This window comes from Pleurodeles waltl, chromosome 10 (genome assembly GCF_031143425.1).
Source record: "Pleurodeles waltl isolate 20211129_DDA chromosome 10, aPleWal1.hap1.20221129, whole genome shotgun sequence".
In the NCBI taxonomy this organism is placed as follows: Eukaryota; Metazoa; Chordata; class Amphibia; order Caudata; family Salamandridae; genus Pleurodeles; species Pleurodeles waltl.
Window position 1 is genome coordinate 87,048,054 of NC_090449.1, and position 72,089 is coordinate 87,120,142.

Here is a 72,089-nt window from a genome sequence, read left to right on the forward strand (position 1 = left end):
AAATGTATTTTAACAATGCATGGGATGATTGGTGTAAATCGGGAATGCCCCTGGCATCTTCCACTCTGCCCAGAGGAAATCAGAGTGGGTGGGAGACAATTGACCCATACGCACATGAGATTTATTAGGATTTGCCCTGGATACACTATACATATTGCTTTCTAGACAAGACAGTTTTATATCTCAGTGGCAATCAATATAAACATAAAATAACATGCTTAAAAGAAAAAAAAGTAGGGCCATGTTGCCATATAACAATATTTCAGCTAATAAAAAATTTGATTTAATAACTTAAATTATACAATACATATATGGTATGTGGTAGCTGTATACTGCACTGTAATAGTAATGTAATAATGATATTATTTAAAATAAAATACTTAAAAATAAAAGTGCGTTTGTTTTTCATTGGCGCTGTATCTTGCAGTGAATAACCCTGTTGATGCAATTTACGCTTAGGAACAGCTTACTTTTCTTGTCTGAGCGAACAGCCTTGCTCTTAACACAGCTTGAAAAAAAAAATACATGAAAGGGCAGGAATGACATTATTTACAATTGTTTGCCTGTGTATTATTTCCTTAGTGGAGCTCATTTGTTGACATCAATGTACATCTGACTAACTACTCCTCAAGATGTGGCTACAAAGCTGAAACTATCAAGAAACTTTTCTGCTGATGTTCACAGTATTGAATTAAAAGAATGAAGAATTACTATTTACGCATTTGGCTCATTTTGTAGCATCATTTAATTTAGAATTGAATGCGTGAAACTGACAAGTGGGGACAGGGTATGTGGCCTGAAACTACGCATGCAAATCAAATGAGATGTTTGATTATTTGATTATGCATTTAATATGCATTAATTTATATCATAACTATTACACTTGCGGTCGGCTAAGGTGCTTTCACTTTCCCCTGGGCTCAGCTGATGGGGTGGAGGTGGGGGGCATTACTGAATACATTTGTTGGTATTTCTTTTTGCTTTTGCTGTCCTCGTATCACCACCCGGCCTATATAGTCAGAGGCTGTGCAACCTCCACTCCCATGCCTGGTTCAACCACTTGCTGAATGTCTCTCTGCCCTCCACCATGACTTAAAAGAGACAGAAAACAGCTTCGCCCTCAGCAAGGGGGTGTGGTGCAATCATCGGACACTCCACATTTAGCTCGCAAGGCTAGATAGAGGCTCCACCTTTTATCAACTGTAGTCAGTTTACGGCATATCTCTATTCTGCAACATAATTAACATATCTGAGCCATTACTTTACATTTGGGGGGTTTAAAGCAACCCACTTTCTTCAAATTTCTCTTCTTGCTAGTAAGATCAGGAAAAATGTCAGTAAGGCTTGTTCCTTTTGGAGCTGGGGATAGGGGCAGCTATCCAATCCAAATAATATTAAGACATAGTTTACCTTAATTTCCTGCTTAGATCTCTCTTACTTCCTCCTAGAAGGAACTTAGGGCCATATGTACGAACATATTTTCCCATAGACATTGAATGGGTAAAACTCTTTGATACATCTGGCCCTTAGGTCCACATGTACGAAACACAGGTTTTGCAACTCACAAATTGCGAGTCAGAGCGAGTCGCAAAACCTTATGTACAACAGTGTCAATGACACTGTTTGCGATTCGCAAGGGGGTCACAAATGACCTACCTCATGAATATTCATGAGGTAGGTCGCATTTTGCGACCCCATTGAGAACGGCCACCCTCACAGGGATGGTGGCCTGCTGAAGACAGCAGACCATCATGTCTGTGACTGCTTTTAAATAAAGCAGTTTTGTTTTTGTTTTTTAAATGTAGCCTGTTTTTCTTAAAGGAAAACTAGATGTATTTCAAAAACAAAAAATTAAAAATTGTTTACGCTGCCATTCACAAAGGGGGAGTGGTCCCATGGGGACCTCTTCCCATTTGCGAATGGGTTAGCACCAGTTTGAAACTGGTGCTAACTGCGTTTGTTTTGCGACCGCATTCGCGGTCACAAAACAATCATGCATGGGACTGCGACTCGCAATTAGGAAGGGAACACCCCTTCCTAATTGCGACTCGCAAACCCTTTTTGTGATTCCGTAGATAGATTACCGAATCGCAAAAATGTGTCTGTACATCACAAATTGCATTTTGCAAGTCGCAAACGGCCCGATTCGCCATTTGCGATGTGCAAAATGCTTCTTACATTTGGCCCTTAATGCTGGGCATACAGTGAACATGTGCTTATGATCTGCATTTACCTTTGCACACTTCTTCCATCCCTGCTGCCCGTGCATAAATCTAGTGAGCCTGGCTGGCAACCAATAAGCCCAGTGGGTGGTAAACAGATGATTTCTTTTAAGTAGTGCAGCCTAAACTGTTGAGTAAAGTAAACTCAAAGATACTCATCATAATTGGTCAATTACTATGCCTGTCAAGTCCTTTTCCCAGTGCTGGTGCAGAAGTCTCATCTTTACTTATAGTTCAGTGATGATTTCCAATACCACTGGAATATTTCCTTCTTAGATTGTTGCTTAGCACTCGTCTGAGTAAAGAAAGCCTCTAGGTATGGATCAATTGCTTCTGGTAGGTTTTGTTATGTCCACTAGGAAGTCAGCAGAAGATATTTAAAGTTGGAGACACTCCCTTTTGCCAGCTCAGAAAACTCCTGCCATGAGATCAGAGCATCTCCTTTTCTGAAATCTCCTCAGGCAAGACAATTTCCCCTTTAAAGAGGATAGCTCAGTTTATCCTTGAGCCAGTCGGGTGTGCGTGGGGAGTCCCAAATTGGTGCAGGACCAGTGTAGTAATGAATGCCCAGTTCTTTCCTCTTGAACATCCAGACCTTTAAAGTGGCCAAAACCAGACCTGCTTGAAAAACTTTGGACCACCAAATTTAAACACAAAATTGTCTGTGCCTATGTGCTGTGAACATGGCTCTGAATAGGCAACATATGTAAGAGTTATCCAGTTTGCCAGCCAAGGACCTAAAGTTCTTTAATTGGAAGGCGTAATAGTAAACTATAGAGTCTGGGAGAGCCAGTCCTCCTTGCTTCACCTCCTCCTCAGCTTCTTCCAGACAATCTTAGATCTGTTAGAAGCCCATGTAAAGCTGCCACCCTTTCCTTGCAGTTGTTGTTGGTTCTTACTTGGGAAGTTTAACTGTATTGAATTAAACAAGAATGATAATTTGAGGAGAACCAGCTTTTTAACAACGTTGACTCTCCCATATGTTGCAATAGGGAGATTGCCTGATCTTCTAAGGAGTGACTCTATCTCGCTGCTGTTAGTGTGTCTGATCCTAATAAGTCAACTTACAAGGGGACGCGTATAGGTCGATGAACCTTTTGACTCAGAATTAAGATGTTCCTGCCATAGCTCCAGTACATGCAAATCAATAATCAATAACCAATACACAATATCAATAATCAACAACAATCAATAACATCAATAATCAGTGGAGTCAGTAATTATCATGACCTTTCAGACATGAGTAACCACACCTTTTAGTAAAAGTTAGAATATTTATTTCCCTATTTTAACAATGCTCAGGTCATGTAGATTAATCTCAAAATCAAATGAAACACATACAGAAACAATGCAGGCTGTCCAAAGTGGCGGAAGAAACGTCATCTAATCAAAGCTTGAACTGCAACACATTCTAAGGTTACAGTGCAAATTAATAACCAAGTCAACTGCGTCAAAGGGATTACGTACATTCAAATTCAGCAGAGAAATTCATCAAGCATTATTCCCTATTAGCACAATTTCATTAGTGAGGATCCTTAACTAACATCAGATTAGCATCAGCATGTTGGGCTTCATGCAAAACAATTTAGTAACACCAATTTGGAAAAACATCTAACTATGGCTCTATCAAAACAGTGCAGTTGGTACCAGGAAATGAAAAGCAAATAGGCATAATAATCACCAGTCTAATTCATAATACCTATCCTCAGTGTGAATCAGCAAGCAGAGTTAGTCTTCATCCTTAGGACATCAGTCGATCAGCAAGGCATCAGGATCCAGCATCAAAGTTCAGAAAACGCAAAGTCTTTAAGCTTGGAAGTTAAGCATGTCTCTTGTCAGGACACACAAGAAAATAGTGACCTTTCGGTCAGCAAGGAAATGGGCCATGACGTTGTCTTTTCTCAGTGCAGTGTCGTTAAATCAAAACTAGTAAAACTACTTCCCAAATCCCCATTGGTCAGTTAATCGCATGTTCACACTTTGTCCAAAAAAATGAAAACTCCAAATCTATGAATTCTACTATTACTCCGTTCACATGTCGTTGATTGGTTGTCCTGCAATGTCCTCATCATCCAGCCTGTCAAGTAACAAAATTGTTGCAGCTTCCACTCCAGTCAGTATCTTCATTGTTCTTCTCCTGAGAAAGTCAGTCTCACATGCATTACACACAAAATGTTACATTAGCAAGAACAGCATCTTCTAGCAGTCGGTTCTCATGGGAAAGGATTCTCATCTACGAGCACATTTAAGCAATGCAAAAATGGAAAATCACAGTTTAACTCTCTAGGACAGCCATTTATTAAACGTAAAGAAATACAGCTTTGACATGAGGCCTGGCAAGTAGGCCAAGACACTCAATTAGTTAAGGCCTACAATTAATAAAGCTAGAGCATAATGCATAACCCTTAATATGACATATTACTACATTAGTCAAACATATATTCAGCATTTCACCATGTTACTCTACTAATAAGTACACTTTCTGAACATTGGCAACCATTCTTCATAACCACATCTTCAACTGGGTGCATTATTTTTCTACTACATTATAATTTCTACACAAACCCCTGTATTCAGAATACATGAACACTTGTTAATAATTTTTATTTAAACACCTGCGCTAGCACTACCTACCCTAGCTAATTTCTCTACCGGCATGTCCTCTAGAGACTTAGTAATCATAATACCTACGTACATAATTTGAGTTTTGATTTGATTTTGGGCAACTGAATCCCCTTTCCTTCTTCCTTGGTAAATCAGTGAATTCCTTAAGATCATTTCTGGCAAAGCCACCACATATCTTATTTGAGAGGCACTTAAAGAGACACTTAAAAACAGTGGTTTGTCCATGTGGACGTTTGGCAGTGCCTCATCTCTGTGATGCCACCCAGTGCTTCAAAATCTTTATGGTTTTCTTTTTTAAATACTTATATCTGTTTGCCACCCCTTTTAGTTTAAATTGTCCTTCCATCACTGGGAGATTTGACCACAATAATGGCAGTCAGGTTTCCGCTGCCTGCTACCTGCTAAGTTAAGTGCATATACCTAGCCAAGCCACAGTCTCATCCATCTGGACATGTGCAGTACACTTTAACGTCCTCTCCGTGCATGACAACCTATGCCGCATCAGAACATTGGAGGCTGACAGTACATCCCCAGGTTTTTGGTGGAGCACTGGGTTGCCTTTCACTGAGACAGCCGACCTCAATGCTGATCTTCACGGTAAAGAACAGCATCACTATGGAATGGGCTGGCTACAGTGTCAGGATAGCTACTGCAGTCTCCATGCACCCATTGTTTGTTGAAGTCAGTGACAAGGTACTGGTGGTGTGCAGTTGCAACAGCAGGCCAATCACCCTATAGCTTTATTATGAAGCATCATATTTCACAATCCTTCGCCTAGTCTCCTAGCACATCCTCCTACACTTCCTGACAATGTGTGCATACAAGTATGTGTTGGAGGTGCGGTGCTCAATGAGTCCATTCTGTCACCTAATCACCTTCCTAACTCTGCTTGTTTTTCTGTAATTTAGGATATCCATTTCTGTTACCTCCTTGGTATGATTTGCTCTTCAGGAATACATAATGACAAGTATTGCTAAAGTCCCTTTGCTGACAATATCACTGAGTCAAGGCGCCATTAGCAGGTGAAGAATAAGGCAAAGTTAAACCCATGATACATCGAGCCATGCATGCAATAGGAACACCCTTTATCAAGATAAACCCTGCACCTTTTGCCATATAAGTTTGTTACATTTGATGTTTGCCCTCTGTTGACCATCCCTCATATTAAAAGCTACAAACTGGAGAAAGGTCCTTCTTGGCCCACATGGCTACCCTAAATGGACGTGGCAAGAATTCACCTACAAGAAAAGAGATTTGGGCCCATATTTATACTTTTTGACGCAAACCTGCGCTAGCGCAGGTTTGCGTCAAAAAATTTAATGCTGGCTACCGCCATTCCAATGCGCCGGCTGGGCGTCATATTTAATGAATGACGGTAGCCGGCGCTGCGGCCTGGTAGCATCAAAATAATTGACATTACCCGGGCAGTGCAGTCGTAGGGAAGACTGGGGGTTGTGCGTCAAAGAATGGTACAAGTCAGGTTAGAGTCAAAAATATTGACACGAATCTGACTAGTGTCATTTTTTGACACACAACCCCCATGGAAATGACTCCTGTCTTAGCAAAGACAGGAGTCATGCCCCCCTGCCCAATGGCCATGCCCAGGAGACTTCTGTCACCTGGGCATGGCCACTGGGCGGAGTGGCATGTAGGGGGCCTAATTTAGGCCCCCCTATGCCACTTAAAAAAAAAGAAAAAAAATTACTTACCTCTACTTACCTGTACTTACCGTAGATGGGTCCCCCCATCCATGGGTGTCCTCCAGGGGTGGGCGAGGGTGGCAGGGGGTGTCCCTGGGAGCAGGGAAGGGCACCTGTGGACTGCTTCCATGGTCATGAGCCCACAGGTCCTGACCCAGGCGTTAAAAAATTACTCTAAACAGGCTTAGAGTCATTTTTTAAGGCCCCCCCTCCTCCTGTGCGCCATTTTTGCAGCGGAGTATAAATAAGGCACAAATGCCTTTGAGTCATTTTTTGCTCAGGAATGCCTACCTTGCATCTCATTTACGCAAGATAGGTTTCCACAGTAACAAAATTACTCTAACTCCATAAATTTGGCGCTAGACGGGTCTAGCGCCAAAGTATAAATATGAAGTTAGGTTTGCGCCGGATTTGCGTCAAAAGAAATGACGCAAATCCGGTGTAAACAGAGTATAAATATGGACCTTGGTGAGTCAACAACTGTCCTAAGGCTGGTATTTCCTTGGAACAAATATATATCAGATAGGTTCGCCATTTTACAATTGTAGAATGAATATTCACATACTACTGATTTTCACACAAAGCACTGTGGGTGAGTGCTTTGGTGCTGTAACATCTTGATTGTGCCCATAGACATTATGTAGACTTTGCATGTTCCTTTACACAATGGCTGCCAGTTACTGATCCGTCTATGAACGTTGAACCAACTCACTGCGCACCCTCCACATTCCATAGGCCACAAGGCGCAATCTGAAAGACGTTGCAATGTAAATCCTTATATATTGCATTCGCTATTTCATTCTTTCACAGTTTTTTGACTGATAAATTGATGGATTTCTGGGAGAAAACTCTGGAGGGGCTACATATCTCCTTTCACAACTCCAGTTTTCTAGAAATTTCAAGAAGGAGGCAGATCGTTCTCTCGGTGTCCTGTTATGACCTTGAGGCATATGTGGAACCCTAGTCCTGCCTGCATGTAGGACGTTAAGAAGGGTTGGTGTTACTGTTCGAAGTTGGGAGTTTCCTGCCCTACAGTTTACTTATGGCTGGTCAAGGATGGCCATGCGGGGGTTGTTCCTCCCAATAAAGCTCCTGTAAATACAGATGAGGCTCAAGTGGCTTCATAACATGGGCCATTTTTAGAAAATCGTTCTGATTTACATATCATACATAATTACAATGTTCATTCCAGAAAGATGCTAAAATGATGGCACCAGGCAATGATAGGTAGGTCTATGTCTGACCTATAGCAGTGGCGTACACGAGCGCCAAGAAGCCATACCAGCAGTGCTGGGTGGCTTAAAAAGCCTATAAAACAACACAACAAACAAAAAGAGGCGTGTCCTTCCTTCTCATCAAAGGCCTAGAGGCAATGCAGAGGCAGGATGGAGGCCAGACTCGGGGGGAAAAAAACAGATGCCCATGGCCGGACAGCATCTTTCAAAAACAGAGAAAAGATTGTGAAAAGCAAGCGAGCATTCCAAAGGAGGCACATAATTGGGAGGCCGAGCAGCAGTAATATACACCAGATGGCACACACAAGAGCACTTTGAACTGGAACCTTCCCCCACTGGCTCTCCCACCCGGGCGTGGCACACCCTGGCACCCAGGGATCCGTGGATTGAGGACACTTACAGTTCACTGAGTCGGGAGCCGGGGGTCTGCCATCCACACACTGGAGACTGGGGCGCGCAGCAGCAGGTAGGCCATGGGTAGTTTCCCTTACTCCTCCGTGGACGGCTTCAATGTTGCTCTTTGGCCTCTTTCCTCCACTTTCCGCCCTTAACTAGCTCTGCTAGTGGCCTGGCCTCCCCCTTCATGGGAATGACCAGTTCCAGTGGAGTTGCAGAGTAAAGTGATTTTAACAAATTAGGAAAAAGGTGAGTGGCACTTTAATAAGGCCACAAAGGTTTAGTGCCATTTGCAGAATTAACAATATTCAGCGGGCTTGCATTCTGACCCGCTTCCCCTTCTCCCAGGAGCACCGCTGCCCACACACAATGTGCCAGTGACTCACGCAGAGGGTGAACTGTTTCGACTCAGTGTACGGTTCTACTATTGGAAGTAGCGCTTGCTCAACAATGATTTACTTCTATGCACTTCATAGGAATTCGGGAGTGGGCTTATTGTTTTCTTACTGTAAGGGTCGGCTTCAAAGGACAGACCAGATCCTGTACCATAGCGTTTTGGACCCTGTTGCAAATTCAAGTGAACACTTAGAAATGTGTTTTAATGGTTCCGGGTGCTACAGATACATCTCATTTGATTGCAGTTGCATGTTGGAATACATGTTTGATGTGCCAAAGGGCTGTATGTGTCAGTTGCAATCTTTCCTCTTCTTTTTGCTGCTTTTATATCTATTTAGCCTAAACATTAACCCACCTGTAGAAAATGAATCTATCAGTAACGATTTGTACCTAGTCAGCTGGAATTGCCAGTTGAGTGAGTTGCCCACAATGCCAGAGACCAGCATGAATACACACCTCTTTTCATTATTGCTGGGGGGCAGTGACACAACGCATGTCACCATTTTCGTTCATTTACTGTTTGACTTCTTTGCTTTGTATGCATTAAGGCCCGTATTTATACTCCGTTTGCGCCGAATTAGCGTCGTTTTTTTCGACGCAAATTCGGTGCAAAACTAACGCCATATTTATACTTTGGCGTTAGACGCGTCTAGCGCCAAAGTATGGGCAAAGAGCGTCATTTTTTATCGTGAACGCCTTCCTTGCGTTAATGAGATGCAAGGAAGGCGTTCCCGTCTAAAAAAATGACGGCGACGCAAATGCGTCGTATTTATACTCCCGGGCAAAAATCACGCCCGGGAGGTGGCGGGTCAAAAAACCCCGCATTTGCGCCACTTTTTAACGCCTGGGTCAGGGTAGGCGTTAAGGGGCCTGTGGGCTCAAAATGAGCCCACAGGTGCCCTCCTCTGCCCCCAGGGACCCCCCCTGCCACCCCTGCCCACCCCAGGACGACACCCAAGGATGGAGGGACCCACCCCAGGGACATTCAGGTAAGTTCACGTAAGTATAATTTTTTATATTTTTCAATTTTTTTTGGGTGGCATAGGGGGGCCTTATTTGTGCCCCCCTACATGCCACTATGCCCAATGACCATGCCCAGGGGACATAAGTCCCCTGGGCATGGCCATTGGGCAAGGGGGCATGACTCCTGTCTTTACTAAGACAGGAGTCATTTAAATGGCGTCTGGGCGTCGAAAAAATGGCGCAAATCGGGTTAAGACGATTTTTTAGCGTCAACCCGACTTGCGCCATTTTAAGACGCCCTAGCGCCATTTTCCCCCTACGCCGGCGCTGCCTGGTCTACGTGGTTTTTTTCCACGCACACCAGGCAGCGCCGGTCTGCTTGCGCCGGCTAACGCCATTCCATAAATACGGCGCCCGCATGGCGCTTCGGAATGGCGTTAGACGGCGCTAAATTTTTTGACGCTAAACTGCGTTAGCGCAGTTTAGCGTCAAAAAGTATAAATATGGGCCTAAGTGTTTTATGACATGTCTTAATCCTTGTATGCTTGTGTACACAGTTTAAAATGTTGTCAATAGCTTCACATAGTCCTTAATTATCTCTCTTGGCTTTAGCCACATTATCCCTGAAACAAATATTGAACAAGATAATATGTCTACTTTTAACTGAAAATGCAAGACATACCTATTAGCGTTGCCAATGCTTGTTACAATAGTGATTCTTTGCGCTTTAAAAATTATCTCGGTCAAGAGACGTTCATGCAGCTCGAGACTTTGAGGTACATGTAGAGGTAACTAATCTTTGGTAATCATATGCGTCAACTTTGAAATGTTCAGTTAGTTTTGTTCCTGTGCCCCTGTAAAGTATTCTGAGACTTTGGGAACATTTAGTAGGAAGAACATCAGCATCTTGTACTTCAGATAAAGTCGGCATTTAACTAAGGGACGGGAGGCGAGGAGAGTTCTGTGATTTTAAATTCTTAAATTGTGTGAGTTTTGTCTAATGACCTGTACAAGATATTGCCATTATGGAGCTCGGTCATAATCCAATTTCACGTTGAATGCGGTCTCAGTTTGGACCAGGCATCAAAGCTGCAACACTGAATTTTGAGGTTGATCGCTGAATGTAATGTGGCCTCAGCGTCAGCGTCATGATGTGGCAGCCATCTTACGTGAGGAGGTTTCCTTTACAAAATGTAATGATTCAACAGCCAGTAGCGTGGGACCCATAGGTTCAGCAGAAACGGGCTGTTCATCTCTTGATTGTAGAGCCAAGCCTGTTGTCCGTCACTGGCCCGCCGGCAAGGGAGTAGAGATATCAATGCAGCTGGGACAGAGGAAGCCCGCCAGCCAGCAAAGAGGGCCCAGACAGCAAACTGTGTTGCATTTTGAGGGAAATCCCATCATTTAAGTTGACATCAGGGTCAACATTAGACCGGAAGCAATGTATTTCATGTAAATTCAGGAATTTAGTGTTATCCTTGTTACAAGAAATCCCCCAAGTTATGCCGCTGTGCCACTTCTTGTAATTATGCACTGTTCACTGCAAGATTTTTCAGTGAGCTCACCGAAATAATACAAATGGCCAGAATGCGAACACCTTTGGCTGTGACACTTGTTTTTTAGCTCTAATTTTTTATCTCTAAAGTTTATCGCTTAATTATGGATTTGTATTTTGTGAAAATACATGCAGTTTCACATAATTTTCAAGAAATGTTATGATTACGCACTAGCAAATTACCTTAATTTCACACACCCCTATTCAGCCTCATTATGTAGTAGCAATCTTAAAAGCAGGAATTTCTCTCACAAAGTATTGACCAAACTACACTATCATGTTAAACTGATGGGGGTGAGATGCTGAGAATTTCATCCGCTTTATCCGCTTAAAATGGAGCTCCACAAACAAAAGTAGCATGTTGCAGTTATTTCCCACGATTTCCTCCTTTGCATCATCCACCAGGCAGCAGCTTCGATGCTGGAGATGGGCCCTTCTCACTGCCTAATCAGCAGAGAGAATGAAAACTGTTAACGAATACAAAATACCATGAGTCCCCAAAACATGGCACACAGTATGGCGAGTTAAAATTTCAAGGGAGCTACCCAAACAGCAAATGGCTGAAGGGGGCAGGGGCGCCCAAGAACTCTCTCTGAAAAAATATTTATTTGTTTGAGAGGAAATCTGCTAAACAGCTGACTTCAGTCGTGCCTCAAAGGAGTGGAGGAGACGGAGGCCTTCAGAACCTCCAACATCTTGCAGAAATATGCCAGCATTCACATTTTGATTACTATAGTGATATATTAACAAGTATCACTCCAGAGTCAGCAAAGTATTTGCATAAGTAGAGAAAATAATCCGTTCTTTATTACGATCGTAAAAGTCATAGTGTGTGTAGGGTAATTCTGTGTGCAGTTGTTATCAAATGAAACTACTTTGTTTGAAGAAACACACGAATTTTATGTTTTTTAAGGTCTGATGTTACAATTGTAAAGCCATTTTTAGTGAAACACGCGCAAAATTAACATAAACATGCATCACACTGATTAATTAGTTTAAAATGTTATCCTTTTCTGAACTTACCGCCTTCACAATCCTTATTTTCTATTCACTGTGTACATTTATAACTGGGGGTTCAAAAGCAAATATGCCCAGGCCTCTCGTAATGCCCTACTATTGCTCAGATTGATTGGCAATCGCCTCAAAGCATTTCGGCTAATAAGCACTGACTAACAACGCCAAACTGAGGAGAATAATTGTGACTGGTGAGCAGGATGACTGAGGTTGAGCAGGAGTGTAGAAAAACAACTAAGAGGGCAGTTTTTTAAGTAGGAAGGCTGAAAAAGAACTGGACATTTTTGATCTTGCATTAGACAACAAAATCTGTCAGTGTAAAATGAGGGCACAAACATATGACATAATCAGTTTGTGCAGCACATGCACAGCAAGAGATCTGTGTCATACCTGAGTCACCATAACTTTACAGTTACTCTTTTCTGGCTCAGATTCAGTACCTGGAGAGCACAAGGGAGCTGTGTTTTATGTGATGGGCTACTGCATAGCAGGGCAGAGCCAACCTCTTAAAGAAAATTGGGGAAAATGGCACGCCCAATGAAGTAGCCAAAGAGGAGATATTTCTCTTCTATCTTCATAAAAGAGAAATATGCTCAGTCGAATTTAGCCTATTTGTTGTTTCTCATGACTCTCTTTAGTGGAGGTAAACCCTGAATGTTTGTTTTTTCCCAGTATTTGTGGGTTCCCCAAAAAAGGTAAATCAAAGCCTAGGATTGGGTCTTCTTTGTCTTATGTAAACCACAAAGCCCCATTAAAATATAGGAAATTAATATATGAAAATAATTTTGAACATCTGCAAATTTTGAGGAATATATCGATGGAAACAGATTACCTTTTTCTTTTATTCATTTTTCCCTTTCTTCTTATTTCTTTCAGTCTTTCATTCCTTCTATCTGTTTTTCATTCATTCTTTTATTCCGTCTTTATTTTTGTTTTTTGTTAATTCCTCCCCTTCTTTCTTGCTTTACCTTATTGATTTTATTCTTTTTTCCTTTTTTCTTGCTTTTTTCTTTAATTCATTTTTTATATTTTTTTCTTGCTTCCCTTTTTTTCTTCTGTTTTTTCGTTCCTTATTTCTTGGGTTTCATTTTTCTTTATTCTTTCATTAATTCTTCTGTTCTTTCTTGCTTTCTTTTTTATTTCATTCTTCCATTACTTCTTTCCTTCATTCTCGTTTTGCTTCTATCTTGCCATCTTTCTTTTCCCATCCTTCTTTCTTGCTTTCATTCCTTGTCACTTCTTTCTTGCTTTCATTCCTTATTTCTTGTTTTCATTCCTTTTTCTGCTTTCACTACGTCTTTCTTGCTTTCCGTCTTTGATTCCTTCTTCCCTTCATTCTCTCTTGCCTCTTGTCTAGGCAAGAGGGTAGCATCCAATGGCATAACAAGTGGCTTTCTTAGATCTGTGTCGGCCAAGACCATTTGAGTTTACTAAAATGATGTGTATGAAATAGTTACTTATAAGGATTTCAGCCACACTTCATCCATTTGTCTGTGGTTGTGTCATTCACATTATTTCTCTATCCCACTCGAGCATGCATCAAGGGGCACCTTGGCTGACTTCACTATGAGTTAAGGCATGCTGCTTTTTCATAAGAAGAACCTCCATGCACTTGTAGTTCCTTTTAGTGCCAAGGAGTACTATAGTTATGAATGCTTTTTATTGACTAAAAACATTTTTCCCATTGTTCAATGTTGTTTATGTAGATTGACAAAAGCCAGGCAGCTTCACAACCAATAACATTTTGCAAAGACCATGAAAAAAAAAAAACAATAACTGCCAAAGGGAAAGCAGGCAACACCAGACCTATTGGCTTTTCAATGCTTATTTTGGATTAGCAAGGGCCACAGTAGATCCCATAACAATTGTTTTTCCAAACCTATGGCAAAATAAAACATAATCTGCCCTCGTGCCTTCTCTCCTTCCTCACAAAATCCTAGAGTAAGTGAAAGTATGTTGGTGAAGGAAAGAGCACAGAAAGTATACTGGCTTTCTGGCTTATTACACTGCTCCGAAAAGTGTGGATGATCCCTTGTCATCCAACAGCAAAAAGTATTGGCTATGCCAAAAGGTTTTGCTAGCATTATGAGTCCTGACTAATAGTAAAAAAAGTGAAAAAAAACAGAACAAAACACAATTGCTTTCTTTATGCAATGTAGATAGAAGATGATTCAATTTACTTTTTAAATTTAAAAACACCTCTCGTGCATTGAAGTGTAAACACTCCATAATTGGCAGAATTATACACAAACAGCCAAAGGCATGAGGTTAGAGCGAAATTCTCTTTTGAATGGACCTTTGGTTAGGCAAAGAGGAGAGATGGCAGTCCAGCACTCGTCACAGAGTGGTATCGGGTCAGTGAGGATTGCTGACCCCACTCTACTCTATGTCAAGCGTCATTGATGGACTCTTGACCCTGGACACTTCAGGGCTTAAAACTAAAGTATCCAGGTCTGAATCTATCAGTGACTTTCTCTTTTGCCATGAGGGGGGACCTTAAATTGCTTTTGCCAGGATGAGGTGGTCATGCCCAAATCTCTTAGAAATCCTGAGCCCAGCAAATGTCAGCTCAGGCTACCAGGCCCCTGCACATTTAGGAGATGTACAAAGCCTAATTGCCTGACCTGAGCATAAGGAATGTCTGAAAACCTGTAAAGCTGGTCTTTGCTCAGCCTGACAGGCACTCTTCATGTCTGCAAAAAGGTAGGGTTTTGGGGGCAACTTCAACCTTAAGAATGGGCCATGACCGCTTTTTTCTTAAAACTGTAGTGTAGATTAATTCAATTTTACAGAAGAAAACCACAGAGCATAACGGCTTCTAAGCACAATAGTCAGACTGACTCTCAGCTCCTAAGTCCCTCCTTCCCTCATGTTAAGCACCATCAAAGTCATGACAATTTGGAAAAAATGACAGTTTCTCTACATATACTTTGTCACAGCCATCCTGTGACTTTTCATTGTTTGAAAAATAGACTGAAAAGAAAATTAACTTACTGATCTTGGCAAAAATAAACTGAGTGCTAGCTGCAAAACAAAGTATGCCTTCTATTTTTTCACTCATGGGCATAACTAGGTAAACCTTTATGCATCTCAAGGTAAAACAGGAAGTAGAAGCGGTATGTATGCAGTCTGTTCAGTGAGGTCCAGTGCCTTTTCGTCTCTATCATCCCTTTGAATTGCTAGTAAGACTGGAACAAACTTAAAAGCCATAGGGCCTGATTTAGGAAACAATGGGATTCATATTTCGGTGGACCGGATATCAGTTGTGAAGGAGTAATAGCTACGCTAAAATCTAAATTAGGTCTATCGATTTTTCAATAAATGGTTTACAAGAATCACAAAAATGTAACCATGCCAGCTAAATTTGTGAATTTCCAGAATTTTGTGTTATGTTTCATTCTTACTATTCCCAAAATTGAGCATTACACAAATTCATGCAACTTTTTTAAACAGTCACCACTTGGTAAAATAAAATTTCTTATATATACACCCGCGGTAGACTGGTGGATACAGGATAATATCCCTGGCGCTTTAACCAGTCAACTGGTGTTAGTCTTTTTTACTGGAGTGGTGCATAGATTTGAAAAAGTGTAAAAAAACGTGCGAGGTGCTAGCACATCACATTTCGCTCTCAAAGAGTAATTTCACAACATTGTCATAGAATGTCATGAAAATAATTACACAATTTTACACACTCTTAAGTAATATGCCAATACACAGGCGTGCCAAAGCGTGTGAAGACTATTTTGTGATCTATTTCTATGCCTCCAGTGTTTGCGGTCTGTGTTTTATTTCTCACGTTGTCACAGATGGTTTCAGGGTCCATGATGCATGCAAACAAGGGAAATGGGAAATAACATTCTCTACATGCGTTTCTAAAAGTGGGACAGAAGTAACAGAAACGTTTGAGCCCAGCCGAACTGAAAGTAAATAAAATACGTTTTAACAAACTGATCCTCACATATAACAGAAGCCATGTTTTCGATATCTCTCCATTTACGAGTGTGAGTTGTAAATGAGGGTGAAAGGGAGGCCCATTTAACAGAAGCACATGTTAGCTGAGGCAGGAATGGGCTCGAGTCTCTGAAACTGTCAAAATGATGGTGCAGAAAGCAAAATGCTTGGAGGTGTGGGGGTCACAGAAAGGGAGGGGAAATGTTTCCACATCCCACTGGTAGGTACTGAATAATTTAGTGGAAAATAGACACAGGTGACTTTCTTATTTTGATTTTTGGGAACAGGAAGTAATATTTGCCTTTTGTCTATGGAATGTGATTTGCAAACTTTGGAACAAAACATTTTTGGACAGCTTCCGTAGATGCCCTTCAAGATAATTGAAATATGAAAAGAAAGATTGGCTTCTCGGTTTTTCCCTCTTCGTTCATCTATACTATCCATGTCATTGACCCTTATTTTTCTGTTTCTGTTCAATAACCGAGGAAATTAATTTCTGCATTCTTGTGAACACAAATCCTTTTAAATTGCTTGGTGTTATCCACCAGCTGTGGCATTGGGAAAAAGCAATCTAAGCATACATTACGACTCCCAAATAGGAAAGTATAGAACTGCCCTCCAACTCTACTTACAGCCTCTGCTGATACCTCTTGAAGTGCTCTGCCTTTTATCCGAGATCACGCCCCTTAATGCATTAAACATCTGCATTAATCTTTCAAAGCAGCTGGAAAATACGTCAAATAAACTCAACATATCCCTACCGGAAGCTCCAAATTGTTGGCCTGCAGGGAACACTGTGGCCTCTGTTATGGCCAGGGTTTTCCAGGGATGCAGGATGTCCCTGCATTCCATAGGGCTGACTCATCACGACAGAACAGGCTGTCCCCCAGACACCACTGGCTGTCCTCATGGTGCTCCCAGTCACTGGACCCGGGGCTCATGCACTCTGACATTCTCTTCTGTGCTGCTCTCTAAGTGCAAACGGACTTACAAGGTTTCTTTGTGTCAGTCTACTGTTAAATGGTCATTTAGAGATGACAGTCTGAAAATAGTCGTCGCATTGAAGACCAGACGTTGTGAAGCAGTGTGTGCATTTAGAGCTTTGCAGAGCGACGGAGTGCTTTTCCCATGTGGTGATGATGAATGGGCGCCAATGCAACAGCATCCTACTCAGTAGTTACTTTGACAGCTGAAAAGTGCAACAAATTGGTTTCAGCATGGCGCTGAGTTTGAGCTTATTCATTTGTAAAGTGCTACTGATGTCACAAAGGGTTTCTTGGCGCTAACAGAATCATGAGTCAGATGCTGCAGAGTGCATGTTGGAAGGGAGTTCCTGAAAACCCGACCATTTACAGGGTACTGAGTTTAGAAATGTTCACAAACATATGTTTGTGCAGTGCTTAACGTGAACCGGTGGATTCTGGTGTTCGGAACCAGCACTTAATTGTCACTTGCCACTTGACGTCACTGTCTGTCTCATTGAGAGGTCAGCTCAACAACAGTTGCTTAATAACCATGATGACTAATACCTGGCACACAAGACATTCTAATAGCTTTCGGGGCCTTGAAATTCTGAATTGTCTCACTTGCAAAAGTGTGATGGTTAGTAGTTGTGTTGGTACTATCACTGGCAGTGCTGGCATGGGCATTAGGAGGGGCAAGCTGCAGTGGCCTCATGACGAGGGCCATGGCACTTATTGTTTTAGAAATAAAGGGCCAGATGTAGGAAGATTCCAATTTGCGACTTGCAAATTGGAATGTAGGATGGTGTCCCTGACACCATCTGCGACTCGCAAGAGGGTTGCAAAGGCCCACCTCATTAATGTTAATGAGGTGGGTCGCAATTTGCAATCCCCTTGCGAGTGGGGGCTACTCGGAGCAGCAACAGTATTGACTGGGGAATGCCAGGGCACTCCCAGGCAGACTGGGAGCCTTTGCAGGCTCTCTCCAGCCCAGCATCTGCGTTGCTGGGCTGGAGAGAGCCTACTGCGCATGTGTGTTTGGCCATCCCGAAACAGCCGGCCAAACATACATGTGCAGTGAGGGGGAGTCCTGTGCACTCCCCCTCACTGCTAGTCACCCCCATGACCCACCCCTTTAACAACAAAAGGATAATAAACCTAGTTTATTATTCTTTCATTGTTAAATGATTTGCAGGGCTTGCTGCAGGGGGGGCGGTGCGCTGACTCCTAGAGTGGTTTTTCAGGAGCATGGATTTCTCTGCACTTTTAAGGGAAAAATCTACACTTGTAAAACCATTTACCAGTGTTACGAATCCCCCTGAGAATTCTTGGCAAGAGTATTAAAGGTAAATGTGGGCATATCTGTATGTTAACAAACAAATTTACTTGTGTGAATAGAGCCCAGTGTGTTTACATTTAAAGTCCAAGAAGGTGTGGCGGGTCAGCATAAAAATGTATGACTGAGGGCCTGATTTAGAACTCGGTGGATGGGTCACACCATTACAATGGTGACGCATTTCACTTTAAATAACATGGGATTTAGATTTCAGTGGACGGTAGAGCCGTCACCGTTGTGATGAAGTAACCCACCGAGTTCTAAATCAGGCCCTGAATCTGAATAAGCCCCTAAAGCATAGATGATGCTTTTGTCCACCAAACAAATTCAGCATTTATTGTTTGCAGATTTGAGTGGCCATGGGTGGCATAGTATGAAGTGTGGTGTGCCGGTCAGGAGGAAATACTCTGGATACTTGCGTATGAGGCAAAAATAAAGCAGGAAGAGGTGGTGGGCTTGTTTTTGAAGAAGCCAAAGTAATGTTTTTTTAATTTCTTCATCTTCTGGTGCTATGGGTGAAATATGTTGATAAATAAATTTGTAGCATGTTCTTCAGCAACTTCTTTATTATCTTCCCAACGAAGACTGTATTTTGTTGGTTTGCGCCCTTTTTGCGTCAAAAAGCGGCGCAAACGCGGCGCTAAAAAAGTATAAATATGGGCCTGAATTTGCATTTCCTCTGGCTGCTGGCTGTGAAGAAAAAAGGAGAAAAGTAAAAATTGTACATAGTAAAGTTGTAGCTGCTAAAAAACTGTCCATTTTAAAAAGAGCCTGTAGTGTCACAGAGCTGCAATACAACCTTGTTTGTTCTGTGAGGGAAGAAACCTGAAAATATTGCTTTACCCAGATCATCCAACAACAGGAAAAGTGTAACTTCGTACTGGCAGTATAGAGGTTGATGTAACATTCAGAGATAAAATAGAGTCAAATGAAAAAAGCTTTGGATCAATTCTGTTTGTGTAAACGTGTAGGAGAAGAAGGCAAACTTGGGTCCCTGGCGGTGACATCTCTATAACTACACATGCTAAGGAATTCATTTCCAGCTTCCAGAGTCTCGGTCATACTACAGGCATTATTGAAGCACATATTTTTATATGTTTTCTGAATTCCAGACTAGGTTTGAGAACGGATAACTAACACAAACCGACTGACAGGAATAACCTACTTAGGTTTGCCAGCTTTATAAACACGATTACTTTGTGAAAAATGACGATATGGTGAGTTCCTCAGATTACTGCAAAACTGCAGGAACATATCAGCCTTTAACAATAAAGTAAGTGCAGAGATCACACGACGAAGACAATGACAATACCCAGACACCATTAAAAAGAGAATAAAAAAAGGCATGTGACAGCAAGGATGCACTCCGTGACAGCAAGAAAAAAACGCAAATGATCGCTTACTTTGTGTGACCACTTATGACATTGTTTCAAATCAAGCGAAAAAAGTTGAAAAAATATGTGGATCCTGAACATCAATAAACTTATGGTGCAGAATTCTATGGGCCAGATTTACAAGAAAGTGGGGCATCGGCCTCGAAGCGCCACTTTTCTTGCATGCCCCTACCGCCACCTAATGACACCATGGTTGCGCTGTATTTACAATACGGCGTACCATGGCGAACATTAGGACAACAACGTCAACATTTTTTAATGCTATTGTGGCACTTTGGTGCACTAATGCCAAAACTTTTGACGCTAGTTCAGCAAAGTGCAAGAAGGCCCATTGATTACAATGGGAGCGTCATTTTAACACCTTCATTGAGCAGATGTTAAAAATGACACCAAAAATGGTGCAGTGAAATCTTGTAGATTTCACTGCGCCATTTTTGCGGGCCTCCTAATGCCAGAATGCCCCCCTTGCATACATTATGCCTGGCACAGGCATAATGTGGCGCAAGGGGTCACAAAGTGGCACGACGAAAATTGCCTAAGTGAGCCACATTAGCTTAAAAAATGACGCTAGTGTGGTGCAAGAAGGTGCTAGGGCCTGGCCCTATGTTTTCCCATAGGAAAGAACAGAGTCAGTGACCTAGCAGCACATATAAGGCTATGAAACACACTTCCAGAACAAGACCCCAATACATTAAGGGGGCAGCAAGTGATCATTACCCAACTGGAGATCGCAGTGTATGCTCCGTCAACAGAAGAGCTAAAAGATTGGATCTGGACGTGAATTGCAATCAGAAACTAAAAAAGGCTTACTGTTAGAAATGGGGTCTTTGGTTGACAGTCAGGTTACCCCCTGTTCAAGCAAGGACCCTCACTCTAGTTAGGATAAAAGAGAATCACCCTCAGCTAACCCCTGCTTACCCCCTTGGTAGCTTGGCAGAGCAGTAGGCTTAACCTCAGAGTGCTGGGCGTAAAGTATTTGTACCAACACACACAGTAACTTAATGAAAACACTACAAAATGACACAACACCAGTTTAGAAAAATAGGAAATATTTATCTAGACAAAACAAGACCAAAACGACAAAAATCCAACATACACAAGTCAAGTTATGATTTTTTTAAAGGTTTAAAATAAAAAGAGTCTTTAGGTAGTTGTAACACCACACTAGCGCTGCTAGCGTGAAAATGTACCTGGTTTGCGTCAAAAATAACCCCGCACGGGCGATGTGCGTCGAAAGTAACCCTGCACGGTTATATGCGTCGAAAACAGCTCGGCACGGCGAGGCGCGTCGAAAAAGCCAGCCACGCGACGGTCCGAAAGTCCCGCGGCGCTGGTTGCGATCTCTCAGCCTTCGTCAGCGATGCTGCGCGTCGTTTCTCCTGCTCCGGGCGTCGATTCTCCGGTCGCGTTTCCGGCGGCGTCGTTTCTCAGCTGCGGAGCCGGCGTCGCGTCGTTTTCTCAGCCGCGATCGGATTCGCGTCGATCTTTTCTCCGCACGGCACTCGGTGCGTGTATTTTTGTCCTTAGGCTGCCAGCCTCTCCTTTCAGGGTCCCAGGAACTGGAAGGGCACCACAGAGCAGAGTAGGGGTCTCTCCAGAGACTCCAGGTGCTGGCAGGAAGAAGTCTTTGCTATCCCTGAGACTTCAACAACAGGAGGCAAGCTCTACATCAAGCCCTTGGAGATTTCTTCTTCAAGATGGAAGGCACACAAAGTCCAGTCTTTGCCCTCTTACTCAGGCAGAAGCAGCACTGCAGGAAAGCTCCACAAAGCACAGTCACAGGCAGGGCAGCACTTGTTCCTCAGCGATCAGCTCTTCTCCAGGCAGAGGTTCCTCTTGATTCCAGAAGTGTTTCTAAAGTTTGTAAGTTTGGGTGCCCTTCTTATACCCATTTTAGTCTTTGAAGTCACCTTTCTTCAAAGGGGACTCACACCTTCTTGTGAAATCCTGCCTTGCCCAGGCAAGGCCTCAGACACACACCAGGGGGCTGGAGACAGCATTGTCAGAGGCAGGCACAGTCCTTTCAGATGAGAGTGACCACTCCACCCCTCCCTCCTAGCAGAGATGGCTAATCAGGAAATGCAGATCACACCCCAGCTCCCTTTGTGTCACTGTCTGGTGTGAGGTGAAAAACAACCCAACTGTCAAACTGACCCAGACAGGGAATCCACAAACCAGGCAGAGTCACAGAATGGTTTAAGCAAGAAAATGCTCACTTTCTAAAAGTGGCATTTCCAAACGCACAATCTTAAAATCAACTTTACTAAAAGATGTATTTTTAAATTGTGAGTTCAGGGATCCCAAACTCCACATGTCCATCTACTCTCTAGGGGAATCTACACTTTAATCATATTTAAAGGTAGCCCCCATATTATCCTATGAGAGAGAGACAGACCTTGCAACAGTGAAAACGAAATTGGCAGTATTTCACTGTTAGGACATATAAACCACATTACTATATGTCCTACCTTATCCATACACTGCACCCTGCCCTTGGGGCTACCTAGGGCCTACCTTAGGGGTGCCTTACATGTAAGAAAAGGGAAGGTTTAGGCCTGGCAAGTGGGTACACTTGCCAAGTCGAATTTACAGTGTAAAAATACACACACAGACACTGCAGTGGCAGGTCTGAGACATGATTACAGAGCTACTTATGTGGGTGGCACAACCAGTGCTGCAGGCCCACTAGTAGCATTTGATTTACAGGCCCTGGCACCTCTAGTGCACCTTACTAGGGACTTACTAGTGAATCAAATATGCCAATCATGGATAAACCACTTACATACAATTTCACACAGAGAGCATATGCACTTTAGCACTGGTTAGCAGTGGGAAAGTGCTCAGAGTTCAAAAGCCAACAGCGACAGGTCAGAAAAAAATAGGAGGCAGGAGGCAAAAAGACTGGGGATGACCCTGCATAAGCAAAAGTCCAACACGACCCCCTACCAGCCTAAAGCCAGGGGAGAACAATCAATACCTTGATGTACTTCCCTGATTGGGGCGATAGAACAAGGACCCAGGCCCACAACAGCAGGGGCATGTTCCAGTTCTACGCCTTCCTGACTCCAGTTGGATCCCTCTGTCCATACTCTCAGGGCCCACTAAGCTAACCCAGGGGGAACCCTTCTCCACATCTTCAGACACCATCTGTGCAGCACCTAACTTTACTTTGCTCACAGATGAATTGCAATGGGCAGATAGTACCACCAGGGCCAACACAGTGGTGTTGCCCACTCCACCCCCGGGGTGTGACTCTCGTCCCCCCCCCAGGGGCAACTCTGTCCACCAGGACAGCAAGCCACGGTGGCCCCGGACAACTGTCAGGGATGAGAGCCCGACCTCAGGCCTCTCCAACCACTGTGACTGCGGAGAGTGGGGGGCGGTAGCCCCAGGTGCCTGGCACCCTTTGACCACTCTCTCTTCCACCAGGTCAGGGATGACAACCTGACCCTGGTCCCCCCCTCTGGGGCTCTGTACCCTCCCTGCAGAAGCGGCACCCCCAGAGTCAAAAACTGTCAGGGTGCTTGTAGAAGCAGTCCTGCACAATTCTTCCACTGGTGCAGGGATGTTAACCTGCAACTGATCCTCCAACCTGGGGTCTGTACCTTCAGGTTGGACCAGGGCCAGGGGTGAGGCTTCCCTCCCCCTGCCCTCTCTTCTGGGGTCCTGAACCACCCAACTAGGAGTGGCCCCCCCAGAAGACAACATGGTAGGGGCACTGTTAGTAGTAGCCCCTTCCTCCAGGTCAGGGGGGACACCCTTAACCTGGCCTCCCAATCCAGGGTCTGTACCCACAGACTGGATCACTGCCTGGCAAACCAGGACTTCCTGGGGGGCATACCTACCCCCTACCAGGTCAGAGTTTACCCTCTGAACCTGGTCATCCAACCCAGGGTCACCACCCTGCGGTTGAACCACTGCCTGGCACACCAGGACTTCCTTGGGAGCACACTTACCCCCTATCAGGTCAGAGCTTACCCCCTGAACCTGATCATTCAACCCAGAGTCACCACCCTGCGGTTGAACCATTGCCTGGCACACCAGGACTTCCAGGGGGGCACACTTACCCCCCTCAAGGGACACACTGTCCCGAAGGGCCACACAAGAGTCTGGCTGGCGCAGGTCTCCTGACCTCTGCCCATCTGACAGAGTCTGGATTCCCCCCAACCCAGAAATGGTCTCACCAAGGTCATTCATGGGGGGCTCTGCTCTCAGAGCTGACCCCTGACCCTCCAGGTTCTCCACTGGCGTCCGCAACCCCCTCTCAACCCTCTGTCTGGACTTCTGCACCCCCTCACTAGGAGTGGTACTGCCAGACACCAGAACTGGTGGGACGCTGGCTACAGCGGCCCCCCCAAGTTCTCCTGACACTGTGGGGTCTCCCTCAACAGATGGCCCTATGGTACAGGCTAGGCTCCCCTCCTGGTGTTCCCGCAGGGAACCCTCCAGGACCTGGGACCGGATCTCGGGCACCTTGGGCCTCAACCCATCCCCATTCCCTCTCCTCTGAGACTGGACCTGGGGTCCCTCACCCATCCCACTACACTGGGACCTACCTGGGACGCTACAATCCTTCCCTACCTCACCTGGTTGGGAACTACCTAGACCACTCCTCTCAGGAGCACCCCCAAATGCCTCTTCAGACTCTCTGGTACTCACCCAGAAGTCTGCCTCCATTGTAAGCTCCCTGGGGTCAGAGAACTCACACTCCACCTGGTGTTGGCATAGCTCTGGAAAATAAGGACTAGACATATGCTCTCCAGCAATTACATCACTCAGCCCCTCACATGAATTAACCAAAGTACCCTTCACCCAACCATCCAGTGACTCTGCTTTGAAAAAGCACCCCACATCACCCTCCTGAGACTGGTGAGACAGTACCTGACTGTCCCTGACACTCAACCCACACTCTTCTGGGATGTTTTCACACTCCATAACCAGGACTTCTACCTGGGGGGAACCCCTCTCCCTGTCACTCTCACTTAGAGTCAGTAGAGTGTCCCTCCCACCAGTAGGAATATGACTCCCCATGCCAGTTCCCCAATCCACCTCAGGGACCCTGTGCATCACTGGAGCTACCTCATACCCCTGAACCTCCTGGCGTGTGTTAACTCCCTCCTTCAAGTAGGGCACCACCTCTCTGGGCATGTGCACTTCTGCAGCATCACTGGATATACAATTGTTGCTGCCACCATTCCAGCTGGACTCAGCCCTCATGACTTCCAGCTCTTTCAATTTAAGCTCGTAAGCATAAATCATTTTTTTAATCTCTAAGTTCCTCCTCCTTTCTTCCAACTCTTCCAACCCCCTATCGAGCTTTTTCAGCTCCCATTGGTACTCCCTCTCTGCCTGTCTGTCCTGTAACTCTTCCGGAGTCAGACCCTTGGGTGACACCCTGCCATCCCTCCTGGGGACCCTCCCCCCAGGCGTAACAGGTTCCTCCACTACACCACTGTGTATCCTCTGCACTTCCCCCCCCATATTCTCCTCCTCTGTGTGCCCTCCAGCCTTCTTGATTGTCACCCAAGCCCTCTGTGCCTGTTGCAGCTCCCCCTCCCTGGTGGAGCTCTCAGTGGGACAGTCAAGATCTTTAAGGAACTGTTTCAATTGAGCAACTGAGTACTCCTTCAGTTTCTCCATTTCAAACACAGCTCCAGCTGTTGCATCTCCAGATTGAGACATGATGGTCACAAGTGCAAAGTTCCAAAGGCAGAAAAAAAATAATTTCCCAATGAAGTAAAAAGAATCAGTCAAGGGATCAGCAAAATCATGGAAGTAGAATAAAAAGAGTCCTTAAGAGAAAAATCAAAAGATCACCAAACAAGTAGTATGTGGTCACGTAGTGGTCTGAGATCAAAACAGTAGTGTACACTTAATTACTGTATGTCAAGTACAAATACAAGTCCAAATCCCGACCGCTGGTCACCAATGTTAGAAATGGGGTCTTTGGTTGACAGTCAGGTTACCCCCTGTTCAAGCAAGGACCCTCACTCTAGTTAGGATAAAAGAGAATCACCCTCAGCTAACCCCTGCTTACCCCCTTGGTAGCTTGGCAGAGCAGTAGGCTTAACCTCAGAGTGCTGGGCGTAAAGTATTTGTACCAACACACACAGTAACTTAATGAAAACACTACAAAATGACACAACACCAGTTTAGAAAAATAGGAAATATTTATCTAGACAAAACAAGACCAAAACGACAAAAATCCAACATACACAAGTCAAGTTATGATTTTTTTAAAGGTTTAAAATAAAAAGAGTCTTTAGGTAGTTGTAACACCACACTAGCGCTGCTAGCGTGAAAATGTACCTGGTTTGCGTCAAAAATAACCCCGCACGGGCGATGTGCGTCGAAAGTAACCCTGCACGGTTATATGCGTCGAAAACAGCTCGGCACGGCGAGGCGCGTCGAAAAAGCCAGCCACGCGACGGTCCGAAAGTCCCGCGGCGCTGGTTGCGATCTCTCAGCCTTCGTCAGCGATGCTGCGCGTCGTTTCTCCTGCTCCGGGCGTCGATTCTCCGGTCGCGTTTCCGGCGGCGTCGTTTCTCAGCTGCGGAGCCGGCGTCGCGTCGTTTTCTCAGCCGCGATCGGATTCGCGTCGATCTTTTCTCCGCACGGCACTCGGTGCGTGTATTTTTGTCCTTAGGCTGCCAGCCTCTCCTTTCAGGGTCCCAGGAACTGGAAGGGCACCACAGAGCAGAGTAGGGGTCTCTCCAGAGACTCCAGGTGCTGGCAGGAAGAAGTCTTTGCTATCCCTGAGACTTCAACAACAGGAGGCAAGCTCTACATCAAGCCCTTGGAGATTTCTTCTTCAAGATGGAAGGCACACAAAGTCCAGTCTTTGCCCTCTTACTCAGGCAGAAGCAGCACTGCAGGAAAGCTCCACAAAGCACAGTCACAGGCAGGGCAGCACTTGTTCCTCAGCGATCAGCTCTTCTCCAGGCAGAGGTTCCTCTTGATTCCAGAAGTGTTTCTAAAGTTTGTAAGTTTGGGTGCCCTTCTTATACCCATTTTAGTCTTTGAAGTCACCTTTCTTCAAAGGGGACTCACACCTTCTTGTGAAATCCTGCCTTGCCCAGGCAAGGCCTCAGACACACACCAGGGGGCTGGAGACAGCATTGTCAGAGGCAGGCACAGTCCTTTCAGATGAGAGTGACCACTCCACCCCTCCCTCCTAGCAGAGATGGCTAATCAGGAAATGCAGATCACACCCCAGCTCCCTTTGTGTCACTGTCTGGTGTGAGGTGAAAAACAACCCAACTGTCAAACTGACCCAGACAGGGAATCCACAAACCAGGCAGAGTCACAGAATGGTTTAAGCAAGAAAATGCTCACTTTCTAAAAGTGGCATTTCCAAACGCACAATCTTAAAATCAACTTTACTAAAAGATGTATTTTTAAATTGTGAGTTCAGGGATCCCAAACTCCACATGTCCATCTACTCTCTAGGGGAATCTACACTTTAATCATATTTAAAGGTAGCCCCCATATTATCCTATGAGAGAGAGACAGACCTTGCAACAGTGAAAACGAAATTGGCAGTATTTCACTGTTAGGACATATAAACCACATTACTATATGTCCTACCTTATCCATACACTGCACCCTGCCCTTGGGGCTACCTAGGGCCTACCTTAGGGGTGCCTTACATGTAAGAAAAGGGAAGGTTTAGGCCTGGCAAGTGGGTACACTTGCCAAGTCGAATTTACAGTGTAAAAATACACACACAGACACTGCAGTGGCAGGTCTGAGACATGATTACAGAGCTACTTATGTGGGTGGCACAACCAGTGCTGCAGGCCCACTAGTAGCATTTGATTTACAGGCCCTGGCACCTCTAGTGCACCTTACTAGGGACTTACTAGTGAATCAAATATGCCAATCATGGATAAACCACTTACATACAATTTCACACAGAGAGCATATGCACTTTAGCACTGGTTAGCAGTGGGAAAGTGCTCAGAGTTCAAAAGCCAACAGCGACAGGTCAGAAAAAAATAGGAGGCAGGAGGCAAAAAGACTGGGGATGACCCTGCATAAGCAAAAGTCCAACACTTACCAACTTCAATTTGCATATATATATATATATATATATACACACATATGTATATATATGTATGCATATATATATGTATATATATATAGATGTATATATATATATATATATATACATACATATATATATATATATATATTACATATATATATATATATAAATATGTATATATATATAAATATGTATATATATATATATATATTCACTGGGGAAAAAAGGATACAGTGATATTATAGTTAGGTAGTGCAATGCATTGTGGGGGCGTAAGTGATAGGTCTGGTAACAAGAAATGCTGGATTTCTATGGTTTTGTGTGAGTATATTCGGCACCTAACTATAACGTCCCTGTAACCTTTGAATTTTCAATGAATTTCTTAGGTTGTTTTTATTCTATTTCCGAACTATAATGTCCTGTAACCTTTGGAATTTTCAGTGAATTCATATATGACTATCCCGCATTCTCTCTGCTTTCTCCTTACTCTCAGCCCCATTTTGTGAGTGCCTTCTGCTTGCCTCTCCCGTGTTCTAACTGCTTTCTCTTTGATCTCAGCCCCATTTTGTGCATGGCTTCTACTTGACTTTTCATCATTCTCACTGCTTTCTCTGTGCTCTCAGCCTCGTTTTGTGCATGCCTGCTGCTTGCCTTTCATTCCTTTTCACTACTTTCTGCATGCTCTCAACCCCGTTTTGTGCATGCCTGCTGCTTGCCTTTCCCTCCTTGTTACTGCTTTCTCCCTACTCTCATCCCCATTTTGTGTGTATCGGCTTCTTGACTTTCCCTTCATCTCACTGCTTTCTCCTTGCGCTCAGTCACATTTGGTGCACGCCTGCTGCTTCCCTGAAGCGGAGTCCCAAAATGTCTGCCAACACTTTCTGGTTGAAGTTCCAGTCAGATCCCAACATGAAATATCCTGGATCTGCGGCTCTAGAGATCTATATTGCTTTTCCCTTTAATATCGGAAAAACTATTGAACAGATTTACACCAAATCACAAAAGGTTGCTTTCTGGTCCAAGAGCTATGTTACTGCCACATTTGGTGTAATTTCATCCAGTGGTTCAGGCTGTAGTTGTGTCTAAAATCTCTATGATAAATAACAGGGGAAACACGTTTTTTTACCCCCCCATTTTCTTGGTTCCCACTTGACAGATCACCCCGAAAAGTTTCATGCATAGCAAGTCTCAACTTGAGACATTTGAAGCATTTAAGACAAGCACAACAGAGAATTAATAGCAAGAGTGGGCGTGATTAAAAGCCCATAGAGAGATTACAACAGGCCAGGGCGCTTGCATGCTCGACCCTAAAAACAGATTGAAAATAATGGTGGGTGACAGGTATCTCCTCCACTTCCAGGATTAAAGGGACTTTGACCCAAATGGATAAACCACCTTTTGTTCAGTCGACATTAGATCATGTAGCTGGAACAGACCAGCAGGCACATCCTTTATGTGACACAAGTCCCGGGGCCCAGGTTTCCTGAAACTGACTAATATAATGCTTTTTGATGAAAGATATCCACTCAGGCCACTGCAAATTGGACTAGATCCCTGCCACGTTCCAACTAATTACAGACAGACAAGTTGGTTAGCATAGATGGGGACTGCAAATTCCAGGGTATCAGAAGGGGGTAGAATGGAGCCCCCAGTCACTGACATGCCGTAATAGGAGAAAGTGAGTCAAAGGTGGTTAAATCAGATAAAACACCAAAACAGCTGGAGGTAACAAACGGGCCATGAACAACACTAATAAGAAAGGGAAGGGAAGGCCACTTACTGTGTGTGAGGTTGCAATATTGCTAAAGGTGCTGAAAAATCATGAGACATAAAAATAATCTGGGCACAGCGTAATAATCTGGCTGCCTGATTGTTCCCAGCTCCTGGGATATGACAACTCATTTCTTATGTAAATTGCAATGCTAAAGTTAATAATACAATCCCATTGAATGTCATTATTTGGGTGGTCGATCCATCCCACTCTCCTAACCATAAGGATTCTAACAATATTATCTACCTTGAAGCCCCTACTATTGCACAACTAATGAAGAACTTTATTAAAGAGGTCTCCATTCGCAACTTCCACAGAACTTTGAAGGGTAGTGGTAAAACATATGGAGTAGCAGTCAGAAGGAGAATGATGACTTCAATGAGATTAATGACAGAAATTTGAAGGGTAATGGTAAAACATATGGACTAGCAGTCAGAAGGAGATTAATGCCTTGCCTTCTCATTGCTCTCACTTTAAGGTTGTCCTGCCTCAGACTGCAATCTGTATCATTTATGAGTGGCACTGGTTGAGAATTTACCATTTGCGCCATCGCCAGGGCCAGATTAGGAAGTGGCTGCAAGCCACCCAGCTTTAGCAGAACTTGATGACTTGGGATTTCAAAACACTCAGATCAGAGGTTATCTTCTTTATTTTCCCTTTGCATAGGTCTTCTTTGGTACATTGTTTCTTACAAAGTAAAAGGGGAATTCTCATCAGGCAGAGCAAAAAAGGGTGGGTGGGCATAAGAAATCGTGGATGCAGTTGGTTCTTGGGTAGGGGGGAAGATATGCCCTGGAACTCTCAAGATTTCAAACCTACACCCAGATGAGATTATATAGAGCAAGACGTTCCAATATTGGTCGTAGGTCTAAGTGGAGAATATCCTTGAACTTTTTACAGCAGTCATCTAGAAACTAATCTTGGTCAACTCCCCCAGCTGTAGAGGTACTTCACTGGCTGACTCCCTTATAGTTAATGTAAGGATCTGTGCCTGTGGTCCCTTTCTTTTCCTTTTAGATGCAATGGCACATGAGGATATCATGTCAGGAGAAACATGTTGTTCTTGCTTGGCTCTGAGCTTTAGAATGCTTGTAAGGGTATGGTACTGTCCATCTATGGGCCCGCACCATCTTTCCGGCCTGTTCCGGTGCTGTTGCCTTATATAATATTGTGAGGGAATATGTTGATTGAAAGTCTAAGCTCTGTTAATACAATTTCATTAAAGATTACTCCTATACCCCTCACCAACATTTAGACAATTGTAGCACACCTAAAGGGAGTGGTTGCACATCTGGTTGCTCTCCTTTTCTGCATATTGGAGCAATTATAACATATAGTTGTCTTACAGTAGGGTAAGGTCCTGGAAATTAGGGGGCATATTTATACTCTGTTTGCACCGAATTAGCGTCATTGTTTTTACTCTAATTCAGTGCAAAACGAACTCCATATTTATACTATGGTGCTAGACCCGTCTGTCACCAAATTTATGGAGTTAAAGTCATTTGTTGGAAGTGGAGACCTACCTTGCCTTAATGAGATGCAAGGTAGGCGTTCCCATGCAAAAAATGACTTAAAAAAAAAAAAATATTACACTAGCCTACCCTTTGCACCGGCTTGTACCATTCCATAAATATGTTGCCCAGCTGGTGCTAAAAAATGGTGCAAGCTGGTGCAAAACTATTTGGTGCAAACCTGCATTAGTGCAGTTTTGCACCCAAAAGTATAAATAAGGCCCTAGATGGTGAGCCCAGCCCAGCCAGGGGCTCCAGGCTCTGATGGGTGCAGATAGGCACGGTCATCACCAAGGCACTACCCAGGCGTATCCTGTGCTGAGTTGGAGTTGGCGCTCTTAATAGCAATGAAGGAAGTGCCCCGCCTCATCCTACTTTGGGATTCTGAGCGCAGTAGTTCCAACCACCCCCAACCAAAAGAGGTGGACTTGAGTTCTTTTTAGTTATTTTCACAGTGGACTTATCTAATGTTTTTTTTTTTTGTTAACTTTTTTTGATTATAGGAAAATAATCATAAGAGAGCAATTATCACATTAAAATAGACTGTAACACATCATGTAAATTCATAAAAAATGACAGACAAAAATAGATTGAAAGTTCACAGACTTACACTAACAGAAGGCAATTAAAAAAAAAAGCCCCCATGGAAAAACACACAACAGGGTTAAATAACATACAAAATTAATAAAAGTCTGGTCTACATTGTCAAAAGCCCTGAACTCTTAAAACAGGTAATCAATATCTATCTAAAAGGTTCAAAATATTTACCAAAGAGGTTAAAGTGTATCAACGTCTGAAGGGAGGTTCCATCACATGGCACACTAACACAGATTTTGTATCATACTGTCCCAAAGGGGAACAAAGATTGCAAATATAACTAGCCTTTTTTTTTAGCAATCATGTATTTTCCTATCAAAAGGTGTAAATTCAAACATTGTTCTTGGATCCCAAGACTTTCACTAAACCCATGCTGCACTAAGCTAAGAATATTGTTTTGTTTGGTTCAATCCACTTATGTAAAATAATAAGCCCCACAACCTTCTTCAGCATTGAATCCAATAAAGAAATTGGCCTATAACATCTGGGATCCTTCCTGTTAACTTTTTTGAAAATGGGTACTCTATAAGCTGTTTGCCAAGAGGCAGGTATTTTCTGGGAGACTGCAGCATTAAGAACATTGGTTAAGATGGATGCCCAAGAATGGATATTCTGTTTATAAAGGTCCAAAGGTACCCCACCAAAGCCTGGTGCACTTTTTGGATGGACTATACAAAATAGCCACTATGACTTCTTCTAGGTCAAATCTAATCTCCAAGGGGAATGTAGAGTTCCAACCACCTCATTCTTCTCTGAACTTTCCCCAAAGGAGTAAATCCACCTGAAGTGGTCCATCTAACACTCCAGACTGATATTGGACCCTAACCTCTCTGTCAAAGCAGTACTAATGCTCCCTTTATTTATAATGTTCCAGAATCTTGAGGTAACCTTCTCTTTACATGCTTGAACATGATTCTCCCACATTTTGTCTTTAAGCCCCAATTTCCTATTTCTAAAGGACTGCTTGTATTCCAGCCTAGTAACTGCTCCCAGTATCTTATTCCTGGGATTACAACTAAGTGCTAGGTGTAACCTTTTATCCGCAGCTCTGCATGTACTCTGCATGTACCATCATGGATAGGGACTCCTTGCTAGTCTGCAATTACTGTTAATAAGGTCTTAAATAGAATTATTCAGTTTCCCAAAGGCTGATAGAATTTCAGATGGAAAGGGTATCTGATAATAAGCAATCAATAATCAGGACTAATTTGGATCCCACCAAGGCGGTCAACACAGAAGGAATGTGGGCTATTCGCCAGCTCACCCTAAGCCCATTTTCCTTTATACCAGTGGTCTCCGAACTTTTTAATGCTGTGCCCCCCTAGTTAAAAAATAAAAATCAATGGCCCCCCCTTCAGAATGTTTTCACAATTATTTTATAAATATGGCAATGTTTAAATATGTCTAGCTGTATTTAAACATTGCAGTTAAGTACTGTTACCTTTTAAAAAATGCAATAACATGTTTTTGCTTAAAACAAAATACTGTTATTTGTGTAAAGACTGTTTTGACCAGAGCTTGGCGCCCCCTCCCGGGATCACTTGGGGCCCCCCTAGGGGGGCCTGCCCCCCAGTTTGAAGACCCCTGCTTTATATCCAGATCTGTCTGCCCGAGGGGCCTTTATGTTCACCTACAATCGGGTAGATCAAGTACTAATTCTATAGGATTATGGTCACTATGCTCATTTACCCTCTTAGGAGAATAAGCCAACCCAAATCTTCATTACTAAAAATATAGACGATTACTGTACTGTGTCTTGGTAACTAAGGGCCAGATGTAGGTAGGAAAAAAATAGCGACTCGCAAATTGCGTGCATTTGCGACTCGCAATTTGCGTGTCGCTAACTGCAATGCAGGTAGAAAGTGCGCGGGCAAATTGCGACTCGCACCCGGAGTCGCACCGCAGCTAGCGAGTCCGCTGTTTGTGAGGTCCCTTTTTGCGACCGCTCAAAAAACGAACTCGCAATTTGCGAGTGGGTGTCGCAAATTGCGACTGTGCTGAAAATTTAAAGCAGGTGCTGCAGAATACTCTGGAAACCACTCCAGAAGACTCAGGAAAACACTTCCTGGCACATGATGATGACATCACAGCCAAGGAAGTTTACAAATACACCTGGGAGGAGGGAGGACCACACCCTTTTTAACTGCAGCACAGCTAACAGAGCACCAGCAACCATGGCTGACTCTCCCAGGAAGAGAAAGCTCAAGTTTGCTGAGAAGGAGCTGGAGGTGCTAACAGATGAGTGCTGTCAGCACCATGATGAGCTGTTTGGCAAGGCAGGCCTCACTGTGCCAGACTCTGAAAAAAAATTAATTTGGCAGGATATCCAGGACAAGGTAAACTCCCTGGGGGTCAGCCACCGGAGTGTGGAAGAACTAAAGAAGAGGTGGTACGACCTCCGCTCCCGGACCAAGGAGAGGATGGCAGAACGGCTCCGGGAGATGAGAGGCACAGGAGGGGGACCATATGCCATACCACCACCCACACCCCTGGAGGAAAGGGTTGAGGAGACCCTTGAGCCGGAGGCTGTCACTGGAATTGGAGAACTGGACACCTCTGAGCCCGGACCATCAACCGGTGAGTACCATGTGATATGCTTGTACACCCATCAATGCCATACCCCCACCCACCATGTACACAGGGGCATGCACAACCAAGATAGCGCCATTTCAGAGTAGCAAACACCAGAATGATGCATTATGGGCAATGTAGGTAATTAGGCATTTCATAGGCTATTATTTATTAGGAAGTTTTTGACTGATAGTAGACACTGACAGTGTGTTCCCCATTTCCCACAGGTCTCCCACAAGACACCCCCACCAGCCCAAGCAGCCAGGTGCCAATGGTCAGCCAGCACAGAGAGGAGACAACAGGACCAGCCACCACTCCCACCTTCACCACCAACACCATCCCCTCTCTGGAAACACCTGTTGCAACAGTGGTGTTGGAGCCTGCACCAGGTACAAGCCAGAGTGCCACATCAGACATTACAGGGCCTCCACCGCTGCGCAGGCGACACAGGATGATGACAGCAGAGCAGCAGGCAGAGTCAGGGCTTCCCTCCACAACACCAACGGAGGGCCAACTGCTACGGGGTCAGCGCCTGCAAAACCAACAGTTAAGGAGGATTAGTGGGGTTTTGCAGCGCTTTGAGAGGAACCATGCCAACAGCATGCAGCAGGTGCATTCACAACTGGAGGTCATTGGGAACAACACAGGTGACCTTGCCCTGTCTATGCGCGAACTGGTGGCTGGACTGCTAATGCAGAGTGACGGTGCGCGGTGCAGGGACTGCCAGCTGCTGCAACGCCTGGACAGGATGGCGTCCTCTATCGTCAGGCTGGCTGTTAACACAACTGGGCTGTCTAGGAGAACAGTCAGCGTCCAGGTTGACATGGGCCACTTTGCGGGTGATGTGGCAAGGGACTGGGCCGGATCACCCATGCAATAGACCTAATGGAGGCACGGCAGGTGTCCAGGGGTACAGTTGACACACCACAAGACAGTGAGGAGGGCTCCACTGTCAGCAGTGTCTCTGCCGGTGACACCAGGGTGCTACGGAGTGGGAGTACAAGGCAGAGCACTGCTGACCCACCTAGTACCAGCCAGGCTGGCCGAGCCCGCCGTAGGGTGTGAGCTAAACACTGTCCCTGGGGTTGGGAATGATGGCAATGTGTCCCATGCCAGGTGGACTATTGAAGTCCCTGAACAGTTTTTTCTTGTATATAGTTTGGTTATTTGCACTTATTAAATCATTTGTTCTTTCCACTTAACACATGGACTGTTTGTTCTATTGGTGAGTATGGTAGAAGTTGGCTCGTACCTTCCAAATTATTGGTTTGCAATGTGTTCCCGTCTCAGTCTGCTTTGATTTGCGATGCTCCTATCCCCATGATGGCGATGTGGTAGCTCTTGCTCTTCATCCTCCGAATCTGGGTCTTCAGGGGTGAGAGGTAGCCCATGTCGGGTGGCAATGTTGTGCAGGATAGCGCATGAGACAACTATTTTGAATGCCGTTATGGGGGTATACTGGAGGGCACCTCCACTTCGGTGGAGGCATCTGAACCTTGCTTTCAGCAGTCCGAAGGTTCTTTCGATAATGTTCCTGGTCCTCTTATGTGCACTGTTGTATCGCCTCTCACATTCATTGCTGGGTGTTAAGTACGGAGTCAGTATCCATGGACGTAGTGCATATGCACTGTCACCTGTTGGGCACAAAACGTACACTGTTAGCAAGGCTTGGGTGGTTTGCACATTGATCTGTGTGCATGTCTACAAGTTGTATTCAGCTCTACCTAGGAGGTATCCGTCTCCAAACTCCCCACGTTCCAGGCGTTGGTGTATCCCACTGTGCCTAAAAATGTAGGAGTCATGAGTACTACCTGGAAATTTAGCAACCATGTCAGTGATGACATAATGGGCGTCACATACCACCTGAATATTGAGTGAGTGGGTACACTTCCTATTGCGGAACAGATATTCCAGGTTTGCAGGAGGGCATATTTGAATATGTATCCCGTCTACACACCCTATGACATGGGGAAAGTTGGCAATCTGGTAAAAGTCCAACTTGGTGCTGTTGATTTCTGCCTCATTCCTGGGTAGGTATATGTATCAGGACATGTGTGTGAGTAAGGCATCTAGGAATGCCCTGAGGAACCTTGATAGTGCACTTTGGGATACCCCACCTGCCACAGCAATGACCCCCTGATAGCTACCCGAGGCCAAGAGGTGCAGTGAGCATAGCACTTGCACCTGCGTAGGGATGGCGCAGCCGCGCACAGTCTGGCGTTCTAACTGTGGTTTGAGTAAATCTATTAACTCTAGTATAGCTGCGCTGTTAAGTCTGTATTTGTCATAAATTTCCTCCTCAGTTTGCTGGAACAGTGTCTGCCTTGTTCTGTAAATCTTCTCCTGTCTCTGGCTCCTCCTCCTCCTCTGCTGGGCTGCGTGGACTCTCCTCCTCACTGCTATCAGGTATATCTCCGCCATCTTGAGTAACCCAGATGCCTTCTGGGTCTCCTTTTATACTTTGGTAATGGTTACCACCTGCTCTGAGTTAGAGGTAAATTGGTAGTGCAAAATGGGCTTTTTGCGACTAGTCGCAATTTGCGAGTTGCAATTGCATATGGTTTGCAACTCGCAAATTGTGACTTCCTATTTGCGGGTCGCAAAATGGGGTCGCAAATTTTTGCGAGTCGGTACCGGCTCGCATCGCATTTTGCAAGTCGGAAATGGGATTTTTGCATCCCATTTCCGATTTTGCGGGGTCGCAAATAGCGAATCGGGCCATTTGCGACTCACAAAAGTTTGCTATATCTGGCCCTAAATCCCTGGCTGGCTTGGTTAGCACAGTGCTTGTTGGTCCTGCTTCTATTTATGAGATTGATAAATCTAGGACAGTTAACTGCATGGTCCTTAATCTCTCCATCAAAGGAGCCACACTGGTCCCAATAATCATCTGAAATTGCTCAAGTAGTTGGTACGGAATAGTTTTAATATTACCATTAAAAATAATCCCAGAGGCCTGATGGTGCACTTTGGCTGAGGGACCCCTTGCAGGGCACTTTACAACTTGCTTAGTCATACTACAAGCCCATTTTGGGTGCCTTTTCCTTTTGGTTGGTGGTCTTCCATCACTTAGTTGTGAAGTAATTGAGTCATTTAGGCAAGCTCTCACCTGAAGACATTCCAGGCCATCAGGATCAACCACTGGATCACAAACTGTTGCCCGGGACTCCCCGAGTGGCTAACTGGCTTGAGGTAGAGTGACAGCAGCAGCCAAATGTTCGTAAATCTCAAGGAAAGGGTGCCGTTGTGCAAGGTCTGTCTCCTTAGAGATCACCCTTACTGCTCTGGCCAAGAAGGAGTCGTAGCACTATGGGATTCTCGGTTGATTACATCAAGGACCTTGACACCCAGGATCTTCCTCTTTCCCACTGGATCTTCAATTTGTAAAATAAGATCAAGTGGTAAGATGAATAAAGGGCCCACCAAGCTAACAGTCATGAAGAGCACATTATTACCTTAGCCAATCCGAAAAAATTGCAGTTAAACAGTTATCATCCGGTTGGGGTCCAGGCATAAAGAGAAAAAATTTAAAGAGATAAAAATTGCCTTTCTCCTACTAGAATTTTTAAAATCTCGGGCCAAAATAAATGGTCCAGTTCAGCCTCTTCCGGCCGTTGATGGGTGAAGATTGGCCTGCCCTCGGCCCAGTCATTGCCTGGGCACTGTCCGGGCTTGCCAACACTGCAGGTTTCCCAGCGCAAATTTAAGTGCCTAACTGGTATGCTTCAGAAGGCCCCTCCTCAAGTCTGGGCAAGGGCTTATGAACCTTATGGTCCTTATCGGCCCAAACACCTCCGGTTGTTGCGACAGAGTCTCCCGCGCTGCGGGCTTCCCAGCGCAAACGTCTCTTATGTGGCTCTTTACACACGGACCCATCTAATACTTGCTCCTTATATCTGTATAGTTTTTATACTAAGCATTCTTTCTCCTCACATATATCAATTCTGTTTGTTTATTACATTGCTTACTCCAATATGCTGCAGGTCCCTACTTCTGAATGAAATAGGTATCAAAACACTGACAATTTTCATGTTCCTTGTTTTACTCCTCCCATCCGCATTTTGCAACTGTGTTAACTTTTGCTGTAACTTCTCTGCAATGATATCTCCTCCACTTTTGTAAAACTCTCTAATGCCCGAAGGCCATATCCGTACTATATAAACCTTCCAATATAAACAGAGAGATAGATAGATTAGATAGATAGATAGATAGATAGATAGATAGATAGATAGATAGATAGATAGATAGATAGATAGATAGATAGATAGATAGATAGATAGATAGATAGATAGATAGATAGATAGATAGATAGATAGATAGCAGCTGCAGGGTTTCAGGGCTAGAGAAATGGCGTCCAGCTTGAGGTTAATTACTGTACAATGAAAAGAAAAAGAGACATGAAACCACTGGATAAAAGGTTAAATGTTTGGTAGGCATTGCCGAGTCAATCAAAATAACACGTTTTAAAGGTGTGTTCCTAAACTGTTGTTCTTTCGTTTGATATCAGTTCGGAAACCATCCTACAAAGATTCAACATCTTTTTTTGTTCGTTGTTTTTTTAAGTATAACCGGGCATGTTGAGAAAAAAAACACAAACAGGATGTGCTTGGGGGAGTAAATGATTCAAATCCGCAGCACATCCACGAGGATGTGCTCTTGTGTCATAGATCTACATGTGCAAATAGATACTGCTAAAGCAAACTCGTTAAATACATGCTGATATTTCATATGGCTGAGAACTGTTTCTGTTGTTGTAGAATATGCAAATACACCAGAAACAGGAACTGCAGACGATGTAGTTACTTCAAGTACAAATAGATGGTTCTCTAGTGTGCCATCTATTGGATAATCATCAGTTTGGGATTGTGTTCAAGGAATTCTCTACTTTACAATAAAACCAACATTTTTTTTCAGAAACTAATTTCACTGGCAAATCAACAAGTAAAACGAGTTAGAGCTATTAGTGTTGTAAACTAAAGGTCCTGTGGCAATGCATATGTGTAGCGGCAGGCACTGCAAATCTCTAGGGAGGGCAGGCGGGGTTGTGGTTGGGGATGGGGAAATTTACAAAAATGTTTTTTTTTTTAAAACGAGCGCGATTGTGCTGTGTTGGAAATAAAAAGAAAAAGTAGTCCAGAAACCATGCTTAAAACACAGAGCCTCGTATGTTTTCAGTAGTTGGCTGGTGCGCTTGAGGGGGGCTAAACACTGGAAAAGGGATGACATGTGCATGCCCTTCACAAATACAATCAAGCAAATTTTAAAAGGCAAGCACTCAAACCAATGAAAGAGACGGGCGTGACATGGACGTGGTTGAAAGCCCACAGAGAGATTACAACAGAGCCCAGAGTGCTTGCACACTCGATTTTAAAAATGGAAGCTGGGTCATAACTATATCTACCTACTGGCTACATAGGTAACCAAATGTTACAGGGATGTTTTGAGTTAGGCTCACATTGTAACGGTACTGAAGCATAGAAATTCACCAGTTATAGTTAGTGTTACTTCAAGTAACTATAACTCGTGCCCTATGTTAACTATAACTCACACTCCGCCATGCACAGTTTTTTTATCAAAAATTGTACTGCAAATATTGTATTGCTATTATCAATGATGTTATGAAAGAAGGCATGATTACCGTAATTTGTAGGGTAATTAGCAGTGCATGGCGAGGACATGAGTTATAGTTACCTTAGGGCAAGAATAATAGTTACTTGAGGTAACTATAACTGGTAAATTTCTATTGTTTGGTACCGTTAAAATGTGAACCTAACTATAACGTCCCTCTAACCTTTGATTTTTTAAGTGAATTTCTATGTTTTTTTAAATGTATAGTGATTTTAATTACTATACGTTAATTAAATCACAGTCACACAAGGCCTTTGGCCATGCATGGCGGCAGTTGGCCAGGGGGCCTGGCCTATAGCCAGACCCTGAGGCCAACCCCTATAAGCACCCAACCTTGCACCATGCACAACCTTCACTCATGCGCAGGGGAGGTTTCCCGCAAGACCTTGCCTGCAGCCAGACCCTTCGGCCATCACCCCCTAACCACCAAAAAACACAATGTGCACAGCTCTTTGGCCATGCACGCTGGGAGTTGGCTGCAGCTTCTCTCGATGTGAGAATAGGTGTGAGAGGATATATCTGGGGATGAGAGTGGCTGTCATATTGTCTGTCTGCATGTAAGAGTGCATACATCAATGTTTTACTGGGTGTGTCAGTGTGTGCACAGGTTTGTGAGAGCGTGCATGAGGGTCAGTGGGTCTGTGAGTGGGCGTGTTAATGTCTGAGGGAGTCTGTGAGTGGGTGCGTGAGTGTCTGAGTGGGTCTGTGAGTGGGTGCATAAGGGTCTGACTGAAAAATTAACTGAAAGAGCGAAAGAGAGAAAGAAAGTGAGAGGGAAAGAGATAGTGTTTTTTTAGACTTTCAAAACTGATATACTTAGAATGAGATATTTGTGTTCAATTTAAATACAAAAATTTATTTATTGCTTTAAAAAAAAATATTTTTTAATTTTAAAATAAAAAGTGAAATGAGTCCAGCTGGACTCAACCCCCCAAAGTGACCTTCACACTGAGTTATGGGGGTTGTGTTATTTTCTATTTTTTTAAAACCCTTTATGGGTTTTCTGGGACCACGAGGGAGCCCTCAAGGGCTCTGCATTGGTCCCTAGTTATTTACTTATTTTTATATATGTTATATTAAAAATAAAATAATAATAATAATGAAAAGCCCTTATGGGCTACCTAGCACCGCAGGGGAAGACTTAAGGATTTCCCTGCAAGTGCCATTGCTTCAGCAAGCATGGAGCTGCTTTGACAGCGGGGCCCCCCACAAATAAAATACATTTTGGGGGTGGTGGTCCCCGGGACATGGGGGGCACAGGCCCCCCACATTATTTCATAAACGCCCTTGGGAGGTGGTGGTCTCTGGGGTAGCGGAAGGGGGCCAAACATCCCCTTCCAAATATTAAAACAAAGCCCTGGGGAAGCCACAGGCCCCACCCTGCATACAACTCATAAGCCCCAGGGAGGTGGCGGTCCCTGGGGCAGCATGAGGGGACCGAGCACCTCCTCCCGCATATCAAAACAAAGCCCTGGGGAGGTGGCAGTGCCCAGGGCATACAAAAAGTAAACCCTGGGGGAGGTGGTGGTCCCTAGGGAATCGGGGGGAAGCCAGGAGGCCCCCCAACTTTTTTTTTCAAAAACCCCAGGACATGGCCCACCCAGGGGCATTAGACTAACGAAGCGCGGGAGACCGCCCTTCGTTATTTTTACTTTACGACCGAAGTCGTGTATCCACCGTGACTCCGCTCATAAAATAAAAAATAACTAATGCTTTTTAGCCCTGGAGGGGTCCCTTTCGGACCTCACCACCAGAGTGAAGGGGTCAGGGTGTTCGTATCATGGCCCCTTTTCTTTATTTTTTACTTTATTTTTGGGACTCGGCTTCAGCCAAGTCTCAAGATGACTGAAAACACTTCAACAACTTTTGTTGTTGAAGTGTTAGCAGCCAATCAGATCTCTGTATGAGATCGGGAGCGGTTGTGAATCCTTTGCATCCCTAGATATGCAAATTTGGATTTTCTTTAATTTCTCTAAAACTACTGAACGGAATTACACCAAAATAAAAAAAAGTACACTTTCTGGACCCGGACCTACCTTACTGGCAAATTTGGTGTCATTCCATCCAGTAGTTTTTTTTGCTATTGCTGTTCAAAATCCCTACAGAAAACTGAATGGATAAAAACATGTTTTGGGAGCCCCCTTTTTTCTCGGCCACCCCTGGATGGTTCACCCCAAAACTTTCCAGGCAGCAGCTGACAGTAATGGCAATTTTTATTTTGGAAAGTTTCATGAAGATTCGTCAAGCAGCACCAAAGATATAGGTACGTAAAAAAATGCTTCTTTAATGAAAACTAGGTCCTAACTATTACATGTCCTTACAATTTGTAATATAAAGGTATGACACATTGAAAAGTTAGACACAAATTTACATACATCATAGCAACATCAAATGTGGAAAACAATACCACACGCATGACTTATTCCTTAATGGATCTGAGCCATAGAAAAAAATATCTACGTTGGGTGATTATAGAAGAATTGAGTAACTGTGGATCTCCCACAAAGATGTCCAAAATACTTCTAGAGAAAGAACAGAGATGGATTTAAACTTAGGTCTTACCAGATAGGTCTCAATGATGACATTCCATGGAAACACTTGAACACCATAGTAAAATGAAGTCATTTAAATGATGGGAATGAACTATGGAAATAGAGGTAGGAATGTGCTCAAATTCAAGGTCACTAACTTTGAAATGGCCCTCTTGGAATATAACTATTTCCTTGATTACACATAACCTTTTAATGCTATAATGAGCATGAATCCTCATAACGAACATACTTGTACAACAATTGCTTACACTCTACCTCTGTGCATTATGGTTCTGTTACAGGGCTCATGTTTATTATTATACATTTTAATAGTTTTGTTAATGATCTAACATGACAGTATAAGATATGTAACAATGTGATGTTGCATAATATCTAGCATATTTTGACCAAAGCAATGTCTGGATCCTTCGTTTTCAGGCTTTCCTTGCACACTGCATAGTAAAACGTCTCTCATTCTTTAAGACATGGATAAACTATAAACAGGAAGCGGATATAACAGAGCATGTATTTTACATATGATGTCATTCCAATGCTCCCCCGACGCAAGTCATATCCCCCTCACATCAGTCTGATGCAACCGAAGTACCTTGTCACATCCTCCTCAGCCCATGTCACAGTGGCTCAGAGCTTGACGGTAGCCTACAAAAATGGTGCACATTCTCTAGCTTGCCCATATTCAGGGGGAAGAAACTGGTAACTTTCTTCATCCGGCCACCTTCTTTGATGAACTAAGTTTGAGCTTTGCCAGGTTTTGGCTAAGGACGCTTAACATGAAGGATTTCCCACAAATACTAATAAAGGACATTCCTCTTTGTGATATAAAGAGTTTAACAACTAGGACAACAGTTTTCCTTAGCTCTTACCCGGTTCAAATGAAACCCTACCAGGGGTGATTTGCCTAATGTCTGACTAATACATCCATATGTGTGTCACTGTGCTTTATGTGTGTCTTTTATGTCACTTACCTCTTCAGCACTGAGTGTGATTTGCCGTGAAAACACTGAGTTTGGTTCACAGTATAAACACCATCATGTACATGATGTGCCTACAATATAGTTTACAACTTATGTGTCCAAATATTTATTGTTTTTCCACAGAAAACAATCTGGCTCATTCAATTAGAGAATATGTCTATATGAGTGTGTTCATTCTTGAATATATACACTTCCCACAAAGGAGCTACACTTTGGGTCTCAGTCTAGTGAATTGATGGAGATCTTTGGTTCTGTCAAAGACCATTTGACCCTTTCGGTCTCATCCAGATTCATTGCCATTCTGAATGAAGGAGTTCATGATGAAGCAAGCAACATAGATGTAAAAGTAAATTTCCAGCCCCTTCATAGTTTTCAGTAGGGTTGCCTTGTACATCGGATTTAACTATTTTTTTGTCTTATTAGTAGGTGTAGGAATTTGTTTTATTAGTTGTGTGGCCTGAACAAGTAATAGGGCCACAATGTCTCCTTACAGAAAGCCAGGCACCCCACTGTAGCACTTACATCTCCCAGGGTAGCAAAGCAGAACACTATAAAGCCTACCCATGGGAGGTGGTGTGGGCTAGTCGTCACCATTCACTGGCACACAACACTCAATAAATGATTGTCCAGTCAGTATGTTTTCTTTGGAAAGGGAAAAGTACATTTATTACACAAACTACTAAATTATACACATTAATTTAAAAATATGTACATTGGGCAGATTGAAAATAGCATAGGTGACAGTGTATAATCACCTTTGACCCCATAAGGTTTAGACAAAGATATAAGGGAACTCTATTGGCTTGATCAATGGTTCAAGATCATTAAGCCACATGTTAAGACATAATTGTGTATGAAAATGCAATAATCAATAATATTAATGTATAAATGCACTTATTAAAATTAGTAATGCATATTAACCTCGATCAGTAATCACTGCCAACATTATTATATCAATAAATCATTTTGAAATTAACATAATATCTGTGCTTTTATATACTATCAAACCATGAAAATGCAATCATAAACACAGCCTCTAGAGGGCATTACTTTCTGATCACATACAACGCAACCATAGATTCAGCCCCTAGAGGATGCTTTACACCATGTGCTTTCCTCATACATCTTCCAGCAACATAAAAAGCAACCATAAACTAAGTTCCTGGGGGGTGCTACACTCCCAGCTGTAGAACAAAAGCTCCAGCCTTCAGAGTGTTTTTAAAAATTCAGTGAAATTCCAAAAGGGGTCATGGTTTTGTAGACCAAGAAAACACAGGGTCAGTACTTTTCCAAACTTCCAGGCGGGGAGCAGCTGCACTCCTGCACCCCTCTCCCTCATTTCCTTTATAATGTTGGTGGTGGCCCTGCTGTCCCGGAGCCACCTCAAGAGGAGGGAAATACAAGCAAATCAGCCACAATGGAGAAGGAATGTTGCTTTAGTAAGATCACAAGGGAGCTCTCTTGTTATTGCATTGTGACATACTTAAGCTAAGCATAGTAAGCTACACACAAAATTGCCAACATCAAATTATCACCATCATCATAACACATGAACTTTGATGCATCAAAGCTGCTGGGAAGAGGCCACTGGACAAGTGGTACGTAGGATAAACCCACACTAGGCTGAGGGCAGGAGGCTGGATGGTCGAAGGCAAAGTAGTCCCAATTGGAAAGTGCTCTTTGGACGGAATAAGTTGTCCTTTATGGGCAAACAGTACATATGCTGAATCTGTAAACACAGACATTACATTTCAATTCTGAAATTGCTGCATTGGCTCCCTGTGGACACAGGCATCAAATTCGAAGTACTGTGTACTGTCCCTCAGAATCAATGGGTGAAAGGGTCAAGATACCTTCAAATGAGGTTTCCCCCAATCGACAAACAGAAATATGACCTCATCAATGGCATATTCACATTATTTCATTATGTAAAGAACTTCCAAAAAAGTGAAATATGAAGGGGATTCGATTGGAGACCAGGGTCCCAGGCTGTGGAACACACTGGAGCAAAGAGTGGGGGCATGGTAAAATTGCATACATTTCAGAAAAGGCCAAAAACTGAACAGTATTGGACAACTTACAAGTGAAATCCACAGAGAAAGGGGTAACAACTGAAGAATATAGAACTGGAGCCCACTCCGTAATGATTGGTGTCTAGCCTCCGCATAATCAAACATGGATGATCTTGTTCACCTTCAGTGCTTAGAAGTAAGTGGTATGTAACGCACAGCACTATGCAAAAATCCTAAATCAATAAATACGGTTTGCTCCCGATGAGAGATACGCCTCGATTACAAGTTTATCATAGTGGTTCGCACAGAATGTCCCGGTTAATTGTGCATGTTGTTTCCACTCTGTGATTGCGAGTAGTGAACAGCACGCAATGATTGGCGCATGCATAAAATACCGATTGTCTGTTGCCCACATAAGCTAAATATTGCATGTGGAAAATACAAAGAGTGATCCTTACAGTATTTATCATATTGCATGTTGAAATAAAACCCAATTACACGTATGAGAGGCTTGTCAAAACTATTTGAAAGGTAACACATGAAAATAACCTTAGGCAGTAAATGATCCAAAAAGTGTAGCATTTGTTTTAAGAAAAAAAAAAGAAAGAAAATCAAAAGAAAAAAGTACATGCACTGCCACCACACAACCAGTACCTTCAAGGTGAAATTCCATTACATTCTGGGTTGTTCTAGCTAGATCTACTGACTGTACACATGAAGCTGTGGTGGTCCCACCAACACTTAAAGTTGTCTACCATAAGTGTTGCACAAAGGCCCATATTTTTACTTTTTGATGCAAATCAGCGTCAGGGCACTTTTGCGTCAAAAAGTTTACCTCTGGCTATCGCCATTCCAACGCGCCAGCCAGGTGCCTTATTTATGGAATGACGTTAGCCGGCGCTGCGGCCTGGTATGCGTCAAAATAATTGACGGTAACCGGGCAGTGGTGGCAAAGGGAAGACTGGGGGTTGAGCGCCAAAGAAAGGTACAAGTCAGATTAGAGTAAAAGATATTGTCTCTCACCTGACTAGCGCCATTTTTTGACGCACAACCCCCTGGGACTGGACTGGGACTAGGACTTCTGCCACTTTAAAAAAATATATATATATTTACCTGCACTCACCATGGATGGGTCCCCTCATCCATGGGTGTCCTCCAGGGGTGGGCTAGGGTGGCAGGGGGTGTCCCCGGGTGCAGGGAAGGGCACCTGTGGACTGCTTCCATGGTCTCCGACCAAGGAAATGAGCCCACAGGTTCTTTAATGCCTGCCCTGACCCAGGCGTTAAAAAACGGCACAAATCCGGCTGGGCGCCTTGTTTTAAAGCCTGCCTCCTCCTGTGCGTCATTTTGATGCAGAGGATAAATAAGGCGCACATGCCTTAGAGCCATTTTTTGCACGGGAACCCCTACCTTGGATGTCATTAGCGCAAGGTAGGTTTTCACGTACAAAAAATTACTCAAACTCCATAACTTTGGCGCTGGATGGGCCTAGCGCCAAAGAATAAATATGGAGTTAAGTTTGCGTCGAATTTTCGTTGAAATAAATGACGCAAATCCAGCGCAAACAGAGTATAATTATGGGGCCAAAGTAAGGCCCCTATTTATACTTTTTTTGCGCTGCATTTGCGCTGCTTCTTGACGCAAAAACAACGCAAAATTGTGGCCCATATTTATACTTTTTTAGCGCCGTAATTGCATCATTTTGTTGACTCAAAAGCGGCACAAACTTACAAAATACAATTACATTTTAAGTTTGCCCCACTTTTGCATTAAAAAATGATGCAAACACAGCGCTAAAAAAGTATAAATATGGGCCTAAATGCGCAAACCTTTGGTTAGTGCAAACCTATGTGTTCTGAACTGCTGTGCCAGGATTCCTGTGGCTACCCATAACGCCACGATCTTGCAGAGGAGCAACATTGGTCACACCATGCAGACACCTCACAATCAAGGTACATGGCTACTTGGCATCTGACAGCCCAGGTCTTTAGTAGTTACAACAGAATGCATTATGACTGTGGCAGTTCAGAGTAGCTACTTGTAAGAAGTACTATCAGCACATGCTTGACTGAAGTGGGAACTGGAAAGAAAGGGGTGTAGGTACTCCAAGGCTCATTTGACTGAAGTGAAACAGCTGAAGAAATAAGCGTAGCTACTCCATGGCTCATTTAAAAAGCTGCTGAAATGAAATACACGTATTTGACCTTTTTATGAGGCATGAAGTGAGCACACAGTGTGCTCCCGAGGTGCACAATGCATGCCAAGTCAAAGCTCACAGCAAAGCTGTCCCAGTCGTTAATCTTTGGGAGTCATTTACGGCCTGGACTACTGAAGGATGGTGCAAGTGCAACACAAAACGATGTGAATATAAAACTGAAGAACCTGGATAAACAATCTTTCCTAAAATGTGGTTATGTTTCCAAAACTTCCCTTGAGTCTAAGGTCTTCTCACTTTCTACCACATATGGCCTTTGCGGTTCTCACAACAGCTTCGCATTAGAGATGTAAAACATTTTATCCACCAACCCCCTGTCCATCCGCTCTGTTTTGAGTCAAGCAGAACCATTATCCCACATCGTCACTCCTCTGGCTCCGCCCACAGAAAATGTCCTCCGATACCTGGCAGAGTAGGGGCCGTCAGAGTAAGGGCTTCAGGCAGCCCACTTTGTTAAGTGCAGTCGGTCTAATGTCCTTTTTTGGGTCTTTGAGCACCAGGTTACTGAACTGAAAAGCAATTCCACATTTGTGGAGGACATCAGGGGGCATATTTATGAGCCCCTAGCGCCACCTTGTGCCATATTTGCGGAATGTATTTTGACGCAACAATGGCGTTAAGGTGGCATTTTACAAAGTGATGCAGGGCTTGCATTGCGCCACTTTGTAAACCCGTGCACCACATTATGCCAGTGCCAGGCATAATGTATGGAAAGGGGGCATTCCCCCGTTAGGGGGGCTAAAAAATGGTGCAAGGAAATCTATAAGATTTTCTTCGCCATTTTGTCTGCACTTTTACCGCCTGCACAGAGCAGCCATTAAAAGGGGGCTTCCATTATTTAGATTGGACCCCTATGTACTCTGCAGGAGTAGCGCCAACATTTTTGTGCTGCTCCGGCAGAGTGCATCAATTGCGTCACATAGAATTACGCTATTGCCCCCTATCCTGCGCCATGGTGCGCAGTATTTTAAATACGGCGCACACATGGTGGCAGTAGGGGGGCACTAAGGGGCGGTAAGGGTCGCAGGAAAAGAAGGTCTACACTTGGTGCAGCGCCACTTTCCATAAATCTGCCCCTAGATTTTTTATCTGGCTTTGGGAGTTTGTTTCTAAAAAATAAATACATTTGGGGCTTGGTTGCTTAAAAGATGCAGGCAGGCATTAAACTTCATAGAAGCTATCATGGTGGTCTGTTTGTGAGAGTGTGAGACATAATGTCATCTGCCCCCCAGACAAACAGACTAAAGACCGCTAAGAACTAAGGGTTTGATTTAGATCCTGGCGGAGGGGGTTACTCCATCATAAAAGTGACGGATATCCTGTCCGCCATATTACGATGCCATTATAGCCTGTGGGGATCTTAATACAGCTGACGGGATATCCATCATGTTTGTGACAGAGAATTCCATTCACCAGGATCTAAATCAGGCTTTACATTATCTAATGAATATTAATTAGGTGGGGTGCTGTTTCTGACATACTGTGATTGGCTACAAACACTGGAATGGTGACCCGCAAAGAACAGGAGACTATCTTCCCGGTGTGTGCCTTCAAATACTGGAAACTGATTTTTTAAGGAACCATGCTGTAAAAAGTTAAAACTCCTAGACCACTGCGAGCTTCCCTCAAGGTCGCCTGAAATGAAGCTGTAAACAAAGGACACTTATCTCTTTCAAATCTGTTATTACCTTCTTTGAGGAGTCAGTAACTTTACAATAGATTGTGAATATAATTGCCCTTGTAAACCATTGATACATAGCACTCTATACTTCAGTTAGGTGAGGATGCCTCTTTCATGCACCTTTCTACTCGAGATGTGGAATTGGTTGCTGAACCCATTTCTTGAGTTTGACATTATTTTCATGGTGCTTAGCAACACAAAGTGACACAAAATATTGCTTTGATTTACTTGCCATTAAAAAAGCCCATGATTTCTTTATCTTGTTGCAAGACTGCACAGCATCACATGAGGCTCACACAATCCCTAGTATATCTGGGGCCGCTTGAATATGGAATTCATAATGTCTATATATGCCACTGTATTCTTTCTGAGAACAATAAACCTAATTCTTTTTTTTGGGTGATGGTGTGTTCCGAAATTTAGAGCATATAAATATATTTCAAAAGCTGATCCAACACATGATGTGGCTCTAACATCAGCGGAGGCTCTTTCACTATGGTGGAGGAGCGTTGCCTCCGCTCCCTCCCGCAAGCAGCAACAGCTGCAAACCTTTGAAAATAAACCAATAATAAATTATGTTTTTATGATTTTATTTTTAAATGGGTGGGGCCATGGGGATGACAGGGACAGGGGGAGTGCTGTGCACTCCCCTCAGCGCGCATGTGTGTTTGGCCTGCCATCTCAGGCCAGCCAAACACACGTGCGCACTGAGCTCTCTCCAACCCGGCGCTGTGTTGCTGGGTTGGAGACAGTCTGCCTGGGAGCGCAAAGCCAGGGCATTCCGACCAATCCTAATGCTGCTTTCATGCTGCCAGCAGCATGAGAGCAGCTTTAGGATCGACCACAGGGCAGGCTCAGACCTGTTCCTTCAAGTGGAGGTACTAGAGCGGCACGGTTGCGGGGAGTCAGGTAAGTCTTTACAAAAAAATTACAAAATTATGTTTTCCTATGTTTTGTTGTCCCTTCCCCACCACGTTCCACACCGCCCCGCCACCCCGCCCTTTACCGTGCCGCTACTGGTTGGTTGTGGAAATAGGTGTTGTGTTTTAGTTGGTTGGCCTGTTTACGGTGGAAGCGTAAGGGTGACACCGTGGTTTCAACACATAAGACAAACTAATATGTTCTATATTCCAGTCTCTGTACTACTTAAGTAGCAATTTCAGATGACTATTATTTGAAACATTGTGGAACCAGTTGTTGGTTTCAAAATTTCATCTGACATAAACAGTGTGTTCTAAGTATCATTTACAATTACATTGCACATTCCTAGCTAATAATACGAAATCTACGCCCAACGAGACAGATACATTTAAGAACGATAATTAGGGCACAGTTATTAGATCAGAAACTATTCCTGTACACCATAGTCTGACTTACAACCTGTGTTCAAATTAAAACATATTGAGTTAAGGGTGGAAGATTAAAACCTGTGAAAATGAACAGTTAGAGTGCATACTAACATTAAGCACAAGTTCCCTTTAAAAAGGGTTTTTTGTATCCTGTTGTGTTCATTTTACAATTCATAACAATAGGACCGTCTGTCAGTACTCCTTCTTTGCGGATCACACCGCTGTGTGCATATATGGTTAAAAATTCCTTATATTTTACAACTGATTTTTTTCTCTTTGCACTTTCTTTTATTAAGAATTAGAGAGCTCATGTCATTCATGCGAGAATGACGAGAATGACGTATCTGTTGCTCCTGTATGAACCAATGTGTAATTGTATATTTTAAAAACTAATAAATATATGTTTTTCTCTTTTTACATGGAAAACAGGTATTCCTGAAAACCACTTAAACTTGAAACAAATCAAGCCAGAAGAGACATGGAGGCCATTTACGAAAACATCTTTGGAAATGGATCACTGAATCCTAACCTGAATCTGACTGACTACTTTTCTCCGGAATACATCACCACCTATCCGAATATACCGCTTGTCATCAGTTACTTTCTACTCTCTGTGTTTGGGCTTCTAGGCAATGCCTTGGTGATGTACATATTTTTGAGACATGCCAAGATCAGAACTGTCTCCAACATTTACATTTTCAATATGGCCATCGGTGATATCCTCCTTATGCTGGTCTTGCCTTTTCTTGCCACTCAAGAAGCCATGACTAAGTGGTCCTTTGGAATCCTCTGGTGTAAAATCATTCTGGCAGTTGAGTCTATTAATCCAATAGCCTGCATCTTCTTTGTAACAGTGATGAGCATTGATCGTTGTGTGGTCCTCTACCGTCCCCACCTAGCCAGTAGGTGGCGCAAACCAAAGGTGGCCGTTTTTCTCAGCATAGCAGTTTGGATAATCTCCATGTTGTCCTCAGTTCCAGTGATTTTATTTGGAACAATCCCAGAGTATTATAACTTCTGTCAAGTCATCTGGCCGGACAGAAATCATAATTATAATTATACTGCTTTTCTGTATTATCTAGGATTTTTCCAACCTGTGCTTTTGGTTGTTGTGTGCATGTTGATCACTGCAGTCAAAGCACAACCCCCTGTCACTCCACTTGTACCAAAACACAAAGGATCTGATAGGACAAGAATGGTTGTCGTGCTTTTTCTTGTCTATGTGGTGTTTTGGCTTCCACTGCACACTTTCAATTTGTTCTACACGATGTCCAATATTGACTTGGAATCTGTCATAGGATACCAGTTAATGGTACATGTTGGTACAGTTGTTGCTGTTATTCCCTATATTAAGAGCTGCATCTACCCAATAATTTATTGTGTTTTGTCAGGTGATTTCAGGCAATGTTTCTGCTGCAACAAAAGAGAACAGCAGCACTAAAGTTTTTGGTTATAAATTTGAGACCCAGTTACATGAAATCAATGACACACTCAGCAACTGAACAAGTGGCTAGGATACATCAATTGATTCGGGTGAACGTTGTAGGAAACTACACAATATTAAAACATTGGAATGTTGGGAGCTCCATTGAAGACAATGAAGTGGCTCATGGCTAATGATTGTTGGTATACTCCTTCTTCTTCAATATTCCAGTGTTTGCCTTTCGGTTTCTCTCTGTTCCATTTTGAACATGTTAGCCTTATTGGGTGTAATGGTCTAATATCCATAGCGATTCTGCCTCAGGATATACTGGTCTTTAAAGGTTCTCTGTTCTTGATAGGCCCTCGCCTACAGCTCCGGTCTACAACTTGGATTCAGGGCCTATGACTGCCAGTTTAGCCATCAGCAATGGGCTATAAGGATATAATTAAACACCAGCAGGGCAGGAAATTAAACACTCTGATTCATTAAGGCAAACTTATCCTTTCTTGTAAGTTTTCAATTGTTTGCTGTTAAGGTAATTTATGAGTAGTATCTTTGCGACTGCAGAGTCTCTGCACATTAAAATATCTTTTTATGTGCAGAGGAATCCTCAGTCATGAAGATATTACTTGTGAAATACCTTTGTAAATAGCAAACAATTGTGAACTTACACAAAGGTGTAAGTTTACCTTTGTAATTACTCATTAGAGTAAGACACTGACCACAGAGATGGAAGAATAGTTAAAGGGTCACAAATTGAAAGCTTACATTGTAGAACAGAGTTCTCCTATCATGCAACCCCATCAAGTCTGCTTCTTCACAGGGCCATTATTTGCTACTTACTTTATCACAATATTCAAATGAATGTGATGAATTTGAACTTTGCTACCGTGCAAACAATATTTGAGAAAGTGTGCAAACAATATTTGGGAAAATGCTACTGGCACACTTAGGGTGAGCAGTGGTCTGCTGAACTACCATGACTGATACCAAATGAAGGGCATGTGCAAAAAAGGACAAAAAGCAGGAGTCTATTAAACCACAAACAACTTTTCTTTCAGGTACCTCAGTTTTTGTCAATCCTAAGAAATCACAGTGACTCACTGAGTTGTAAGTGTTTGTATGTATTAATATGTCCCAACACGTCACTGCTCTGCTAATCTGGCATTATGTGACAATCACTACTTCATAACCAAGAAACCTGTAAACTCGAAAAATAGCCCAAAAATTAATAAATAGAAATCTATGTAAGTGGATTAAGTGGAGGCGGTGGACAAGGTGGTAGAGGTGGTTTAAGGTGGAGTTTGCCCCTAAAAGAGAAATTTCGATGAACACAATAAGAAATACTTGTAATGAATCTTGAGTTATAGGCATAAGGTAGTGTGTTTTTGTTAATGGTGTTCCCTGTTTTCACACTGATTCCTTTTCTTGTACATCATAATTTCTTATTGAGCATTGCATTTCGCAGAATTTTTGTTCTATTGCAAAATCATTCTACTTTCGAATACCTAAATGTTTCAGTTGGTATGCTGCCCATTTGCACTCCTGCTGATTCTCTGACTTTTAATACCATAATTGTCCTCTCTTTTTGTTTTCTCTGTTGAGGCTGTCTTCACAGGTACGAAATTTATGATCATGTTTGATATCCCAAAACATTCAAAATGTAAATTTCCAAACATTAACACACATTTGGAATGAAAGTGTATTTTCTGTCCTTAAACTACATGCACTCATCTGTGGAAGTGTGAACCAGGTTCACGGCAGGGGGCATCATTTTCATTGCTTGGCGACTGATATCTCTGCAGGAAGCCCACTTGGGTCTAAAACGATGTGGGTGTGAACCCTTGTTAACCTTGATGCAGATTTATTTTCAGATTTTGCATGTCCCTTTGGGGTGGGAGCGTGCACTCAGGACTATTTTAGTGTTGAGGGAGTGTTCCAATGTGGTGCTCCACCGTACCTCGTGGTCCGATGGGTAGAATTAGGGCGAGGATCTTGGTGTGTGCAATAGAAATACTGGGCTGCAATGCCAACCAGTAGTGGAACATGCATCACCACTGAGCAGAGGATAGTTTGGAAACGACTAGGTAGAGTGCAGTGAGGGTAGGAATCTGGGACATAGGACCTCACGTTGGAAAGAGGAGGCAACTCAGCAGCTTTACTGCATCACCACTAGATGGGTGCCAAATAACGAGGAAAGTCCAGAAAACTGCCTTTTATAGGTCTAACCTGCAACAGAGCATGTGCTGCATGCACTCTCATTGGTGAGCTATATTGGATACAACAGTGAGCCCACCTGTTGCTTACTATTTATGTCACTCCTATTTTCTACCTCCTAATTGGGCAGCGCATGAAGGCTTCACTTCCTCTTCTTTCCTCATGAGTGTGGGCCAAGTACAGATTGCTTTATGATGACTAGCGTCCTTCTGCTGCTTGCACTGTGACTGAGGAACTGTTTTTATTGCATATTATTATTGGGCTCTGCTGAGTTTGAATCCACTGCTCTGCTCATTGTGCTCTGGTCCAGTGGTTCCCAACCTTTTGACTTCTGTGGACTCCCCTTTATCAATACTGGAACCCAGGGACCCCCACTGAATCATTAATGGAATTCGGGGACCTCCCACTAAGTCATTACTAAAAGCTGGGGACCTAATCTGTTAATATTAATGAATGTTCTAAACAGTCGCGGACCCCCTGAGGAGGCTTCACGGACCCCAGGGGTCCTCGGACCACAGCTTGGGAACCGCTGCTCTGGTTAGCCCACTACAGCCTCTAGTCATTGAATTTCCCTTTCACACCCGAGTGCCTGCTTTTTACCTCTCACCATCTGCAACTTGTTTGTGTGTTTGTTCCAGGAGGCTCAATAAGAACATGCTGCAAAGCCTACAGTGTCCGTGGTCACAAACAAGTAGTGAAGGGTGGTCACATCCCTCCGTGATCCGTATTGCTGGTAACTTCTACTTTAAGATTCCACGCAGTGCTTCCCCAGCATCTGAGCTCCCTTTCACCTTCAGCTGCCCACAATATCTGTTTCATTACCGTCTTAACTGGAGTAGATGGGCCTCCACATTGGTAAACATAACCAAATGAATGTAAGAGAAAGGCTCTTAGATTTACCCCACAATTATTATTATGCATTAAAGAAAAGCAATGCATGCAGCATGGAGAAAAATGCCACACCAGTGTCTCTGACTAACACACAGCAGAATACTTCTGAGGCAGAAATTATACTATACCTCCACTGAGCTTTGTTTAAGTAAGGGTTATGAGAGCTGAAACTCATAGCTACCTTGGTAAATGTAGGTGTCAATAACATTTATGTTTGCAACCTGCAAGGGCGTGCGTGCTGTTTACACAGTGGGGCAAAGTATGATGAATTACTTTAAAAAGTAAATTTGTTGTCTATTTTGCAGTTGATATTTGCATTTTTTACGTTTCTCTCCTGTACTTTAAAACATGTGAAAAATTTGAGTAAGCACTATTTGCAGTCACCTTTAATGTGATGCCAGAGCTAAACAAACATTGGTAAAGTGGACAGGGCTCACCTGTGCAGGATCTACTGGCTTCATCAAGGTGTTTAGCCATGTTATACAGCAGTGAAAAAAAGTGCTGTGACATGGCCAGTGGTGACCATGCATTTTTTTTTTACTTTTAGTCATGCTGATGAGATGTAGAAGGGGCTAAAAAAACCTTGGCAAACCAATAGATGTTGCATAGGTGTGACATATTGACTTTGCCAATGCTTGTTTTTAAAGGATGCACAGAGGCCCTTTTCCACATTTTAAATAAGCAAAGTAGATGACCAGGTGAAGGGGCTTTCATGGACATGTGTTTTATAATGTAACTAATAGTATTGTGACAGTATTGTCGTCAAAGCGAAGGGTATGGGCATTTCTGTTACTTGTTCTTGCAAATTCATTTGTTACATTCAAAGCACTTTTGAGTTTGATTTCTGTAGTTTACGATGGTTAATATTCTTTTAACAATGAAAATGTTACATGTTTGGAAAACAACTTTGTAAACTTTTGTTACCATGTTCTTTCACTCTTACAGAAGGGTTCTCTTTGAATTGAGGTGTACAATAGTTAAAAACTTTGTGGAAGGATGTGTGTTCAGGTTACATGATTTAGCAAAATGTTAGAATGAATTATTTTCCACCACCTTTGAGATGTATAGTAGCCTCGCAGTGAAGTTAAATGGGGGATAATATTGTTACTACACTTTTATTCAGCTCCAGAGAGTTACAAATGTACACAGAAACCACTCAATATTCCTTTGTGATATTCCAAACTAGTGGTGGGCAGAATTCATGTAATTTGATTCTGCAGAATCATGCAGAATCACATTAAAACTCAGCTAGATTCAGAGGAATTCTGCAATGAGCCAGACTGGGTATATGGCAATATTTTCTTACTGCACAATGCACCCTCACATCCAAAAATGGATGCAAGCATGCATTTTGCCTAAGAAAATAGCACAGACAAATACCACTCAGCACCCATAGAAATAAGGGTAGACGGAACTCATGGAGTTTCGCTCTGTGGAATTCCACAGAATTACAAGAAAACTCTGTGAGATTCTGTGGAGTTCCACGAACAGGCGGAAATCAGCACATCACTGCAGGCACTGACTTTTAGGCCCATATTTATACTTTTTTAGAGCCGTATTTGCGTCTTTGGTTTACGCAAAAGCAGCCTAAACTTACAAAATACAATTGTTTGCCCTGATTTTGTATCAAAAAACGACACAAATGCGGCGCTAAAAAAGTATAAATATGGGCCTTAGTGTCGAGAACTCGTTCTGTGCTGAAAAACCAGCGAGAACAGCACCACACTTGGCAGCAGAGGGTGCTAATGCTCGAGTGCATTTTGCAACTGCTCGAGCAGATTTTCTAATTGAATGGCATCTTCCTCAAAGCGAATGGTCGCAAACTCACTGGGTGCTCCCTAGTACCGGAAAATCACACTAGGAGATGCCTATTCACGCTCACCAACAGAGCTACACATGAGAAAAAAACTCTGCCACATGGTGGTTGGAGGAATTTGGCCAGAACTCCGCATTACAGGCATAACACAAGAGTGGCTAACATTCTTCCAACGCTGCCGGCACAGCAAAATATATCACCCACTCCTACTTGGAAACCACTACACCACTCAGCGCCCTTGTATGCTTTACAGTGATTAAAAGTTGTATTCACTGCAGAGTATGACAATCAATATGCAAGTGTGATAACAGATCTCAAACACCTTCAGACACCATTATTACAACAATATTAAGTGCCAGTCATAAATAAATGCAATTAACATATCTAACAACTGGTGTAGATAGAAAGGTATCCATTCTCCACACTAATACTATTAATTAATATCTGTGTAATGAAGTTACCATGAGGATAAATACCTGATTATAAATTTATTGCAGACATACACAAAACCATGCGGGCATGCATGCCCTTGTACAGCCAACTGATTATTTTTTATACAAATCGGCAACCCTCAAAGAGTTATTTGAAGCTTAATGTATGTGTGCATGATGCCATTTCTAAATAAAGTGTTTCTTAAATCCAAAAAAAGACATCAGAATGTGTTGGTTTTGGACTTTTGAATCCGCCAATATGTTTTTTCAAACTTACTTTTGTACCTATATATGAGTTTCTCTGATAATATAGAGCAGGGCGAATCTGTTTTATCATAGTGTTTAAATCATGTCACTTTACAATGCATGTTAAGATAGTAACTATATATGTATGAATGCACAGTAATGTTAACATTTTTAAATAAAAATATATTTAAATTCAAATTCATTTTGTTTATTGATACCGTTTCCCCTATCCTCGTTAGAGTTAAACAATAATGTGCTATTTCTCTAATTGTTTGTGTGGCAATCAGAGCACTGGTGATCTCTAAGGACCCAGCACTTCACGTTATATAGGGCAGCGTGTGGTGAGTGCATTGTCTGTCTTCAGCCTGAAGTGCCGGTTCTACAAAGCAGTGCGTGGTGAGCGCTTTGCCCGTCTCCAGCCTGAAGTGCACTGTATTCAAACCAGCGTATGTGTTGCCAAGGCCTCAAGCACTTTGCAGAGGAAAGTGCGGTACCCGGGACCGGTGCGCCCCCCCTTCACGGCTCACGCTGCACAGGCTGCGCGCGACGGGCCGCCTTCAGGAGAAAAGCCTTGCTGCCTAGTCAATTTGAGGCTCAGACGACATCAGCGCTGCTTCTGCTTTGTCTGCCACGGGTGACCACCCGTCCGTAAATTTCACGGACTGCCCGTAATTTCGCCCTGCCATCCGTTGTCCGTGATGGAAGGTTTAACATCATTTTAGCCTTTCACCAAAAGGACAAAGGAGGGCACTGCGAAATTAAGGGCAGATTATTTTCCCCAGCTGGAGTGGAAGGCAGGAAGTCCCCTGTGCTGTGAGGGAGGGAGGGGCAGACAGAACAGAAACAGGCCTTCTTGACAGGGTGTCTCCTTCGACTAAAGAAATGCACATGTGTGCAACTGGTAAAGCTGCAAGTGTGAAGGGGCTTGAAAGCCTGCATCCACATTAACAAAAAAAGGTGTTGCTTGAAGCTTTCTGATGGCAAAGATATTTTCTTTTAGAGAGGTACTGCAATGGTGTTCCAAGGTGATCTGTGGAGTGTGTGGTTTTAATGGAGTGTTATAAAATGTTAGTACTGGGTATACACTGTATATTATTCAAATCTGTGTTTGAGAAGCACTTTTTTATTTAACCAAGATGTATTTGCACATTTTGTAGAAGCCTATATATGATGTCATTGTATTTACATAGCGCTTACTATCCCTGACTAGGCATCAAATGCATGTTTAAAATAAGGACTTACACATTCACAGTTCTTTCAGGGGCCTCAATACTTCATAGTACTAACAAACATTGGCAAAGCCAATGGGTCTAGTCTACTCAAGAGTTATTGGCTTTGCCAATGTGTTTTAGCCTTGTTATACACCACAGTGGCTGCTGTTCATGGCTAAAACTTAGTGGCATAGTGGTGTGGAGTGGAGTAGAGCAGCATAGGAGCAGTGGCGTAGAGCCCAGTGGTGCAGGGTACAGTGCAGTTGTTTAGAGTGCATTGGCATAGAGTGCAGTGGTTTAGAGAGCAGTGGGCATGGAGTGGCGTGGGACAGAGTAGAGTGGCATAGAGTGCAGTGGAGTAGAGTGGCATGCAATAGAGTGGCAGAGAATGCAGAAGTGTAGAGTGGTACATTGGCATAGAGTGTAGAGTAGACTTGTGTAGCAGAGAGTGCAGTGGCGTAGTGTAGAGTGGTGCAGTGCAGAGTAGAGTATAGTGCTGTAGAGTGCAGTTGCGTAGAGTGGGGTGATGCAGAGTAGAGTGGTATATAGAGTGCAGTGGCTAGAATAGAGTAGTACATAGTAGATTGGTGTACAGTACAGTGGCGGACAGTGCAATGTTGCAGAGTAGAGTGTCAGTTCAGTGATGTAGAGTGGAGCAGAGTGGCACAGAGAGCAGTGGCATAGAGTACAGTGGTGCAGAGTAGAGGGCAGTGGCGTACAGTACAGTTGTTTAGAGTGAATTGGTGCAGAGTGCAGTGGCATAGAGTGCATGGGGTAGAGTAGCATAGAGTGCAGTGGAGTAGAGTAGCATACAATAGAGTGGCAGAGTCATAGAGTGCAGAGTCATAGAGTGCAGAGTAGACTCATGTGAGATAAATGTAGAGTCATAGACATGCACTCTAGTGCTGTGAGACTACAGGCAAGTTGTGGGTACCTCACATCCTGACATTAGGTGTGAGACTGTCGCCCACACCTTCTGCCCTGCCTCTTTCATTTGTTTTTAGGTTGAAAGTCAATGGGCGGTTAAGGTAAGCCAGATGTTTTTGTTTAATTTGTTTAAACTAGCATAAGGTTAATTACCTTAATGTTTCCCAAGCTGTTTGCTAGGGGTTTTAAAATGTTCAGAAACATAGTAAATAAATTGCTGTTACTTTCTCTTCAAGAAAGATTGGGTAGATTTGGGTAGGGGTGATGGCCTTGTCACAGTACTGAAGGGCATTAATTAAGTACAAAACAAGGACGTAATGTGACACCTGAATGTAGCATACCAGGAGGCAATCACAAAAAGACCACAGTGAATAAATAGTGCTATGTTAAAAAAGAGTAAATAAATGCACTGACAACATAGTGAGGCATGGCCTCTCTTGCATGTGTCTGTAAAACGTTTGTTCTTGAATTTTTGTCCTGAATTTTGACCCTTTGTCCCAAATTTTTGTCCTTAAGTTTTTACAGTCCTGTCCAGAATTTGCATCAATGGCAGGTGGTCACCCTACCGGGGAGCGGAACCCAAAGTGGTGCGGCTGCGCTCACTACTCCTTGGGAACAAGCTCTGTGTGGGCTCTGAACTGGTCCAGAGGGAGGTACTGTGTTTTTCCCGCTGCTCTGTGCACTTGAGGGCAGCTGCTTTTGGGCACATAGCAAGTGAGAGAACAGCAAGGTCTCTTGCGTCTCCACTGAGCTGGTGAAGTTGTGACTTCATCCAGGACCTGCGGGTACCTGTTCTCTGTCTGGCACGTTGGGGTAAAACCTCAAAGGAGGACCCAGAGAGTGGTGTAGAACCGCTGTTAGAATTGCTTGATTAGGGAGGCACTGGTTTACCATTTTACATGTAGTAAGCATGCAGATGCTCTTGAGCCCTACTTTCTTTTCTAACTGCAATTGTGTCCAGAGGGCTCAAAGGAATTAACCATATAAAGTATAATAGGAGAGCAGGTGTGCTGTGCCCTATATTTTTACTATAACTTATATGATTCACCCTAACGAGCTGCATTACCTGCAAAGTGTTTATGATGTTTGTCATTTTAGTCTTGTAGTGATGAGAATGACGAGTACTATCCAAATAATTGCATATTATGTATGATTCCTGTAATTTTTGTCTTGTTGTACAATATAGCATTATATTTTTACATAATCCTGTGTGAAGTCTAGTTCATGGTGTATTCATTGTATTGATGTGTAAGTGTGTTGCACAAACACTTTACACATTGCCTCTGATGATAAGTCTGCCTGCTCAGCGCCAAACTACCAGAGGGTGAGCACAGGTTATCTTTAGTGTGTAACTGACCTGCCCTGACTCGAGTGGTGGGTTCTATCTGGCTTAGGTGCACACCCTAGCCAACCAGAAACACAAATTCTACCAATGCACTATTACGGTGCAGTATTGATATTGCATGTGGGAAATTAGTGCTTTGCAGAAAAACAGGAAAAAGAGAGTGATTATTTTGAAAACAACAAGCTACACCCAGTTCTCCAAAAACAAACTTGCCACTGAGCCAAGACCATTGAGACCTTGATGAGGGCAGAAAGCATCATAATTCTGAAAACCTAAGCAGCATGGTCACACCACAGAGTTTGTCCCACACTGCTAGCATCCCAAGAAAGACAAAGCAAGAAAGCCCAAAAAAGATATTTACAGATGAAGAGCTGTAGCTGTGGGTTGATTAAGTGGTAAGGAAGAAGGCACGTCTTTTGAGGACAATGATGACTCAGACTAGCCAGAGGGTCAGGGGCAGGCTATGGTAAACCATCAAGATTAACACAGTCTCCATGTGATGTACAAGACATGAGGGATGTGAAGTTTGGATCAATGTTTCTATAAAGTGGTCTGTGGGCTTTACCGTTAGAACTGGCTTGCCCCTAGCCTTCTTAAGGGTCATGGAAGAAGGCCCTGGTGATAATGGGCTTGATGAGAATTACAGCAATACCAAGAAGACTGGAGGCTGGTGGAACATAGCTAAAGATAAGTATCTGAAGCACAAGATACAAGTTAAGCGACACATGCATGAGGTTTCCGTGTCCAAATACACACTGATAGCAAAATAACAGCTATGAGCGTCACACAGGAGATTCAACCTGAAGAATGTGACCCTAAGGATGGCCCAGGGTCACTCTCAGACAGACCACCAGCACATGACACTAGGACAGACAGCAAGTACAGTCCTCGCAATCTTGCCTACCTCTAAAACCCAAAACCAAGATCTCTGGCCAATAATGTTTCCCTCAGCATCATTCAGAATGGCCAACATGGTGATGTCCTGCAAGTTGTAACACAGGAGAATGTTGGAGACTGCAAGAAATAAGAGAACTACCAGAGCCGCATAGATTCTCCTACTAAAACACATGGCAATGTGCAGAAGGATCCAGAGGTAGATACAACACCTGCAAATCATACCTTCTCATTCTCCTGTAAGCACAGAAACAGCCTACTTGAATGTTTTGGAGAAAAGGAAGGAGGTCATGATGAACAATTGTAAAGAGTAGGTTAAGGCAACAATTCTATTGGCACAGGTCTTTGGCCAGATAACTAAATACGTGAAGGATGGATGCAGCCAATTTTTTGGGCCAAAGAGAGGCAAAAGCAGCAACTGGCTGCCTGCAAGTTCATGAAGTAGTGGTTTGGCTTGATCCAGTCCATCTATCTCAAGATGCCTTAATGAACTAACACAGGGTCCTTTTGTAGAACCCATGAATCTACTGGTTAAAAAGGCACTTGCATATGTTATTACTTTAAAACTGCACACATAGGCTACTTATTTAAAACAGTATATTGATGCACAACAATTTAATTTTAGAAATTATTTCTTGGAATGATATTAATAATGTTTCATTAATTATTTTTGTAGTGTATAAGAAGATGTAGCCAATACTGACCTTTGTGTATTTAACATATACATTTCAGATAGGCCACCACCATGCAATGCACTAATTATAACTTCCAAGGATCTGTTCGGATGGGGGAATACATTCCCTTTCCCAACCCAAATGTAGTCCGTTCAAAAAATTTAGAGTTGTCCGCCAGCACATTAGACAATTCTATCCATTAAAAGGAACCCCTGTCATGGTGGATTCTTTATATGTACGAAATGTTTGATGTGCCTCTGCTGATGTTCAGACATAACTGCAAAACACTTTTCAAAACTTTTTGTTTCAAAAATCAATCTCCCAAAATGAGAGACTTTTATTGACAAACACCTTTGTTGCTAAAAAACAAACACAAATAAAATAAAGACCCCCCCACACCTTGGGAGCTTCCTCCCAGGGTGTTGGGGTCATCAATATTGTTTTCCTGTCCCTCACCACAAAATTTCAACCGGTGTAATGGACAGGAAAACAGACATTCTACCATCCACCCAAAATAGGGTGAACAGTGTTATGTTCTTCCTCTACTACCACCTACTTCGTTAGGCAATTAGAAGATCCCATTAAATGAGCTGACAAGAGCTTAAGTGATGGAAATCTGGCTCTCTGCCTGACTCTAAATGAGGTAGGTGGACTGGTGGATTTGCTGGACAGGGTACTGAGGTGCATTTTTAATGGTGTACCCCCGCCACCCTAACCTTCAATAATTCCCTAAATTACATTATTTGACTAGACCTTCCAAGTGACCTGAATTTGCATTGTCGAAGTTCTAGCAGTCAGGGGCTCATTACAAGGGGGTGGCATCAAATTATTTGCAGGTTTCCCTGGGCTAGGGAATGCACCCACTAAAACTACAGGCCAGAATTAAGAAAAGTGATGCTACAATACATGTTGCGCCACTTTTCTCGAGGCCACTTGCACCCCCTACCGCCACTATGTGTGCGACGTATTTAAAATACGGCACACCATGGCGCAGGGTATGAGACAATAGCATCTGAATTGATGTACTGTTCAGGATTAGCTCCAAAAAGTTGGCACTAACTCTGAACATTACATAGGAGCTCATTAAAAACAATTGCATGCCCCTTTTTAGACTTCTTTGCACCATTTTGTCGGCCCCTCTAACAGGGGAATGCCCCTCTTGCATACATTATGCCTGGCACAGACATAATGTGGTGCAAGGGTTACAAAGTGGCGAAATGCATGCATTGTGCCACTTTGTAAATCTGGTGTGGCGATTTTGGGCTCATTGGACCACATTAGCTTAAAAAACAATGATGCTAATGTGGCACAAGGAGACCCTCGGGGCTCTTAAATATGACCATAGGTGTTTTGACTGAGTTTTCCTCCTGTTCAAAGCCTCAATTAGGGCTCACATGTGGAATTGGACCCAGTGAATCCAGGTCCTGCATTCGACCACTGATTCTAGGACCAGGAACTGGGGATGCCCCCTAAATGAGGAGGTGATATTATGCAGAATCCTTAATGCCGGCCTCCTTATTTCTCCATCTAATTTACCAGGCATCACATAATGGGGAACGTAATGAAGAACACCATACATGAGTGGAGTGAGCTGAGTCAATGACTGACCTGGAACATACACAGACAACTGGTATTTTACAGAGCTGATACATGTCTGTTTTAGAGCAGTTGTCTTGTTAAAAGGAGGCCTAGGCTAATTTTAATTATGCTTTCAAAATGTAAAAAAAAATGTGTAAATTTTGCAGAATGTGAAATTTACATAATTCATGAAATTTCGCAAATATGCAATTTTTCTTAATTTATTTCCAGAGGATTGTTTTGAGCATAAAATGTGCCACTGAGCGACATTATGTTTGAAAAAACATTTTAATACCCGTATCTCAGGTGTGTCCTTGCCTAAAAATTTCAGCTACATATGGGCAAACCACATTTCACACCACTCTGTAATTTCATGTCATTTTTCGCAAAATGTTTGGAAAAATAGTGTGTGATTTCACATTCCCCACCTTAAAACATTTTTCCCCAGTTAGTGGATTAAATTAAACTTGATCCCTTATATAGAAAAAACAATTAGGGCCTCATTATGATTTCAGAGGACAGAAAAGCCCGTCTGCCGAAATCCCGGTGGGTGGGTCGCCGCCAGTGTGGCAGCCTCCCCACCGGGGCCATTACGAGATTCCACCTGGGACAGCGGGTGGAATCTCAGTTTCCGCCAGCTGGCCCAGTGGAAAAGAGCCTATAGCATTGTCTCCGGCTCCTAATAGAGCCAGCAGCAATGCTGTAATGCGTAGGGTGCATCAACACCGTCACAATGTTCACTGTCTGCACAGCAGACAGTGAACATTGCAATTGTGCTGGCAAGAGGGGATCCCTGCACTGCTCATGCCAAGTGCATGGGCAGTGCAGCCCCCCCCCCCCCCTTAGGCCCCCTGCACCCGTCTCTGCCAGCCTTTTCATGATGGTGTTAATGCCATGAAATCAAAGGCAGAGAATGGGGTCACAATCCCCAGGGCAGCGCTGCCCTGGTGGATTAGGACCGCCAGACCGCCAGAAATGACTAATCCTGGTGGTGCTGTCAGTCCGACCGCAATGCAACTGCCGCGTTCCTATTGTGGTGGTTGAACTGCCGCACAGGTGGCAGCCCGACCGCCACCATGAGTCTGGTGGTCAGTAGACTGCCAGACTCGTAATTATGCCCTTGTCTTAAAATAACACTTTTAATAGATCATACCTTTCCCCACTTGGGTGATGATAAAATTTTTGCTGTAGCAACATCTGATAGAAAGTCTACTTGAACAATTTAAATTTAGCTTCAAGTGTTTTAGGGTTAGAATGTTGTGACATTTTTCCCGCTGGAGACAAATTGGCATAGGCTTTGTTTCTGGATTATTTTGATTGTCTGGGCCACATCATGAGTGGCAGATAAGCATAGAACTCTAAAATGAGGAGCCAATCCTCAAGCAGAATTACTCTGAAGATGTAAGCTAACTGATAGCAGTTAAACCACCTGAGCTGACTGAAGTAGGCAAACAATGGAAACAATTGCAGTTCTACGGTATCATGTGAAGCGCCATGTGCAAACTCCCAAAGTGCAAACATGCAGACCAACACTTTACACTTTGTCAAGCCAGGCAAAGCAACCCCACCCCCACCATTGGCTTGGGTGACTACATTCAGCAGTTGTCTTCAATTAGATGACCACCCAAGCATAACAGAGTTGGTAAAATAGCTGGGCCTTCTGTCTTGAGGTACCGCAGGGTGTCTTACAATGTCCTAATCAGAGATGGTACAGGGAAAGACATACCTGTAATGACAAGGCTCCAGAGAAGGTGCGTTAAGGTCATCAGAAGTCTCTAAATGGACTAGTTAGACCTTTTCCACACCCACCCCTTCCACAGGAAGAATTCCCAGACATCTTATAGAACAGTATGAACTCTGAACTTGTGCAATCCATTACCCTCCAGAGGTATTAATAATGAGTCACCCAGGCCTGTACATGGGACCTTGGGAAGGGGAGTGAGGGAGGGAAGAATCCAATGGTGAGCCAAAACTTCCAGATATCACTTGAAACACTGAAGATGAGAAGAAGAAAGCTCTGGCTGCTGTGGCCCAGTAAGAACACACGTCCTTCCATCTTGTCACAGAGGCTATACAGAATCAAAAAAATCATGTGTTGCTGAAAGATTGACTATAATAACAAACCATAAGTTCCAATATACATTCTATTTTATAAATGTTCTTGAAATACCCTTCAAGAAAGGATGTTGGCACCAGTTACCCCTGCTGGAGAAAAAGAGTGTCCTAATTTTGTAAAAAAATGCAGGTATCATGGCATTGCTTGTGTGACTACTAATCAGGTTTTTGGACTGGCTACGGCACTAAAACTTCTGTCCTGAAACTTATTGGTGACACTCTATGTACCTCAGACAAACGAGATTACTGCCTGCTGATTTTACTAGACTGGTCCAAATCCTCTGACACTGTGAATCACAACATTCTTATCCAGACATTAAAGGTTGCATAGACTTTGAAGATAAGCTCTGGTTAACTTTATATATAGCTACTTATTCCCAATTTATCAAAATAGGCTCTCCTTTTACTAGTGCTGCTCCAATGCACTACATCTTCTCCAAGAATCAATGTTAGACCACACATTGTTCAACATCTATCTCAAGCCTATTGTCAACATTATCAGATGCCCACCCTTATCATGCCTTCAGTGTGAGGTTGATACAAGGATGTACTTGAAGATCACTACTTTCAAGGATATCACTGTGGTCACACCAGCTATCAAGAACATTCAAACCTGGATGACTGGCCTTCATGTGGAATTCAATGGCAGCAGAATACTAAATGTTGTTATAGCCCTGCTACACTCCACTCCAAGAATTTATCCTCTCAATTCCCACTGGGACTACAGACAGATGGGCTGGTGAGCATGGGGGACTGGCTACTGATCATACGAGACACTCTCACACTCCTCTTAGGGGACCTCAACTTGAAGGCACAGGGAGCTTGAGATAGGATAAGAAAGTGGGAACACCCACCCAGGACTGTCGCACACCTTACAGCATTCATGGGCTTCAAGGGTCTGGCATACCTAAAGAACGTACAATACCTTAAGCAGCAACAATTCTCATATGAAGCCAATTTGTTTTCTACACTGGAATACCTTTTGGTCCCATATCATCAAACTGGCTGGTGCGGAGGCACCCAGTACCTGTGTAGGAGCATTTCAGACCACTGTCCCATGCTCCTAATGTGCCAGGTGCCTGAGGGGGGTCAGAGGAAGGATGGAGCCTTGTCCCATGGGGGCTCACAGTTTGGGACACCAAAAGGTATTTGATGTGTAAACCATCAGCTATTTTAAGTAAAACAAGGGATCAGTCGAATCAGAGGTGGTCCTATGGGAGGCCTCTAAGACGGTGATCTGGGGGCAATTGATCCCCCAGACAGTGGGGAAGAAAAGTGGGAGTGAGAAAGTGTATGTAGGTATCAGGAAAGGAAACTGGTGAAAAGATAGGTGAAGTTTGTCTCTTCCCAAATCTCTGATTTAGCAAATAGAATTGAAAGGAATAGAGAGAAATCTAAATAACTGATGCAACAGGAAACAAGGACACCACTAGAAGATCTGTGTCTGGCCCTGATTGTCCCCATATATATGGAAGGGATGCTGCATGAAGGCTTTGCATCCTACCTCCCTATCCTGCTACTTCATATAGATGTAGAGGTAAAGGTGCAGGTGTGAGTCTTGCAATTTGAATGATGCACTTGGTGGCCGCTTACTAATCGGGTTTCATGCCACAAAGAGCAACACATCACAATTTCAGGCATCTGTTTGGCTGCTTGTAGCACAATGGGGTGATAAGGGATACAGCGATACCCCTATTGTTGGACACTGGAAAGGCATTTGACTCCATAGAATGGCCATACTTGCAGGCGGTCCTGAGGAAGACAGTCTTTGTCCAGTCTTTCGTTGAGTGGGTCAAACTGCTATAGTGAAACCTTATGTCTGGGGTGCAAGTGAATGGTTCACTGTCAGCAGAGATACTAATAGGTCGGGACCCTAGACAGGCTGTCCATTGCCCCTCTGCTGTTTGTGGTAGCACTCAAGCCCCTTGTGAACTGGATACGTTGGACCCGGATTGAGAAGATGCAATATCCCTATACGCATATGGCATCCTCATAACTGTGTGATGAAAGCCTGTCTCTCCAGTGTATATTGGAGACCTGTGTGTCTTGGGAAAACATGATTGTGAGCAAATTGGTGGTCCACTTCCTGACGGTTTGCTACCCCCTCAGACCCTTCCCAGTCTGCTAGGCGCTCCATGGGTTTAAATACCTGGGCATATGTCAAAACTGACAGGGAGATGTTCCTTTGTGAGAATCTAAGGAAGATTTTGGGGGCATATAAGAGGGATACAAGTCACTGGTCATCTCTTCTGCTCTTGCTACTGGGTAAGGCAGCACAATCTAAAATTCCTCTATGTCCTCCAAAACAAACATATGCCATACGGGACAGGTTATTTTGACAGGCAGATGAGAATACGAAAAGACTGCTCTGGGATGCAGGCCCCCCCCCCCACACCCCTCACCCTGGATCGCCCCTATAACAATGACAAGAAAGAAGTAGGACAGAGCATCACCTTACCTAACCTGAACTGTACGACTGGGAGGCTCACTTGATGGCCACAAACAATGGGGTCTTTCCCGATCGAAGGGAACAACCCTCCTGGTCGATAGAAGGGAGCTTGGACCTGCAGGTTTCTTGAGCCACCCATATGGGATGAAGAGGAAGTGGGAGATTCCTATCACTAACAGCCATAGTGGTGGCAATCTGGAGGAAGCCAAATAGTCCATGGGCTGGAGGGGAATGCTTACAATGGCAACCCCCTGTGGGAGACGGAGATACTTATGTGTATGCCATATCACTAATATACCTTATATTACTGGTGCAGAGATATTGGGATAGAGTCAGAGCGTGAATATCTGAAGTAACTGAGGTGCAGATATGACTTACAACTAATTACCCTGGGCATTTGATGGAGCAAACCCGGAAGAGATAAACCCTATTCTTTTTTAATATAGCTCTAGCAGTGGCATGGTAGGATATTATCAGATGATTAGGGAGGTCCACTACACCCACAATGCATGAATGGGACAAGAATGTTAAATGTTGTATTAGAGCAGAGGAGTTAGTTTACAAAGCCTGAGGCTGTCCCTGCAAGTTTGAGAAAATATGGAATCTTTGATGGACAAAGAAGGCCAGTTACTGATGGCAGTTAATGCACAGGTGAGGCTGCAGGGGGGGAATCAACAAGGCTCCCCACACACACTGGAGGAATGGAGATCACCTGTGGGACAGAAGCTGTCGGGCCTTGGGTGGTTGAGCCTAGGCCGGAATTCCGGGACCCAGGCTGGGCTAGTGTTACAAACATCCACTAGCAATGTGCATAACTGCCGGAATCTGAGTTGGGGAATAGTCCTTGGTGATCTATATAGCTGTGGAATGATTGCCACTGTCTGTGTGGACTTTGTTCAAGTTGTGGAGGGTGGGTTCCTTTGCTTGTTGGAATTGCAATGCATAGTTCAGTACTCTCTGCACTGGTGTGCTGAGGAAGTACTGTAAGCTGTACGTTGAAACAGCCAATAAAAAGATGTATAAAAAAAGAATTGATCCTCTCTCTTTAACACCCGACATCAGTCTAATAATGACCATGCCAAATTGCCAGGTTTCATCATTAACTCCCGATTAAACTCCCAGAAAAGCAAAACCTTGACCAGCACAGCAAATCACCATGTACATTTTATATGTGGAATCAAGCCCTCCGCAGAGAATAGGATCTTAAAGTAAAGAGCCAAGCACTGGTTCTTTTCAGAATTGGCAATATCAACTTAATTCTATGGAGTATACCCAGCTCGCCTGTTTCACTAAGAGCCGCTATTCACACTGCTACATGACTGATCTCTGGGATTGGTCAGGCTGATCACATCATCCCTGTACTTCATTCAATCTACTGGCTCCCTATTATATGCAAATTTACTTTAAAATGTACGTACCTTGTGCACAAACTCATCAATGTAGATAGAGAACACTCGCGATCGAGCAAGCAAGCTGAAGATTTCTGGGGATCCCACCAACTGTGCATCTCAGATACTCTTATGCTGTATACCACAGTGTTGAACAAAAAATGTACCTTCAACCAGTCTTTCCCTGGATGCCCATCCTGGATTTGTACCATCGCCTCCTCATCCATCTTCAAAGAGAACTTACATTCTTTCTCCTTGATCAATATTTTCTCTGGTCCTCCATCTAATCGATGTCTCCACCTCTCATTTATGACTGCTTTTGTTGGAACATTGAAGAAGAATATCACATTTTTGATTGCTCGTCTTTTTTTTTACATTAACTACTGTTTCAGCCATTTCTTACACACATCTGCTTATTTCACTTTCGATCTATTATACTGCCATTGATTGCTTTTTTGTATTATCAATTAGTATACTAGTTATAGTATTTTCTTCTTATAATGCTTGTCTGTTCAATTTTTTGCCTCTTTGTAGCACTGTGATGCTCAATGGCCTTATACATGCAATATAAAAACACAAATAAATAAATAGATAAATATTGTTTAAGATAAATATTTCAAGATCTCTAAGAGAGACCACAGAAGAAAGCGCAGCTCAGTAATTTTCATCACTCCGAGTTTTTTAAAAACAGAAATATGATATTGAGGGCTTCATCTAAATTTTTCATTATATGCTAAGTGATTAGTAACCCAACCCTGCGTTCAGTACTATCTTAGAGATGTTTAGTGCTGGAAGGTTCAGTAGTAACACAGAGAAGGGTTTTAAGAGTGCCTAAAACATGTGCTCTTCATTTGAAAAATAAATAGTGAAACTTTATCTAGTGAAGTTTACAGCTCATGTTTATGACATGGATAATTACCCCTCCCACAGCACCGAGCTCTCATTTCTCTCCCACATATTCTCTCCACTCCTATAAAAAAGCAGAAATGTGTATTAATGGAAAAACGTCATGGCTGTCCAAAAAAGACAGCTAATCATGAACACAAATAAGGGGAGTGTTTTAAAAACTTTGATTTGAAGAAGCCAAACTTTGATTTGAAGAAGCTGCCTTTGGGGTAATATGACAGATCTTCGTTGGAAGAGAAACATCTGCAGGCGATTTGGGATATTACTAACACTTACTGCAGTCATCAGTGCTGGACTGGAACCTAAAAGCATTCTTTGGAAAAGATTTAGGCCCATATTTATACTTTTTTAGCGCCACATTGGTGTCATTTTTTGACGCAAAAGCGGTGCAAACTTGCAAAATACAATTGTATTTTGCAAGTTTACGCCGTTTTTGCATCAAAAAGTGGCGCAAATGCGGCGCTAAAAAAGTATAAATATGGGCCATAATAGCAGCCCCACATTGCATTAATTGGGGCATTGCAGCTCAGGCGAGGTCTTCCATCAAGAAGTTTGTATTTTAAATTGGGTAGAATTATTAATTTCGCAGCTCTGTCTTGAATGTACTTTTCATAAAGAGCGTTTCCAGGGTTCTTTGAAGAGAAAGGTTTGAGATCTACTAGGACTCTCAGACCCGGCATTGAAGATCAGTATCCTATACCGCAGAATACCATTTAAGCTCCTTGCTCAGCCCTGGTTTGGAGGTCTGATGAGCAGTTGATACATGCTGGCTCTTCTTGCTCTGAAAGCCTCCTACTGTCCACTAACTTGATGTTTTCAGAAGCCCCTAATGGCCAGCCTGACCAATAATGGCTATAGATGGTAAAGATGTAGGGATGTGTTAGGGTTTACCCAATGACCGTATATGGGCTTAGTCAT

General features: G+C 43.3%; 1 protein-coding gene across 1 annotated transcript; it reads left to right on the top strand.

Annotated features, from left to right (window-relative positions):
- Positions 1-8,115: 8,115 nt before the first annotated feature.
- Positions 8,116-57,882, top strand: LOC138261144 (somatostatin receptor type 5-like). Its single transcript, XM_069209824.1, has 2 exons — positions 8,116-8,248; positions 51,090-57,882. The coding sequence occupies exon 2, from the start codon at positions 51,139-51,141 to the stop codon at positions 52,099-52,101; it is 963 nt and encodes a 320-aa protein (XP_069065925.1). The 5' UTR covers positions 8,116-8,248; positions 51,090-51,138; the 3' UTR covers positions 52,102-57,882.
- The last annotated feature ends 14,207 nt before the right edge of the window (positions 57,883-72,089 follow it).

What these genes read in the sequence shown, in the direction of transcription:
- LOC138261144 (XM_069209824.1), top strand. Translation starts at nt 51,139, where the DNA reads ATGGAGGCCATTTACGAAAACATCTTTGGAAATGGATCACTGAATCCT.